This window comes from Medicago truncatula, chromosome 4 (assembly GCF_003473485.1).
Source record: "Medicago truncatula cultivar Jemalong A17 chromosome 4, MtrunA17r5.0-ANR, whole genome shotgun sequence".
Taxonomy (NCBI): domain Eukaryota; kingdom Viridiplantae; phylum Streptophyta; class Magnoliopsida; order Fabales; family Fabaceae; genus Medicago; species Medicago truncatula.
This window is the reverse complement of record NC_053045.1, coordinates 26,935,584-27,007,672: the sequence shown is the minus strand read 5'-3', so window position 1 is coordinate 27,007,672 and position 72,089 is coordinate 26,935,584. Positions and strand designations below refer to the sequence as shown.

The 72,089-nt window shown below is 35.9% G+C and overlaps 7 protein-coding genes across 10 annotated transcripts; 6 read left to right on the top strand and 1 right to left on the bottom strand.

Annotated features, from left to right (window-relative positions):
- The first annotated feature begins 24,447 nt into the window (after positions 1 to 24,447).
- Positions 24,448 to 25,959, top strand: LOC25492251 (secoisolariciresinol dehydrogenase). The gene is made up of 2 exons (XM_013600333.3): positions 24,448 to 24,608; positions 25,016 to 25,959. Exons 1-2 carry the CDS (start codon positions 24,571 to 24,573, stop codon positions 25,791 to 25,793), a joined length of 816 nt encoding a protein of 271 aa, XP_013455787.1. The 5' UTR covers positions 24,448 to 24,570; the 3' UTR covers positions 25,794 to 25,959.
- A 6,144-nt stretch (positions 25,960 to 32,103) lies between these two features.
- On the top strand, positions 32,104 to 33,367 carry LOC25492250 (secoisolariciresinol dehydrogenase). The gene is made up of 2 exons (XM_013600332.3): positions 32,104 to 32,213; positions 32,517 to 33,367. The coding sequence occupies exons 1-2, from the start codon at positions 32,176 to 32,178 to the stop codon at positions 33,292 to 33,294; spliced, it is 816 nt and encodes a 271-aa protein (XP_013455786.1). The 5' UTR covers positions 32,104 to 32,175; the 3' UTR covers positions 33,295 to 33,367.
- A 3,517-nt stretch (positions 33,368 to 36,884) lies between these two features.
- LOC25492248 (secoisolariciresinol dehydrogenase) lies at positions 36,885 to 38,210 on the top strand. The gene is made up of 2 exons (XM_013600330.3): positions 36,885 to 37,045; positions 37,207 to 38,210. Exons 1-2 carry the CDS (start codon positions 37,008 to 37,010, stop codon positions 37,985 to 37,987), a joined length of 819 nt encoding a protein of 272 aa, XP_013455784.2. The 5' UTR covers positions 36,885 to 37,007; the 3' UTR covers positions 37,988 to 38,210.
- Positions 38,211 to 41,558: 3,348 nt separating this feature from the next.
- On the top strand, positions 41,559 to 42,744 carry LOC25492247 (secoisolariciresinol dehydrogenase). Its single transcript, XM_013600329.2, has 2 exons — positions 41,559 to 41,719; positions 41,875 to 42,744. The coding sequence occupies exons 1-2, from the start codon at positions 41,682 to 41,684 to the stop codon at positions 42,650 to 42,652; spliced, it is 816 nt and encodes a 271-aa protein (XP_013455783.2). The 5' UTR covers positions 41,559 to 41,681; the 3' UTR covers positions 42,653 to 42,744.
- Positions 42,745 to 44,427: 1,683 nt separating this feature from the next.
- LOC25492246 (receptor-like protein kinase FERONIA) lies at positions 44,428 to 47,085 on the bottom strand. The gene has a single exon (XM_013600328.3). The coding sequence runs from the start codon at positions 47,083 to 47,085 to the stop codon at positions 44,428 to 44,430; it is 2,658 nt and encodes an 885-aa protein (XP_013455782.3).
- A 15,369-nt stretch (positions 47,086 to 62,454) lies between these two features.
- LOC25492244 (uncharacterized) lies at positions 62,455 to 64,555 on the top strand. Of its 4 annotated transcripts, none has more exons than XM_024781313.2 (3): positions 62,455 to 62,680; positions 62,816 to 63,010; positions 63,941 to 64,555. In XM_024781313.2, the coding sequence occupies exons 2-3, from the start codon at positions 62,849 to 62,851 to the stop codon at positions 64,058 to 64,060; spliced, it is 282 nt and encodes a 93-aa protein (XP_024637081.1). In that variant the 5' UTR covers positions 62,455 to 62,680; positions 62,816 to 62,848; the 3' UTR covers positions 64,061 to 64,555. The 4 variants fall into 4 exon arrangements, with proteins under 4 accessions (XP_024637081.1, XP_024637080.1, XP_024637082.1 ...); XM_024781312.2 differs by having other exon boundaries at positions 62,807 to 63,010; XM_024781314.2 differs by having other exon boundaries at positions 62,550 to 62,680; positions 62,795 to 63,010.
- A 2,961-nt stretch (positions 64,556 to 67,516) lies between these two features.
- LOC25492242 (protein GL2-INTERACTING REPRESSOR 2) lies at positions 67,517 to 67,828 on the top strand. Its single transcript, XM_013600324.1, has one exon. The coding sequence runs from the start codon at positions 67,517 to 67,519 to the stop codon at positions 67,826 to 67,828; it is 312 nt and encodes a 103-aa protein (XP_013455778.1).
- Positions 67,829 to 72,089: the final 4,261 nt, after the last annotated feature.

Below are 72,089 nucleotides of genomic sequence, written 5' to 3'. Positions count from 1 at the left end.
AGTTAGAAATACAAGAGGTCAAATTTCTTATATTGTCGGTGAACGAAAAACAATGGGTGTGGAATATATGATTGGGGCATGCAAACTTGAGAATGGTTTCCAAGTTAAACAAACTTAATTTAATCATTATTAAAAACAGCTTAATTTAATCATAAATTCAAATCAGATGCTCTTTGGGAGGCATGTCAAAGAGGTAGATTTATTTATTTTATGAGAAAAATTTAATGTGAGGATATGATGAGTCAATCTAAGAAATAAAAGACCTTTGAAATCAAAGAGCACTTACAAACATATTTAACATTCATCCATTTAGTCCAACTAGAACAACCTCTTTAAAAATAAAAAGTATTGATTAATCATTGTTGATGACTACACAAGACAAACATGCGTTAAATTCCTCACCCACAATTATGAGTCAAACAACATATTCACTACCTATTGAAAAGTAGAAAGTATTGATAAAAAAATGAATATGATACTGGATTTAGAAAATAAAATAAGTTGAACTCAAAAACCAACTTTAACTTGTTTTATAAATGAATTAAATAATTAATTCAAATTTTTAAATAAAATTATATAATTGTTAGCTTTTTATTCTTTAAAAAAGTTAGCTTTGTTTTTATTGAATTTTTAAATATATTTTTGAAATTGAAAATAATTTGATAGGGGCATATCCCTCGCAAAGACCATGACAAATGCAGTCAGTCAAAATAGGTGACAGGGGCTATGGCAGGGGTTAGGCCAGAGCTTTACATAGTTTCACCCCTCACAAAATTTTGATGGGTTGCTTTGCTAGGGCTTTTAACGCCTTTTTCAAGGATTTTGCCCCTAACAAATCGCCTAATTTCTTGTACTGAAACCTTAAACCTAAACGTATACCAGTTTAATGACTGGTCTAATTTTGATTACCTTATTAAATATATACTTTTAGATAGGGTCTTTATAAATGGAAACCTCATAATTTTCACACACTGATTTGACACGCACCTATATAACCTTTTTATATAGCTTATTCAACAACTTAAATTCATTTAAATTAAGAGGTGTCAAAGGAGTGGAAGGGGTGGGGGGTTATGTGTGTGTACATGGAACATTTTCCTTAGAAATAATATACTATCAAAAACTAACTTATTATAAGATCCCACATTTTCAAGGGATTGGATGAGCAATTATCAACTTATTCTATTTTAAGACGGTTCACGTAAAAGAGTGTCATTGTGTTGAAAATTACATCCAATTGAATGTTGGGTCAAGAGATCTAACACATCCATATCCTTTTCGGTAGGTCAATTTATTTTCCACCTTCTCTCTTTTCTCATGCACTGTACTAAATATCAAATATATCTCTGTTCAAATTATATAATCCAAACTCCTTTTTGAAGGTTTTCAGATTATATAGTCCGAAATTTATATATATATATATATATATATATATATATATATATAAACCTAGATAAAAAAAACTTCCCTCATTTCAACAATTTCCATTTTTGCCCTAAAACTTCTCTCTCACCACCTAAAATTTGAAACTCCTATAACGTGTGATTCTTGAAGGATTTTTACTTTAAATAATCACATTTGAATCCTTCTAAAACACCAAAGATAAGGTTGGGTAGAATTCCTTAGATTTATGGTTCTTTGTTTCATTTTTTTCTTCTTCTTCTAGTAACTTAACCTGTTCGGAATATATAATTCGAACTGTTTTTGTCTGTGTTGTTTTTGGTTATTTTGTGAGTTTTTATTAAATGTATGTATATGTGGTTTTGAATATTTCAGATACGAATCATATTGACCGTATTTGATGCGATATACCTACTATGTGTGCATCCTCTAAGCGAGAATGAGAACTACTAATGGATTCCAACCATCTCAGGTGTAGGAACCTGAACCCCCATCCTCAACATCATGTTGAAAAGGATGACAATTCAGACCATAATGAGGAGGAGGAGACGATGATCGATGATGATGTTCAGCTACGACATGAGGAGGAGCCAAATGTGACATATACCTATCTTGGTGGGAAATATTACATGTCAGTGCACACACAATATCATCATCAAGTGGCCAAGCACATGTATGATGCACAATTAAGATTTTCCAACTTATATTATGTATATTTTTCTATTCAATTAAATTGATGTTAATTTCTTTTCTGTTGCAATTTTGTACCAATTTAAAGTGTGTGAACAATGGAAAGAAGATGAAGGTTATACATAAGGGAAATGAGGAAAGGATGACAGAGCAATGATTTAGAGATGCCTTATAAGCTAATGGTCCTTATTGACTTAAGCATGTAAGTTATACCAATATTGACCACAACTTGATATCTGCATTTGTTGAGAGGTGGTACAAGGAGACGTCTAGATTTCATCTTCCAGTTGGGGAGATGACAATGATACTGGATGATGTGTCATGTCTACTGCATTTCCTCATTGAGGGTTGTCTCATGGATAAAGATATTTCTCTTTCTAGACTTGGCGCAGTTGAATTCATGATTGAGTTATTAGAGTCTGATCCGGAGGAGGCTTAGTACTAGGGGAATGACATGAAGGGTGTTCATGCATGTTTCAATTGGTTGAGAAAGGATTTTGGGATCCGCCTTGCGACATAAGGTGCAAATGAGGCGGTTAGTGATGAAGAGGAGATGTAGCGGAACTGTGATCAGACTATCCATATATATGTATGTCTTCTCCACTAGGTTGGTGTCACACTTTTTATTGACAAGAGCACCATCTATGTCAATGTGACTTACCTCAAGTACTTTTGTGACCTTGAGTTGGTCAACAATTATGCATCATGAGTGGCAGCCCTTACTCACTTGTATAAGAAGCTAAAAAATGCATGCCGTTTTTAGAAAGCGCACCTGGCTGGATAAGCGACTCTGTTTCAGGTATAATAATGAAATTGAATTGTTATTTAATTAATTGTTAAAGATGTTTTTTATGTGTTGTGTATTGATTGGTATAAGTTGGTTCAAACTTAGATATTTCAAGACTTTGACGGAATTGGGGGAAGGGATTACCGAGCTGTTATGTTGAGGTTCAACACCCACATGCCATAATATATGATATTGTCTTCTATTTGGAAGCTCAAGACCTTAATAAGCTAAGTTTCATAGATAAAGGCAATGCTCTGTAAGATTAAGGTCAATTGTGGAAGTCAATGATGATGTACAATCCGCTGTGGTAGGATTATCTGTACCAAGCATCTGACTTAAGTAATTCGTCATTGAAATATGCAACGACTAGTATCTCAAAGAAGGAAGTTTATTCTAACTTATGCGTGGAATAAAAATCCTTTAAGATCATCATTGATGGAATTGAACGACTGAACTGCCGACCTCCAAATCTTCAAGATATCTGAACATTCATTTAGGCATTCAAAGACAAGGGTTTCTTCATCAACGATCATCTACGTCATCTCTATATAAAGGATCAAGTTTGATTGAAGAAGGTTACACTACAACACTACACTCAAGCATACGTATGAAGTCTAACATGTTCGTATCTACTATTGTAATTAAATACATAATTTTTTATAGTATATATCTTGGCTTAAAAAAAAGAAAAAGAAAAAGAAACATATGTGTTATCATGGTTTTGGGGTGCCAAGCCATTAATTGGACTTGAACCTTTCGACCGTTGATATCTCTCTTTTTTCTTGGGAAGGGTAAAAGGAGAAAAACCCTTAAAAAGTTCTAGATTCGGGGGTCGTTTTCGCTACGGGAAGGTGTTAGGCACCCGGAGCGATTATGGTATTCCATAAGAACCGCTCTCCTAAGTTTATTTCTACGCTTTAGTTTTATTGCTTATTTGTAAAAAAAGGGAAGGTGTGATTAGTTAAGAATGGGGGTGAGAAGAAGTAGAATTTGATTTTTATTTCGGCTTGGATGAGTTTTGACTCATTGCCTACGTACCCTTTTAAGGGATCAAAACCGTTCGTAGTTCATTCTCAAAAAGGTTTTGTTTTTGTTGGTTGATTTTAGGTTTGAAAAGAGATTTTGAAGAATAGAGATGAGAGGCCTCAAGGGCATAAGGTTTGGAAAGTGTGAGGTGGAATTAGTCATTTCGCTAAATGAAGTCTAAGTATGGTTAAAGTTCATTAAAGGTTTTACTTAAGAAAAATAAAAGGGAAAAGTTATTGGAGTTTTGACTCCATTTTTTATGAAAATATTTGAAGTGAATTTATTTGCATATTTTTGGAAAAAATTGGATTTTCTCTAAGTGTTCGAAACTAAGCGTTCATCTAATCATGCAATCCTAGCCATACATCTATGCATACAATCCTAAGCATACATCTAGGGTGAGTGTGTGCGTGCCGGTGCGTCATAGTGTCCATAGTCCATATTACAAAAATTGCCTAAATACATTCTATGGCCCCTTTGCCAAGCTACAAACCAATGATAACAAATTACACCACCAAATGAATTAAAACTTGCAAAAGTAAATGCTAAGCTAAAGAAGGTGGAGGAGGTGGTGAAATGCTATGAAATGTATGGCACATGAGATGAAATAGTTAGTAAAACAAAGCATAGAGTAAAGGAAATGCACAAGACAAAATAATATTGAAAAGGGAGGAAATGAAAAGAAATTAATAAAGTGTCAAAAATACGCATGAAAGTGGTTATAGAATTCTAGTACATGCATGACCCCTAATTCCTTCATTATGACAAATTTTAGAGGTCTTGTTTGGTGTCGAAATGAGGGAAAATAGGACACGTTTTATGCTAGAATTTATAGCACACTTTCACAATATTTTAGCACTTCATTAACTTAGTAAAAGTGCATGTTAATTGCAAAGCAAAGAGGGAAGTAAAAACACTATACACAAGCAGCAACTTGCACCCATAACCAGTGATAAATTCATCACAAAAATTGCATCTTAAGAACTCATATCACATGCCAACGTTTTCATGAGGAATATACTACTAAAATGCACAAAATTATGCCTAAGCACTCTAATTAACCAAGAAATATCACATACTCTCTTTTATCATTTTAAAACCATTGAGAAGTATCAAAAAGGCATGAAAATTCATCAAGAAATATGTGATAATTTTTGGAGATTTTTTAGAGCAAATTTAAGCATGCAGAGGTCCAAACAGCAAAGAAACATGGTGCAAATAGCAAAAAAACAGCAAAAATTGAAAATAATAGGCCCAAACCAAAATCAGAAAGCCTGGAAGCACAGGAAGCGTTAGATTGATCTGAAGGCTGAGAATGAGAGAGTAAAACCGAAAATAAAACCGGACCGGTTTAAATCTCTATATATATCTGTGAGATCCGGTTTTTTTTCATTTGTTACTCCTCTTTCTCTTTCTTCTCTCTTTTAGAGAGAGAAGCTCCACCTTCTCTCTAACTTTCCGGTCATCTTCTCCGGTTGGCATGGCTTTTCCGGCGCGGCGGACGGCGGTGGCGCCTCCGCGCCGGAGTTCGAAACTGCTCCGATTCAAATTTTTTTTACGTTTTTAAACATCCTTTTTTACGTATTACTCGAATCCGAGCTTAGATTTTTCAAAAGAGCTTTGAATCGGAGTAGATCTAAACTTGAACCTTGATGAAAAAACTTAAGAAAACGGAAAGGAAAAGGGGGAGAACGACGGCGGTTACCTCACGATTGCGGTGACTCTTGGCTTGGCGTTGTTGCTTCGTGTTCTTCGCGTTCTTCACGTTCTTCACGTTCTTGTGGCTCCGCGTGTTTGCTTGCTTGTTGCTTGCTTGCGTGCGCGCTGCTTGCTTGCGTGCGCGATTGCTTGCTGTTTCTTTGGTTCTGTCTTCTTCTCCTTCCTCTGTGCAGATTCGGTTTGCCTTCTTCTTCTCCCACCGTGATCGGTGCTTGAGTTCTTCACTTCCGGTGAGGAATTCGCACCTTGTATTGCGGTGGAATCGATTCGATGATGAAGATTCGTACACGAATCTCTGAGAATTTCTGATGAATTTTCGGTTTTGGTTCTTGTGTTCTTGGTGGATCTGTTTTTTGATCTAACAGAATGGAGAGAGAAAGTTTGGATCTGTTTGTGATGTGGCACTGTGTGAATGGAATCCCTGAAAAAAATCTGACACTGTTTCCCTTTTATATGCTGCCATGTGTACCTGAACCAATAAAAAAGTGACATCTGGACTGGACTAAAATTTGTGCGAAAATTTGGACCAAAATGCCCTTTGGGGCGTTTCTGCAAAAAAAATGATAATAAAAGGACTGAAATGCAATTTTTAGAAACTTTTGGACTTAAATGTAATTTTTAAAAATAAAATTGGACTAAAAACAAATTTGATAAAACATAAAGCGAAACAAAAATAAAATTGACAAAACGGACTAAAACGAACCAATGGCCTAAATGAGGTACTTCAAAGTAACCTCTCTATGCCAAAATTTTGTGTGAAATGACCAAAATGCCCCTAGGGCTAAAAATGACCTAAACAGATTCAAATTGGCTTGACACTGACTCAGATGCAAACTTGAGATGAAATGTTAAAAAATGAATTTGAAAAGACTCAGGGACAGTCACAAGGATGAAAATGGGTCCCACTGCAGGAAATGACCAAAATACCCTTCTGTATGACTTTTTGCAAATTTTGAAATAAACTGAGGTAAAAACAATGTAATGATTCAGAGACACTTTTGAATGACTTACAAGACAAGTAAAGACATTTCAAAAGGTTTTATGCAAGAAAAACACAGGTAAAATTGTGATTGAAAATACTGCGAGGCAGAGACAATTTGAACTATGCAGTTGAAATTTGATAATTGACAAAGTTTGAAATGAAATTGGGCCCAGTATTTTTAGGTCCAAAAACAGGGTATAACAATATGTAAGGTTATACTTTAAGTAAACTGAGCTTAATATCTATTTACTACTCCTAAAGTTTGTGTAAACATGATCTTTTGTAAACAACTTGTTATTGTATATCTCCAGTTTGAGATTAGGAAGTCCTCTAGGTTGAGGCAAGGAAATTATGGACAAGGCTACCTTAGTGGTATTGTTGTAATCAAGATTTAATTATAGTGAAAAAAATTCATTGAAAGTGCAAAGGAACTGGAAGTAATCTCGGGTTATGGGGTGAACCAAGATAAATTCTTGTGTTGTCACTTTCCCTTATATCTTTACTTTCCACTGTTATCTATATCTTCTAAAGAGTTTCAAAAGCGTTAAACACAATTCAAAATCCCCTTTCTTGTATTTTTCTCACCTTCATGGAGTAGATCCTATGTGGGGTTCAAGGATGGACGATCTATCACCGTAGGCGGATGGATGGTAGGGGTGGTCATGCAACTTCGTAGTTTTCTGTTGTTAATGTAACATTTGAACAATTTACATTTTTTATTTGTGTTTGAATATTTTGATGTAACCTTTGAATATTGTTGTTCCTTTTTTATCTATGTTTAATTTGTGTGGTTTCATATGTATCCAATAATTTTTTTTCATATGATTTGTTTTGATGCATGTTCAATTCATTCCCGAAGCCTCAATTTAACAAAAAAAGAAGCTAACTAATCAACACAATTTCTGTTTTTATACTGAAACAATTAAAATTATATAATTCGAACCGTATATTACTAGTTTTGATTATATAATCTAAAATGTGTCAACTTACACTCTGTAATTCGTTTTTGGGATGGTCTTTTGGGTGGTCTGAAACATTTCAAATTATATAATCTAAAATATTATTAAAGTTTTCAGATTGTATTTTCTGAACTGTATATTTACAAGTTTTGGATAAACCATAGCAAAATTGTGTTTTTTTATGGATTTTTAGAGGTTCCAGATTATAATATCCAAAAACCTTAAAAAAAAGAGTTCAAATTATATAATCTGAATGGAGTATTTTTGAAATTCAGTACGACACATGAGAAGAGAGTATAGTGTAATGATTATGCATGTATGAATGCTTGTAATGCATGACTGTTGGCATTTTGTAGGCACGACTTCACGGGGAAGACAAGACATCAGAGTATTGGGCACATAGTGGCTCGTGCTATATTACACATTCTTGTAAATCCTCCTTGGAGATGACGTCGTTGGGAGACGTATCGGAACCATGGCCGAGGGCCGGTAGGTATGTAACTTGCTGGGGATAGAATCTTGAGAGACCTGACTGGGGAAAATGCCGTTGTGCTGGGCATTTCAGTGCTGGGTATGTTGTAGACATTGCATCTGTGGTCAATGCTTTTTGCATGTTATATTCTCAATTTCATTCATTCATTTTTTGCATCCCATTTTTGCCTGGATCGCCCTTTCGGGTTTTCGATCCACCGGGGAAATAAATTCTTTTCAATGCCCCATTTTTGCCTGAACTGCCCTTTCGGGTTTTCAATCCAGCGGGGTGCTCATTCTTGCCTAAGCCGCCCTTCCGGGTTTTCAACTTAGCGAGCCTTTTCATTTTCATGCATTTTCATTCTGTTTTTTCATTCTTGCCATTGACCATAGACTATCCTGGAGGAGAACCTGCTTGTAACACCTATTGAAATAGACATCAACATACTCTCACTCATGCATGTTTCATTTGAATGTACCCTGTTGCTCAAGTTTGCTTTTCAAAATAGACAAAAAGTTTTCAATTTTCAAAATGTTTGTTTCAAGCATTGTCATTATCAAAATAGAAAGAAAATGTTTTGTATATAGCTTTGAAAATAGAAGAAAAAATAGAGTTTTCAAACAAAAGCAAAGGCTCAAATTGATGTATAAGAGTGGTGGTCAGCCAAAGGCATGACTCCACGGATTCACAAAGCTTGGAAAATGGTAATTTTATTGGTTGGTGGTACATTGAACACAGTAATCATGACATTTCCTAGAAACTTTGAATTCGCAAGCATAAGAGCTTTTGATGAAGATGGTCATTAACAGCAGCAGATGCCCCAAGGGGGACGGTGGTTGGCCAGATATAGTTACTTGCCTTTTGTTTCAATCTCATTTTTGCATGAACCGCCCTTCCGGGTTTTCGGCTCATCGAGACGCTCATTCTTGCCTGAGTTGCGTACAATCTCAGCGAGCTTTTCATATTTGTTTTTTTTGTCCCTTATTTTTGCCTGGACCGCCCTTTCGGGTTTTCGATCCACCGGGAAGCGCATTTTTGCCTAGGCCGCCCTTTCGGGTTTTCGACCTACCACGCTGTTCTTTTCACATTTCTAGGCAAAGTATTTCTTGACTATATCGGCATTCACTGGATTTGGAAGTTCTACACCATCCATGTGTGTAAGGATTAAAGCACCACCGGAGAAGGCCTTCTTGACAACATAAGGACCTTCATAGTTAGGCGTCCACTTGCCCCTTGGGTCGGGTTGCTGGCTTATCCTCCTTTTCAATACAAGTTCCCCTACCTTGAATTCTCGAGGATGGACTTTCTTGTCAAAGGCAGTCTTCATTCTTGCTTGATATGACTGTCCACGAGCCATGGCATCCATACGTTTTTCCTCAATCAAATTCAACTGATCATACCGGCTTTGGCACCATTCAGCCTCGGATAACTTTGCTTCCATGATCACACGGAGAGATGGGATCTCCACTTCCAAAGGAAGAACTGCTTCCATACCATATACAAGAGAGAAAGGGGTTGCCCCTGTTGAACTGCGCACAGTAGTACGGTAGCCATGCAGAGCATAGGGTAACATCTCATGCCAGTCCTTGTAAGTGGTTACCATCTTCTGGACAATTCTCTTGATATTCTTGTTGGCGGCCTCAACTGCACCATTCATCTGAGGTCTATAGGGAGAAGAGTTATGATGCTCAATTTTGAATTCTTCACAAAGAGCTTGCACCACATTGTTGTTCAGGTTGGTACCATTGTCAGTAATAATCTTGCTGGGAACACCATATCGACAGATGATGTTATTCTTGATGAACTTAGCTACCACTTGCTTGGTCACATTGGTATAAGATGCTGCTTCAACCCACTTGGTGAAGTAGTCAATCGCCACCAAGATGAAACGATGACCATTTGAAGCCTTCGGTTCAATCTTTCCAATCATATCGATGCCCCACATTGAGAACGGCCATGGGGATGACATAACATTGAGAGCGTGCGGAGGCACATGAATCTTATCAGCATAGATTTGACATTTGTGGCACTTTCTGGCGTACTGGTAGCAATCATGCTCCATGGCCATCCAGTAGTAACCTGCTCGTAACAACTTCCTTGACATAGTATGCCCTGTAGCATGGGTCCCGAAGGTACCGTCATGTACATCATGCATTAACTGCTCTGCTTCGTGTTCATCAACACATCTTAACAATACCATGTCATAGTTCCTCTTGTACAGAATATCTCCATCTAACAGGAATCTACCGGCCAATCTTCTCAGGGTCTTCTTATCTTGTTTGGAAGCACCCGGCGGATATTCGCGGCTTAGCAAGAACTGCTTGATGTCATAGTACCAGGGTTTATAGTCAACCACATTTTCACCAGCCTGATCGATCACATCTCCAATAGCAAACACATGTGACGGTCTTTCAAGGTGTTGCACTTTGATTATTGGCACATCATTCCAATGGTTTACTCGAAACATGGAGGATAGAGTAGCAAGAGCATCAGCCATTTGGTTCTCATCACGAGGAATATGGTGCAGCTCAACCTTTGTAAAATATGTCAGCAAACGTCTCGCATAATCACGATAAGGAATCAACTTAGCATGGTGGGTCTCCCATTCACCCTTTATCTGATTGATGACGAGCGCAGAATCTCCATAGATGTCGAGGTGCTTGATTCTCATGTCAATTGCTTCCTCGATCCCGAAGATACATGCTTCATACTCAGCCATGTTGTTGGTACATTCAAACAAAATTCGGGCGGTAAAAGGAATATGATGCCCCTGCGGGGATACAATGACTGCCCCAATTCCTTTACCATAAGCATTGACAGCACCATCAAAGACTAAACCCCACCTGCTATTGGGATCTGGACCTTCATTAATCAACGGTTCTTCGCAGTCTTTGGATTTCAAATACAAGATCTCTTCATCAGGGAAATCGAATTCAATTGGTTGGTAATCATCAAGAGGTTGGTAGGCAAGATGATCGGCAAGAATGCTACCTTTGATTGCCTTTTGAGTTTTGAACACAATATCATATTCAGACAAAAGCATCTGCCAGCGTGCAATCTTTCCAGTAACGGCCGCTTTCTCAAAGATATACTTTATCGGATCCATTCTGGATATCAGTCAAGTTGTATGATTCACCAAATAATGACGCAGGCGTTTGGCAGCCCAAGCTAGAGCACAACAAGTCTTCTCAAGCATTGTATACCGAGTTTCACAGTCGGTGAACTTCTTGCTCAGATAGTAGATAGCATGCTCTTTCTTTCCAGTTTCATCTTGTTGACCAAGTACACAACCCATGGATTCATCAAATACTGCCAAATACATAATCAAAGGCCTTCCTTCCACGGGTGGGACAAGGATAGGTGGTTCCAGCAGGTAATTCTTGATGCTATCAAAAGCTTCTTGGCATTCATCATTCCATACAATAGGCTGATTCTTCCTTAGTAGCTTGAAGATCGGCCCGCAGGTTGCGGTCATGTGAAATATGAATCGGGAGATGTAATTCAAACGCCCGAGGAAACCTCTGACTTGCTTCTCTGTCCGTGGAGCTGGCATTTCTCGGATGGCCCGGACTTTATCAGGATCGACTTCAATGCCCTTTTGGCTGACAACGAAGCCTAATAACTTCCCGGATCTGACGCCGAATGTACATTTGTTGGGATTCAATCGAAGCTTGTATTTTCTCAATCTTTCGAACATTTTCGTCAAATATTCAACATGTTGCTCCTCGTCTGTTGACTTCACAATCATATCATCCACATATACCTCGACCTCTTTGTGAATCATGTCATGAAACAGAGTGGTCATTCCCCTTTGGTAGGTAGCACCAGCATTAATTAGACCGAATGGCATCACTTTGTAGCAGAAAGTACCCCATGGAGTGATAAAAGATGTCTTTTCTCTATCTTCAGGAGACATTTTGATCTGATTATAACCGGAGAAACCGTCCATGAAGGAGAACACCTTAGACTGAGCAGTATTATCAACAAGCACATCAATATGAGGTAACGGAAAGTTGTCTTTTGGACTGGCTTTGTTCAGGTCTCTGAAGTCAACACACATCCGGACTTTACCATCCTTCTTTGGCACAGGTACAATATTGGCAACCCATTCAGGGTACTCAACTGTCATGAGGAAACCCGCATCAATCTGTTTTTGAACCTCGCTCTTAATCTTGAGAGCCATATCTGGATGAGTCCTTCTCAATTTCTGCCTGACGGGAGGACATTCAGGCTTGGTGGGGATCCGATGCTCCACAATCATAGGATCTAGACCTGGCATATCTTCATACGACCATGCAAAAATATCCGGATATTCCCGGAGGAGTTGGATGATCCTCTTTTTAACCCCTTCCTCTAGAGTAGCACCAATCTTGATTTCTCGCTTGTTTTCCTCGGTACCTATGTTGATAAGCTCAATCTCTTCCTGGTGAGGCTGAATGGCTTTCTTTTCTTGCTCAAGTAACCGAGTGATCTCATATGGTATGTCATCACCTTCCTCATCTTCGGCTTCATACACAGGGAAATCAAAACTTGGAGGAACCGTAGGATTACTGTGTTCAACGGGTTTATTATGGTTCAACCTGCATATAATGATTGGATGATTTTAGAAAGAGTTTTTTTTTTTTTTCATGCAGATTTTTGAAATTAATAAGAAAATACAGACGTTTTGGTTTTTTCTGGCATTACCATTGTTTCCAAGGGAAAAAGCACTAAAAAAAGTAGTCGTGGAAGAAACGACAAAATTTTATTAATCAACGGCAATGCCGAAACAAACATGCCCTTACAGAAAATATCACTCTCGCTTTGGGCAGAGCGAGAGGATTGTTATTTTGAAAACAAAGCACTAAAGCAACAAGACACATTACTCAGAAACATGCATGATTGAAGGAATGTCAATGGCATCCCAATCTCTCGCAATGCCTCCTGGTGTAACAAATACAGGCCTGAGACCAGATCCAGTGGCTTCTTCAGAGATAGCATTAACAAACCCAGCACTGTGGAAGACTCCCGAGGAAACCCTTGATGACGGGGAGAACCCGAGACCTTCTTTACGCTTGTTCTCACAGAGCTGTATCACCTTGCCCCAACCGGCAGTCTGACCTTCCTGGATAACCTTCTGAGCATCTTTCAATGAAGCCATAGCAGCCCCAGCTTTCTTAGGCTCTGCACCTTCAATGGTCAAACCTTGGAAAGCAGTCCCTTCAGCAGACCCTGCTTCAATACAAGAGAAAGAAGTCAGCTGGCTGACTAAATATGCTTCTTCTCCATGAACGGTAACAAGCTTTCCATTCCTTATGAACTTCAACTTCTGATGTAAGGTGGAGGTTACCGCACCCGCATCGTGTATCCACGGTCTTCCCAGCAAACAACTGTAGGATACATTAATATCCATCACTTGGAAGGTAATCAAGAAATTCTCAGGGCCAATGGTTATTGGCAAGTCTATCTCCCCCAGCACATTCTTTCGAGATCCATCAAAAGCTTTGACCAAGAAAGTACTTCTCCTCAAAGGGGTCCCACGGTAGCTCAACTGATCTAGAGTTGTCTTGGGCATTACATTGAGTGAGGAACCGGTATCCACCAACACATTTGATATCAAGTCTGATTTACAATTCACCGAGATGTGTAAAGCCAGATTGTGACTCTTTCCCGCTTCCGGCAACTCTTCTTCACTGAACCAGAGGTTGTTACAAGCCGTAATATTTCCCACTATGCCACCAAAACGATCTACCGTAACTTCGTGGTCAACATACGCCTGCTCCAGCACTTTCAACAAGGTATTCCTGTGAGCCTCAGAGCTCAAGAGTAATGACAAGACGGATATCTTCGAAGGAGTCTGCAGCAATTGATCAACGATCTTGTAGTCGCTCCTCTTTATTATTCTCAGAATCTCATCTAAATTCGAATCCTCTATAGATTTGCCTGGCTGGTTCACATCCGTAGCAATGGGTGAAACCACGGTTGGAGTTGCTTCTTCAACTGGTGGAATGGTCGGCGTAGCTACCTTCTTCTGAAATAATGGCGGACGAACCTTCCCGCTTCTTAGCGCTGCAGAAGTCCCTTCGGCAATATTGCTTACTGTGGCAAAGGAGGCTAGAGGCACCTCTACTCCCTTTTCTATTATAGTAGCATTGTATTTGTATGGAACTGCCTTGTCCGAAACATAAGGAATTGGTCTTGGCAACCTTATCACCAAAGGCTCAGCATTCTTCTTCAAAGGTACACTTTTGACAGGCGGATCGTGAAAAACTGGCACAATCACGCAAACATCACTGACAGTCAGAAGATTATCATTCATCAAGCTTTGGATGTCGTCTTGAACAGTATGGCAACCCAACGGATCACGGAGGCATCCTAGACACTTGGCATGATCATGGCTGAACAGAGAAGCTTTGCACAGCTTGATGTGTAGAGGTACCAGAGGAGTTGCGACGTTGCGGACATCAAGTCTAGGAGCTTCCTCACACCCTTCGATCATATTCACAGCGGCATGATTTGGAAGAGGATTGTCGAGGACGTGTGGGACATTATTCTCAAAAGTCAGCTTTCCCTGATCAATGAGCTTCTTCACGATATACTTCAAAGCATAACACCCCTCGACATCATGACCTAAGGCACCTTGATGAAAATCACATTTAAGATCAGAGCGGAACCTTGGAGGTAAAGGGTCCGGTGGAGGCTTGCCCTGCCTAGTCGTGCAGTGTCCTCTCTGGAGTAAAGTTGGAAGCAACTCAGCATATAACATCGGTATATGAGGAAAAGTTGGTCTGGTATATTACTGCTGCTGTTGTTGTTGTTGTTGTTGTTGTTGAACCGGCAACTGTTGTTTCATCTGTTGGGCAATTGCATTGACGGGCACTTGAGGTTGACCCGGTGGCAGGGGGTACTGATGGTAAAACGGTGGGAAGAACGGATGCTGAGAGTACGGCATGTATGGGTATGACGGAGGCATTTGAGCTGCATTGATAGGAGCAACGGTAGCTATTGATTGACCGGCTCCAGCTGACACCATTCCCACTTCTGTTTCTTTCTTCTTGTGGTGTCCATTACCATATCTCTTCGACGCATTCACAGAGGATTCAGCTTTCTCAAACACAATGATTCCATCCCTGACGGCTTCCTCAAGACGGGTTCCCATAGTGACCATCTCCGAAAAGTTGTTCGGGGCAGCGATGATCATCCTCTCAACGTAATCTTTCTTCAAGGTCTTTAAGAATGTCTGGGTCATTTCTTCTTCGTCTAAAGCAGGAGTGATACGGGCAGCTGCCCCTCTCCACCTTTGCGCATATTCACGGAAACTTTCCTCCTTTTTCTGAGATAGGGACCTGAGAAACTCCCTATTCGGCTTCAATCGAGTGTTAAACCCGTAGTGGCTCTTGAAAGCAGTGGCTAGCTCATCAAAAGTATGGACATCGTCTTTGCTCAGACTAGTATACCACTCCGCGGCGTCTTCCATCAGACTGTCTTGGAAGTAATGGATCATAAGGGAATCATTGTCCTTGTAGTTGCCCATCTTCCGGACATATTTGACAATATGATTTTGAGGACAAGTCAGCCCGTTATACTTGTCGAACTCCGGGACTTTGAACTTTTTTGGAACATCTACCTTCGATACTAAGCAGAGATCCTGGGTTTTAATGGAGTCTCCATTTCCCCTGTTGGCCTTAATTTCCCGTCGGAGCTCCTTGGCAAGTTCTGCCATTCTCTCTTCCATAGTTCCGGTTGTGGCAATACTCCCGTGGTGCGCATTAGCGTGGACAAATAGAGGCACCGCATTCACAATGGGCTCGGTAACAGTTGTTGCAGCTTGAGTCAAGGCGGTACTAACAGGAGTTAAGTTTGCCCCTGGGATTGGGCCATTGTTGGTAGTACCAGAGGTCCCTGCCCCTGTATTAGCAGTATAGTACAGCGGAAGTCCGTAAGGATACCCGGATGGCATGATAGAGCGGGGATCAGTTGTTACGGTAGGAGTCACATTTGCAGCTGTAGAAACTACAGGAACTGGTTGTTCCTGAGCAGCCAACAGAGCAGTCATAGCATCATGAGCTTTGGCCAATTCCTCCCTTAAAGATGCCAATTCGGTACGGAGTTGCGCGTTCTCTTCTTCCATAGCCCTTTTCTTTCTTCTATATTCTCTGGTTCGATCAGTTCTATCAGGTTCGTAAATCCTCTGAGCACGAGCCACTTTTCACACTGAGGCAGAGAAACCAGGAGATAGTGAGCACTTGGAAGCCTTTGTGACCAATGCATGATGCATATGATGCATGATATGCAAATGCAAATGCGAAAGACTTATTTTTCATCGAAGGATTTTTTAAACAAATTAGAAATCTTGCAGATAATCAAAACTACATAGCATTTTCAAAAGGAAGACTTTGAAATTTCAACAAGATAAACAAATGAAGCCCTCAAGCATAGGAAGTAGTCGGAGGATCATCGGACTCGGAATCTGAATCACAGTATCTGGCAAAGAAGTCTCGCCGTCCTCTGGCTCTCTTGGAATCCCTCATAAGCAGCTCGTCTTTCTCTTCCAATTCCCTCCGGGCCTTAGCTAGTTCTTTCTTCAACATTAGATTCTCATGAGTCTTCTGCTCATCTCTACCATCCAAAGTCATGATCAGATTTTCGGCTTGATTGTACCGAGCTTTCCACACTTGCTTCTCACGACTTTCCATAGCTAGATGTTCCTGATACATATCTTGAGTCGCGGGGAGTAAAGGCAGAGGCATAGACGGAGTGGATGAAGACACGTATCTCATAGCTGGATAAGGCATACCAATCTCCTCAGCTCGGTCTATCACCCACTGAGTATAAGCCTCATGAGCAACACCAGATCTCACACCTAGATGCTTCACACTCTTCCTTCGGACCTTAGACCAAGCATCCATGAAAGCTTTCCTTTGTCCGGTAGGAGCATTCGTGTAGAAGAAGAACTCTGGAGATGTAGCAAGATTGATGGGCTTCGATTTCATAGGAAAACCAAACTGTCTCATGGCAAGCTCGGGGTTGTAGTTAATTCCTCCACGAGTACCAAGAAGAGGTACATTGAGAAAGTCTCCACAACCCATGATAATTTCCTTGGCTTGAGCGGCGGGAGTGATCCAGACCACCTCATTAGGAGTGAGGGCCATAATCCGCTGCGAGTAGGACCAGTTCTCCGAGTTGTCATGGAAGGAACTCGGAAGGTGCGAAATAAACCACCTATACAAAAGAGGTATGCAGCAAAGAATATACCCACGGCCCTTGAGAGTCCTGTCATGGATGGCGTGGTAGGTATCCGCTAGCAAAGTAGGGACCGGGTTCTTGGAATGGAAGACCTCGATAGCATTCATGTCCACGAAGTTGTCGAGGTTCGGAAAGAGAATGAGCCCGTAGATAAGCAAAGCAAGAATAGCCTCGAGTGTATCCTGACGAGTAGTACTGAGATTAGCCTGATCAAGAAGATACTTCGAAGTGAACCCCCGGATGTGGGACTTGGTAATAAGATGGTTAGAGACGTCGGAAGTCTTGAGGTAGAGATCCTTAGCAATAACCAGAGGAGTAAGAGAAGTCCCGGGACCAGTGAAAGGCGTCTTCTCGGCTATAGATAAACCCACTAGATCGGAGTAAGCCTCGAGGGTAGGAACCAACTGGAAGTCTGGGAAAGTGAAGCAACGGAAGCTCGGATCATAGAATTGCACTAGAGTGTGCACTAGCTTCTCGTCCACATCGGTTCGGAGCAAAGTAAGCAATCCTCCATAACGGAGTCGGAACCCTGTTTGCCTCTTGACCTTGAGTGCCAACTCTCTCAAACTAACCAAATCCACCTCCTTGAACTTGTAGCACTTAGTCTTCTTCATACCTGTGATTATTTACAAAAATTTCCATTTGTTTAAACCCTTCGATGAATGCATGAAAAATGTTTATGCATGAATGCATGTATGCATGATTGTGTTGTTAAAGAACAAAGTGGGTTGAGTTTCAAAGTGACGGGGCCACGGATGGACACGGCGTCCGGTGAACTAAGGCTTTGGATAGTAGTAACCAAGGTTCTAACACAGTTCCCAAATTGCAACCTCTCTCACATATATCATGGTAGTACAGGACGACACCCGTTCCATGATTATTTGTGAGAAGGTCTAGTTTGAGTGTAGTATCGCGTGACGACTAAAGTTTGAGACAACACTCAATTTAGCCACCGCACTACGTCCTAAAAAGGCTAGGATGGGTTTGGTAACTACGGTTCATAGCTTCGTCGAACAATTGAAAGTGAAGTGCCTAAGCATGACAACACACGCCGACAATATCACCTTCAAAATGCCTCAGCTATGTGAGATTGATCGCATAATCCAATACACGAGGCAACCCCCGGATCGAATTGTCGATTATATCTCTACCTAAACATAAGTTCACTCAGCCCGGGTATAGGACTTTTGATATTCTCACCCCACACGTCAAATGAAAATAAACAAGTATTCACATATGTAAGCAATAAAACAAAGCGTAAATATAAACTAAGGAAAACTAGGCGCGACCCGCTAAAAAGAATCCCCAGTGAAGTCGCCATTTCTGTTATCATGGTTTTGGGGTGCCAAGCCATTAATTGGACTTGAACCTTTCGACCGTTGATATCTCTCTTTTTTCTTGGGAAGGGTAAAAGGAGAAAAACCCTTAAAAAGTTCTAGATTCGGGGGTCGTTTTCGCTACGGGAAGGTGTTAGGCACCCGGAGCGATTATGGTATTCCATAAGAACCGCTCTCCTAAGTTTATTTCTACGCTTTAGTTTTATTGCTTATTTGTAAAAAAAGGGAAGGTGTGATTAGTTAAGAATGGGGGGTGAGAAGAAGTAGAATTTGATTTTTATTTCGGCTTGGATGAGTTTTGACTCATTGCCTACGTACCCTTTTAAGGGATCAAAACCGTTCGTAGTTCATTCTCAAAAAGGTTTTGTTTTTGTTGGTTGATTTTAAGTTTGAAAAGAGATTTTGAAGAATAGAGATGAGAGGCCTCAAGGGCATAAGGTTTGGAAAGTGTGAGGTGGAATTACTCATTTCGCTAAATGAAGTCTAAGTATGGTTAAAGTTCATTAAAGGTTTTACTTAAGAAAAATAAAAGGGAAAAGTTATTGGAGTTTTGACTCCATTTTTTATGAAAATATTTGAAGTGAATTTATTTGCATATTTTTGGAAAAAATTGGATTTTCTCTAAGTGTTCGAAACTAAGCGTTCATCTAATCATGCAATCCTAGCCATACATCTATGCATACAATCCTAAGCATACATCTAGGGTGAGTGTGTGCGTGCCGGTGCGTCATAGTGTCCATAGTCCATATTACAAAAATTGCCTAAATACATTCTATGGCCCCTTTGCCAAGCTACAAACCAATGATAACAAATTACACCACCAAATGAATTAAAACTTGCAAAAGTAAATGCTAAGCTAAAGAAGGTGGAGGAGGTGGTGAAATGCTATGAAATGTATGGCACATGAGATGAAATAGTTAGTAAAACAAAGCATAGAGTAAAGGAAATGCACAAGACAAAATAATATTGAAAAGGGAGGAAATGAAAAGAAATTAATAAAGTGTCAAAAATACGCATGAAAGTGGTTATAGAATTCTAGTACATGCATGACCCCTAATTCCTTCATTATGACAAATTTTAGAGGTCTTGTTTGGTGTCGAAATGAGGGAAAATAGGACACGTTTTATGCTAGAATTTATAGCACACTTTCACAATATTTTAGCACTTCATTAACTTAGTAAAAGTGCATGTTAATTGCAAAGCAAAGAGGGAAGTAAAAACACTATACACAAGCAGCAACTTGCACCCATAACCAGTGATAAATTCATCACAAAAATTGCATCTTAAGAACTCATATCACATGCCAACGTTTTCATGAGGAATATACTACTAAAATGCACAAAATTATGCCTAAGCACTCTAATTAACCAAGAAATATCACATACTCTCTTTTATCATTTTAAAACCATTGAGAAGTATCAAAAAGGCATGAAAATTCATCAAGAAATATGTGATAATTTTTGGAGATTTTTTAGAGCAAATTTAAGCATGCAGAGGTCCAAACAGCAAAGAAACATGGTGCAAATAGCAAAAAAACAGCAAAAATTGAAAATAATAGGCCCAAACCAAAATCAGAAAGCCTGGAAGCACAGGAAGCGTTAGATTGATCTGAAGGCTGAGAATGAGAGAGTAAAACCGAAAATAAAACCGGACCGGTTTAAATCTCTATATATATCTGTGAGATCCGGTTTTTTTTCATTTGTTACTCCTCTTTCTCTTTCTTCTCTCTTTTAGAGAGAGAAGCTCCACCTTCTCTCTAACTTTCCGGTCATCTTCTCCGGTTGGCATGGCTTTTCCGGCGCGGCGGACGGCGGTGGCGCCTCCGCGCCGGAGTTCGAAACTGCTCCGATTCAAATTTTTTTTACGTTTTTAAACATCCTTTTTTACGTATTACTCGAATCCGAGCTTAGATTTTTCAAAAGAGCTTTGAATCGGAGTAGATCTAAACTTGAACCTTGATGAAAAAACTTAAGAAAACGGAAAGGAAAAGGGGGAGAACGACGGCGGTTACCTCACGATTGCGGTGACTCTTGGCTTGGCGTTGTTGCTTCGTGTTCTTCGCGTTCTTCACGTTCTTCACGTTCTTGTGGCTCCGCGTGTTTGCTTGCTTGTTGCTTGCTTGCGTGCGCGCTGCTTGCTTGCGTGCGCGATTGCTTGCTGTTTCTTTGGTTCTGTCTTCTTCTCCTTCCTCTGTGCAGATTCGGTTTGCCTTCTTCTTCTCCCACCGTGATCGGTGCTTGAGTTCTTCACTTCTGGTGAGGAATTCGCACCTTGTATTGCGGTGGAATCGATTCGATGATGAAGATTCGTACACGAATCTCTGAGAATTTCTGATGAATTTTCGGTTTTGGTTCTTGTGTTCTTGGTGGATCTGTTTTTTGATCTAACAGAATGGAGAGAGAAAGTTTGGATCTGTTTGTGATGTGGCACTGTGTGAATGGAATCCCTGAAAAAAATCTGACACTGTTTCCCTTTTATATGCTGCCATGTGTACCTGAACCAATAAAAAAGTGACATCTGGACTGGACTAAAATTTGTGCGAAAATTTGGACCAAAATGCCCTTTGGGGCGTTTCTGCAAAAAAAATGATAATAAAAGGACTGAAATGCAATTTTTAGAAACTTTTGGACTTAAATGTAATTTTTAAAAATAAAATTGGACTAAAAACAAATTTGATAAAACGTAAAGCGAAACAAAAATAAAATTGACAAAACGGACTAAAACGAACCAATGGCCTAAATGAGGTACTTCAAAGTAACCTCTCTATGCCAAAATTTTGTGTGAAATGACCAAAATGCCCCTAGGGCTAAAAATGACCTAAACAGATTCAAATTGGCTTGACACTGACTCAGATGCAAACTTGAGATGAAATGTTAAAAAATGAATTTGAAAAGACTCAGGGACAGTCACAAGGATGAAAATGGGTCCCACTGCAGGAAATGACCAAAATACCCTTCTGTATGACTTTTTGCAAATTTTGAAATAAACTGAGGTAAAAACAATGTAATGATTCAGAGACACTTTTGAATGACTTACAAGACAAGTAAAGACATTTCAAAAGGTTTTATGCAAGAAAAACACAGGTAAAATTGTGATTGAAAATACTGCGAGGCAGAGACAATTTGAACTATGCAGTTGAAATTTGATAATTGACAAAGTTTGAAATGAAATTGGGCCCAGTATTTTTAGGTCCAAAAACAGGGTATAACAATATGTAAGGTTATACTTTAAGTAAACTGAGCTTAATATCTATTTACTACTCCTAAAGTTTGTGTAAACATGATCTTTTGTAAACAACTTGTTATTGTATATCTCCAGTTTGAGATTAGGAAGTCCTCTAGGTTGAGGCAAGGAAATTATGGACAAGGCTACCTTAGTGGTATTGTTGTAATCAAGATTTAATTATAGTGAAAAAAATTCATTGAAAGTGCAAAGGAACTGGAAGTAATCTCGGGTTATGGGGTGAACCAAGATAAATTCTTGTGTTGTCACTTTCCCTTATATCTTTACTTTCCACTGTTATCTATATCTTCTAAAGAGTTTCAAAAGCGTTAAACACAATTCAAAATCCCCTTTCTTGTATTTTTCTCACCTTCATGGAGTAGATCCTATGTGGGGTTCAAGGATGGACGATCTATCACCGTAGGCGGATGGATGGTAGGGGTGGTCATGCAACTTCGTAGTTTTCTGTTGTTAATGTAACATTTGAACAATTTACATTTTTTATTTGTGTTTGAATATTTTGATGTAACCTTTGAATATTGTTGTTCCTTTTTTATCTATGTTTAATTTGTGTGGTTTCATATGTATCCAATAATTTTTTTTCATATGATTTGTTTTGATGCATGTTCAATTCATTCCCGAAGCCTCAATTTAACAAAAAAAGAAGCTAACTAATCAACACAATTTCTGTTTTTATACTGAAACAATTAAAATTATATAATTCGAACCGTATATTACTAGTTTTGATTATATAATCTAAAATGTGTCAACTTACACTCTGTAATTCGTTTTTGGGATGGTCTTTTGGGTGGTCTGACACATTTCAAATTATATAATCTAAAATATTATTAAAGTTTTCAGATTGTATTTTCTGAACTGTATATTTACAAGTTTTGGATAAACCATAGCAAAATTGTGTTTTTTTATGGATTTTTAGAGGTTCCAGATTATAATATCCAAAAACCTTAAAAAAAAGAGTTCAAATTATATAATCTGAATGGAGTATTTTTGAAATTCAGTACGACACATGAGAAGAGAGTATAGTGTAAAAAGAAATTGTCTTTCGGTAGGACCATCATTTAAGAGCCCATATCATCACCTCTACTATTCATAGGGAGAATTCATGCAACCCCAAATACTCATTCATTCCTGGAGTGTATTGCTACATTTAATGTTTTTCATTCCCCATTTCTGACATAGTAATGTTTGTGTTGTTCCATATGTATCAATTTTTTTTTTTTACATATGATTTTTTTTGTTGCATGTTCAATTCAATCGCGAAGCCTCAATTTAACAAAAAAAAAAGGAGTTAATTAATCAACATAGTTTCTGTTTCTGTACTGACTTTGAATTATATAATATAAAATGTGTCAACTTACACAATGTAATTCATCTTTAGGATGGCCTATTAAGTGGTCTGACACATTTCAGATTATATAATCTGAAATATTATTAAAGTTTTCAGATTGTATTTTCTGAATTCTATATTTACAAGTTTTGGATAAATCAGAGCAGAATTTTATTTTTTGGATTTTTAATGGTATCAAATTATAATATTAAAAAACCTTCAAAAAAGACTTTGAATTATATACTCCAAATGATGAATTTTTTTAATATAGTACGACGTGTAGGAAGAGAGTAGTGTAAAAAGAAATTGTCTTTAGGCAGAACCATCATTTAAGAGCCCATATCATCACCTCCACTATTCACATGGAGTACTCATTAATTCCTTGATTGTATTGCTGCATTTAATGTTTTTCATTTCCCATTTTCGACACAGTATAGTATAGTAACCGAAGGTTAAATAGTTCAGCTGATTTAAGTTAAAGGTTAAAAAGATGGAGGTTTTAGTAGATTCAAACCTAAATGAAAGAGAAAAAACTATTCTAACAACTAATTAATAACATTAATAGTTTAGAAAAAACAATCACTTCATCCCACCATTAATGTCCACCATTATTACTCCCTTCTGAATCCCCAATATTAAATCTCAACCCTTGAATTGTACCTATAAACTAGAATTCTCGACAGATATTGCTGTGCATGTACTTGTTTGTTTGTCTATTTGCGCTCATGAGGAAGTGTGGGTGGGAAATGCGCCATGATGGATTGATTGGGTCCAAACGATATGTAATGATGTATGAATTTAGTTAATGAACTTTTGTATACTGTAAAAAATAGATTATACTTAAAAGTGCACTAAATTTCTTATGTTTAGTAAAAAAACATATTTATCATATAAATAGAACTGACAGGACTATGACTTATTTATTTTCTCTTAACACAAATTGTAAAAAGTTAGATCTGATAATAAGAATGGAAAAAGTTGGAAAAGAAAAAAGTCTAATGAGTTGAGAATTTGTTAACGAATTCGTAAATGTTTGGCACATATCATTTTCAACAATAGTTTCAAAACAACACATTTTTTAACAGACATTTTTTCAACACATTATTTATTGATTAGTATTCACATCGATCCTACTAAATTAAAATGAGATTCACATGATTTAGACGTAAGTGAATTTTAAGCAATCAAAAAGACGTGTAAAAAAATGTGTGTTAGAGAATGTTTAGTTAGCACTTCTTTTTAAAAATTAAAACGTGTGATTAATTGGTTTCAGTTTCACGTGTTATCATTAAGGAAACTTTATAAAAATTCAGCTTCAACCTTCATATATAAATACTAACCCTTGGTTCCAACTTAATTGCCACTTGAGTCTTCACTACTCAAACAAGTGAAAAGCTCACCCATGACAAGTGTTCCTTTGGTTTCTGCTGCCCTAAGAAGGTAAACAAGTTGCAACTTTTTTCCTTTTATGTATGATGAAGCATGAAATTTAATTTAACTTGTAAATGGTTGATATAGTTTTGAGTTGGTATCCTAGCTCAAAAATTAGTTAAAATTATGAATTAATTTTTCTACATGGTACGAATATTCAAAAAAAGTAATGAAGAATTATTCTACACTTTTTTGGGAAATAGTTTTAAAGTTCATGTGATTCTACTCACACAAGATTATCTACACCATCATACATAAAAATAATAATTTAGATTTTCCTTTTTTTAAAATAGATAAAAACTTTTGAACATAATAAGTACGGTCACCTTTTTTCTCAAAAAAAAAAGGTACGATCACCTTTGCAACTGAAATTAATTGTAGTTAACTTAACATATCATGCTCAATTGATTTGCAAGGCTTGAAGGGAAAGTGGCTCTGATCACCGGTGGTGCAAGCGGCATCGGCGAGGCCACGGCAAGACTCTTCTCCAACCACGGAGCTCAAGTCGTTATAGCTGATATCCAAGATGACATAGGTCACTCTATTTGCCAAGAGTTACACAAATCCTCTGCTACCTATGTCCATTGCGACGTAACAAAGGAAAAAGACATTGAAAACGCCGTAAACACAACCGTTTCCAAACACGGTAAATTAGATATCATGTTTAACAACGCAGGCATAACCGGTATAAACAAAACAAACATACTTGAAAACAAATTATCCGAATTTCAAGAAGTGATTGACATTAACTTGACCGGTGTATTTCTCGGAACAAAACACGCTGCTAGGGTAATGACCCCCGTTCGACGAGGTAGCATAATTAACACAGCTAGTGTTTGTGGATGCATAGGTGGTGTGGCTTCACATGCCTACACAAGTTCAAAGCACGCCGTTGTTGGGCTAATGAAAAATACGGCCATCGAGCTTGGACCGTACGGTATTCGAGTGAATTGTGTGTCACCTTATGTTGTCGGAACTCCGTTGGCTAAGAATTTCTTTAAGCTTGATGATGATGGAGTTCTAGATGTTTATTCTAACCTAAAGGGTGCTAATCTTTTGCCAAAAGATGTGGCTGAAGCTGCTTTGTATTTGGGAAGTGATGAGTCTAAATATGTTAGTGGTCACAATCTAGTTGTAGATGGTGGACTTACGGTCGGAAATAATGGATTTTGTATCTTTAAACAATCTGTCTGAATGCTTGGACCGTACGTCTACTTAGATACATGTGTTTATGTTTAATTATTGTTTATTTTTTTTCTTTTAAAGGACTTTCAATAATTGTTGTGTTTGAGTCTTGTAACTTTCGTCAAAGCTGGTACGTACCCCACTATGAATAAAATTTGGCAAAATTACTCTATTATTCCTTTAACTTAATATTAGATAACAATTTTGTTTTTATATATTTTTTCATGTTATTTTTGTTCTATAGGTCAATTTGCATATGCATTTTTTAAATTTAAATCTATGACTTCATTTCGATACGAGATTTTAATGTTAAAATATGTGGTTCTTCATTTATATTTCATATGAATTTTAGATTTTATATATGTTTAAAAATCCATATCCAATAAAAATAAAATTATATTTGAAATTAATTTAAAAGACAATTAGTGTAATTTTGCCATAAAATTTTCAATCAATACTTATAAAATAATATTATATTCGTACAATCTAATAAAACTCATATTAGCAAAACTAAAATTAACTTAAAATGAATGCCATTTAACTTTTTTTTTTCTCCTTAAAAAAAACTCCTTTTTTCTAAACACACTTTTAATGGTACTTGATAAAATTAACCCCCTTGAGTTGTTTGAGAGTTTAGAGTGTACGTATTTCAAGATCTCAAGTTTAATTTCCCCGATATCAATTTTGATAGACTAATCCATACATAGCTTTGCTCTGTATTTAAATTGAGCCCTCACAAAAGCACAGTGAAATTGAACCACTCGAATTAATGTGTTTTTGGGTCAGATACTAAGTTTTTTAAAATAAAAAAAAATACTCGATAAAACTAATTTGATAAAAATTATTATCATCTTTATAAAATTTATATTCTATTCTTAATCTTTATGTGTCAATTATTCTTTTCATAAAAATAGATTGTACTCGGTCATATAAACATATATTGACGTTATTGACGTTAGTGTAGTACACGTACGGTGACAGATTGTCTAAACATATAAATGTTTGTTATTTAAACAAGTGTTTGTGTGATAGTTGAACAAGAAGATTTACCATGTTCTAAACATATAAATCTTGGTGGTGGTGGTGCAATCCTCTGTGGCTTTAAACAAGAAGATTTACCATGTTTTAAAAAAGATTTTGTTTTTTGAAGTAAGGAAATCAGATAGTTAAACGTACATAAAGATTTTGTAGTAAAAAAACAAGCACAATCAGAGAGAAGAGAAAATTCACTCAGAGATAGATTATATAAAAAATTCCAACTCATCTTCTTTACCCATATTCAATTATATATTATCCCAATTCTCTTTAATGAAATTGATTCCCAAATTCTCTTCATTGTGCTTTCCTTGCCATGTGACACCTTTCCCTTGTTAGCACTCATTATAGTGAATCATTGAAATTGTCTTTTGATTAGTTAGAGCTTGATATATACGGAGATTTCGGTTTCCGGATTCGACATTATCGGAGTTTACTAGTGCAGTGGCAGTGGATGGGTAGTTGATCGTAAAAGTATCCAAGGGTCATGGTCTGTAGAATATTGAGGGTGGCGGTGGTATGCTTGTGGTTGTACGTTACCGTGATTGTCACAATGAGGATGGTGAATTTGTTTAGAGTAGTGATATTTGAACAACTCTTTTGGTACAACTTTTGGGACAACCTTATTGTGTTCTCTTCTTATTGGTCAAAAACATTAGAGAACAATAGAGAGAGAAAAAGAGAGAGAGTAAGAAGATAATGTGAGTATGAGAGAGAAGGTTGTACAAAAGTTGTACAAAATAAGCTTTCAATTGCACCATTCCAACACTCCCAGACTCTTGTTATGAAAACACCATTCCAACACTCCCAGACTTCCCTAGTAACATCACAATGAAAAAGCTTTCAAGAAAATGCCATAACTTTTGACGGAGTCGGGCACTTCTAATTATGCATAAACACCTTCAATTGCACTTCTGTGTGCAACTCCTCCACAAGCATCAACCCTTCCAACTTCTTATACATTGATTTCACCGAAAACCTACTATCATCTTTCAACTTCCACCACCACCCATACTCGGCTTGTGCCCCCTATAACCCTCCAAATCCTCCAATAACTCCCGTAAAATATTAGACTCCCAAATGAAGAAAGGACGCCTCTAAGAGAAGGCCCAATTAATCTTTGTTGTATTATTTATCCACAATTCACCCACTTTTACCTCTTTTTGATTAGATAAAGAAAAGAGCACGGGTATTTATTCCGGAAAGAAAGTTCCCCCCTCCAAGCCACCTCCCAAAAGCTAGTATTTCCTCCATTCCATGCTCTTCTAGAAATTTTCGTATTGAACCAATTTGAGTCGGCCCCATCGTCTCTATATTATATGCTTCCTCCACCGAGATGCATAAGTGGGCCTATCATGATCACCACCCTCCACCAAACCACCAATTGACCTTCCATATTTCTCCACCAAAACCTCATTCCATAAAACATTTCCATCTTGAATGAAGCACCATCTCAAATTGACCATTCTCACATTCCTTACCCCCATGCCACCTTTACATTTCAGTTGGCATACCAAAGAAACTTGTTTTGAATTCTATCAATCTTCCTCCACACCTTAAGGGCGTCTTCAAATAAGACAAGTAAAAAATACGGATTGAATTCAATACCAAATTAAAAAGTACAATCATGATGCGATGGAAACAGGCGATGATAACTAAAAAAATTATAAATAGGATGAGGATTAGAAGTAGAATGGTTATTTCGGGTTTCACCTTAATGAATGTTTTGTCAAATCTCAGGGCTTTTCTAAGATCCTATTGAGAGGCATTCTTGGACGTGATAGTCTTTACAAATTTTATTACAAGTCTCTCTCCATCACTATTGCCCCTGCCTCTCAAGCTTCTAGTGTCAATAATGCATGTTATTCCTTAAATTCGACTTTGAACTTTAATGCCTCTCTTTGTAACAATGTTGAATGTTCAAGAAATAGTTGTTATTGTTAAATCTTTTCCTTCATTGTATAACAATAATTTGCATTGCAAACTTGGCAATCCTTATCATGAAGAGCTTAGGAATGTATTGCAACTTTGTAATGTTCAAGAAAACCATGTACTTTATCCCACCTTTTTTTTTATCCATATAGTTGGTTCCTTACAATATGCAACCCTAACTTGGCCTGAAGTGTCCATATTTGAGTTGTTACACAGTTTTATTTTATTTTGACAAAACAACTCAAATTTAGTTGCACGGTTTTAAATCCAAACCAGTCTAAATAAAACTGCAAATGGATCCAAGCAAAATGAAAACTGCACAAAACTGAGTATTATTAGATATGTTTGTATGTCTTTTTGTGAAAACTACAAATATTATATATTGAATTGATTTTTCAAAACTGAATCAAATCAAAACTGCCAAAACTGAGTATTATTAGATATGTTTGTATGTCTTTATTTATTATTTTCAGCAGATGAATGAAATGACAATAACCATTTAAAACTCACACACACAAGTGCATGAGGTGGAGTTTAAACCCCGATCACAGCGTCTGACCTATCCATTTCAACATTTTTAAAAGTAGAGTTAGGACTTGTGGACGCTTTATTTATTTTTTATTAGTATGATATATGCATTTATTTGTTGATTTCTAATATTTTTAAAACTACTTATTAGTTTAATTTTCTTTTTACTGTTTTATTTGTTTAAACATAATTTATCATTTTCATTTTGTAATATATATCATCTTTAGAATTTTGTTTTAAAATTGATCCAAACTGTAACACCCCAAATTTCTATTTTATTAAATTAATAATGTTAAATAGACGAACTTTTTCTATGCCACTTGATGATGTCTCGTGAGACTATTCTTTTTCTTCCCTTGTTGCACGACAACTTTGACATTGTGTGAGGTGTTTTTCTTTAGGGATCGTGCCAACCAAGGATGATACCAATGGAGGATATTTTTTAAGAACTTTAAATTGTAATTTTTTATATAAAAAAATAAAAAAAATGCATGTTTTTAAATATAAATTTGAAATTGAAGTACTTAACCTTTTAAGAAATAATTATTAATTTAGAATTTTAAGTAGTGTTTGGAGCACTTGTTAGCAAAACTCTTTTCTTTATCACATGTTTCTTTTGGTCTGTTTTTTTTTTCCTTGCTAAGTTCATTACTGCAAATGTGCTGTGCAAGTGGTTGTGATTGCATTATTGAGTGTCGAAATTATGTCATTGTCCTTTTGAATGTGATTTTCAACATCCACAACAAGAATATCTATAACGTGTTTCATGTTTCCTCGTGTTCCTTGATGGATTTCATGTCATATCCTTGTTAGTATCTTCTTGCGCTAAAAGGACGTTATGGACTGATTTAATCACGAAAAATGTTGCTAATTATATCCAATAACATTTGAACAATTGTTAAGTAAAGCTCTTGTTACCAAAGTGTTTCGGTAACTGTTTTTTAGCAATATGAGTAACAATTATAAAATGATGCTTGTTTGCATTTTTTGTAACATTAGTATCATTAGTAGTAACTAAAAAAAACTGTCGCCTTCTTAGACTTCAATCAAATTTGATGAAAGATTAATTTGAACTAGCCAAAAATTGAAGATCAAACTTTATCTAAATTCAAAACTTCAAATATGTTATCATACAAACTTTTAAAATTGGATTTCATAATGGACTGAACCGTGCAACACAATTTTAATTACACACTAAAACAGTTGCAAATTTTCATCCGATGAAGCATGTGTTCTATAAAACCCCCCTGTGCATAGCTCTTATTCTTGCAGCCAAATTGTGATTGCATCAAACTCCATATCTGAATCCATTCAAGAGGAAGAAGAATCCAAAGACCAAAGCATACATTGGCTTGAAACTAATGCATAAGTTTGTCGCAAATCAAAATAGGAAAATGCTAACAAGTGTTCTTAAAACACTTGTTAATTAAGAAGTCTAAAGAAGAAATTTTGTCTTGTTCTCAAAGCATTTCTTAAAGCACTTGTCGCAAATCAAAATATGAAAATGCTAACAAGTGTTCAAAAAATAACTTTATTTTACATAAAATTCATCAATTATTTCGATTTTTAAATCCTTAACAAGTTCCTAAGGGTAATGATTATTGGAAACATTATTAGGGGCACATTACTGCATGAAGTGATATCTCAACAAACCTATAGAACCATGATCTCGGAAAATTGTTCAAAACAATGCATTTTAAATGCATATATGTTCTTTTCGATATGAGTAGTGGACTAGTGGTTATTAAGGAGCTGTAAATATAAGGATATGCAGATTATATTATCTAGGTCACAGACACGATACAACTGATCTAGTATATGTGGTAAACCGCGTGGCCAAATATAAGAAGACAAAAGTTTAAATTAATCAAAAAAATATTAAATTTAACTCATGAGAAAAAATTTACAATAATTTTACGTATATAAAACAAGAGAAAATATATAAATCTCTTAAAGCAAATGATTATCTTTTGAGTATTTTATTTCTCATAACTTTGCACAAATAAACTTATTTTTGGTGTAGCTAAACATATTTTATAGGGGTAGCTAAACATAAAATACTCATACCAATACAAAAAAAAAAAAAAATAAGAAAAATGCTTTTCTCCCAATAAAAAAGCTCAATTCCAACCAAACTTTTGAAAATATCTCTGCGTGAGTTAACTTAAGTGGGTGTTTTTTCATGTTGAACATCTACATGAGTTAACTCAAGCAGGTTATATTTTCATGTATAACACTTGCATGAGTTAACTTAAGTGAAGTGGGTGATGTCCCCAGCAAAAGGTAACTCACGCAGCGGAAGTTAACTAATGTATGAGTATTTTTGGAAATTTGAAAGTGAACATTTTTTGTTGGGAGAAGAACATTTTTCAAAAAATAATTTTTGGGTAGCCATTTGAGTGCAGATCCGGTCCATTTGAGTATTATATATTTTCTTTGACACACATGGAAAACGTAAGAGAAAAATGTCTGCTGAGTTGTGAATTCGTTAATTTTTAGCATAATTTTTAAAAATTAATACTATTAGCTCCGTGTTATATACGGCGGTCAACAAAGCCAAATAGGAGTTACTTAAATAAAGAGTCTTGTAAACGAATGCCCGAACATTCGTTAACAATACTAAATTAAGTAATTATTCTTTAAAAAAATTAAAATTTTCAATTTTTAATGTATTTGTTGCACAAACTTTTATAAAAAGTTATCTTTTAAGGTCCTTAACTAGTGCCGCATTTCCCATAAATAATTCAGTATCAACATTAGAAGTATATTAAAATATTAAAATTTGGGACTTATATTTAATGCATGATGTGATAACGTAGTTGAAGGACTCATATAGTGAAGATTCAATACAACTTGACTTATCCTCGACTATCCAGAAACGTCAAAAAGCTCAGCAATGGCAACCGTTCCTTCTGTAGCTGCAGTCTTAAGAAGGTACTACATTCTCCCCACTCAATTATAAACAAAATTATGTACCTATTTTCAATCTTATTAAAGATGTCAAAATTATAAACAAGTTAAATGTATTTAATTTTCTTGTTTTTCAATAAAGAAAAGGAAAATGTTAATGAGTGTATTGAGACATTTTTTAAAGACTTTAAATGGTATGGTTTTATGAGAATTGAAGTATATGATTTTTGTGAGATAATTTCTTAATTTGAAATCCTTAAACAGTATGGATCTGAAATTAAGTTATAGCTAACTTAACATATGCAATATGATCAATTCATTTAAAAGGCTTGAGGGGAAGGTGGCTTTGATTACCGGCGGTGCAAGCGGCATCGGAGAGGCCACTGCAAGACTCTTCACCGAGCATGGAGCTCAAGTCATTATAGCTGACATCCAAGACGACAAAGGTTACTCAGTTTGCAAAGACTTACACAAATCATCTGCTTCCTATGTTCATTGTGACGTGACAAAGGAAAAAGACATTGAAAATGCCGTGAACACAACGATTTCCATGTACGGCAAACTAGACATCATGTTTAACAATGCCGGCATAGTGGGAGCAAACAAAACAAATATACTTGAATACAAGTTATCAGAATTTGAGGAAGTGATTAATGTTAACTTGGTTGGTGTCTTTCTTGGAACAAAGCACGCATCAAGGGTAATGATCCCCGCTCGACGAGGTAGCATAATTAACACAGCTAGTGTTTGTGGAAGCATAGGTGGTATGGCTTCACATGCCTACACAAGTTCAAAGCATGCTGTTTTGGGGCTGATGAGAAACACGGCAATCGAACTTGGACCGTTCAGTATTCGGGTGAATTGTGTTTCACCTTATATTGTCGCCACACCGATGGCTAAGAACTTCTTAAAGCTTGATGATGAAGGGCTTCTAGGGCTTTATTCTAACCTAAAGGGTACTAATCTTGTGCCTAAAGATGTGGCTGAAGCTTCTCTTTACTTGGGCAGTGACGAATCTAAGTATGTTAGTGGTCACAATCTTGTCGTAGATGGAGCAGTCAGTGTCTCTAACAATGGATTTTCTGTGTTTGGACAATCTGTCTAAATATGTGCACAGTATGTGTTGATAGTTTTCTTTATGCATAATGCAATTATTGTTGTTTTGGGTGTCTTGTAAGTTGCATCAAGACTGTTACCATTGGAATATGACAACGTATTATGAATAAAGAGAATGATATTTGAACAACCATTTTATGACAACTTTTATGACAATATTTTCTCTAATACTCTCGTCATGTTCTCAATATTCTCCTATAGTAATAATTTGTTTTTTGAAGTTCTATCACTATGTTACTTGCGCAACAAGTAATCTCACAAACTCTATTTTAACATTACTTATATCACAAGTAATCACATTATTTTGACTAAGCTAAATTGAATTAATTCTCAAAGCATGACCTTAATTCAAGTTAGCCAAAGTTTCCATTCCTATTTGATCTCTTAGTTTCTGAAACACTTGCACAGTCAACAACTCTGCTATTTGTTCTTCATTTTCGCAATGCAGTAGCGATAGGTTTCCCATGCAGACCTACTTTGTAAGGTAGGTTTCTCCTACTATGCGCAATAGGATTCTTTTCCAATTGTATAGCTGACACATTGTCTATCTTCATTGTCACAACATCACAATTTTCACTACTTATCTCCTTTATCATATTCTTAAGCCATATTTCTTGACATGTACTTAGTGCAGCTGAGATGCACTCTTCCTCATAAGATGATAGAGAAACTATCAGTTGCAATCTGGGTTCAGCAGGTGATAGTGATACCGCACTATATATTGTAGTGTTCCATCTAAATATTCTTTAGTATATCTCTTGCATACCTGCTTTGATGCATTAAAATCCATTTGCTTGTTCTTAGAAACTCTTCCCAGAAAATATGTCAATAGCCGGAAATCTATTATAGCATCTTCTAATTTCACTAATTCAGATTTAGCTAGAAATGTTATGTTCCCAATCTCTCCCAAAATTCATATAGCTGTGGATACTCTTTCACCCCCAAAATTCTTTTGGCAAATGCTTCCTTTCAAGTAAAAATCATACACTCGCATTCAACCATTTCGTCAACAATGATTTTTTGTTGTTAGTGGATCCACCCGCTAAAATAAAAACATATATTACATGAGAATCAATTATTTCGTAATACAAACGATGTAATATATTTCGTAATCACCCAAGACCAATTTTTACTCGGTCTATGCTGACGTGCCACCCTAAGTGAGGTACCACGTGTTATTTTTTTTATTTTTTTTTTTGCTTTGGGGGCCAAAACTGCTACAGTTGCAAAACTTAGGGGACGATTTTATAATTTTTTTTTAGGAGGCCAAAATTGCAACTTCGTGAAAGTTAGAGGAAGAAACCTGCTATATTTTATAGTGTAACTTGAGTAGTCTAGGAAATATCCAGAAGCTCATCATCATATATATTATATCAAAATCAAGAATTGTTGATCTTAATAAATTTTTGTGAATGGATGTGCGATGAAAATGCTTTTTCTTGGTAATATCGATACTACTTTCACCGATGAGTTCAAAATTTGTAGTTGTATCCGATGCATTTAACAAACAAATTGATATTTATCAAAACCAAACTATTTTTTATTTTATACACGACATATAAAATAATCTAAAATAATAAGTTATTGTTAGAAAAACAAAAGATATATTGATTATAGAGAAATTCTTGTCTAGGAACGAACCTAATATATCATTCTTACAAACAATAAATTAAAACATGACACGTCATTGTTTTATTTTAAAATAATTTGGAAATAATTTAAGAAATGAAAAATAACTGCTCCTCCTCTCTCTCGACCATTATTTGCAGTTAGTATTCACCACCACCAATCATGATTAAAAGAAGAAAAAAATGACGTATCATGTTTTAATTTGTTGTTTGTAAGAATGATAGTTATGTTCGTTCATACACAAGAATTTCTCTTAATTATATCCATCGTTTTGTAGTGGCTGCTTTACATGATGTTGTAAGAACTAAGATGAGTTTTGCTTTTATTTCTCTTACAATGCAACAACGAATCTTCAACATTGACATATTCATGATGATTATATTTGTATGTTAAGTTACTTAAATCTATGAGGAGAGTTCAACCCAAAAAATTAGTCCATTAGGTAGGAAAGTCTCATGGTTTAAGTACCAAATCAAACACGTTTATTTAATCGATGTAGGACTCCTAACATTGCCACGCCCTTTAAGAGTCGGCGTCCACGACGACTTTCACTCTATCAAACTGACCCAATGGTAGCTCTTTCCTTTTTGGCGGCTTCACTCACCTATCAGTATTCAATGGAGCACCTTAATCCATAATATATGTAGCCCTTTCCGTGATCCAACTCTCAACGAGAGCATCAATTCTTAGGACTTAAGCCCATGAGGAGAGCCCAACCCAAAAGACTATTCTATTAAGTGGGAGAGTCTCGTGACGTAAGTATCACATCAAACACTTTTATTTAACCGATGTGGACTCTAACAGTTTCCTTTTTTTGTGACAAAAATAAAAGATATTCATTCATTCAAATTGATAGAATACATCAGAGACAATAGCATGATCAATATCGCTAAAAACATATAGGGTGAATCTGCAAACAAACTCACAACACCCAAGTTAATAACGTACAATAGCAAAATGCCTACAAATAATATGATGAAATCTAAATCACCAGAATACCTATGCTTTTGGATCTGCAACGTTGATGCCCAAATCATTAATTGAATTTTTGATTGTCTGAAGTTAATCTTTCAATACGAACCAAACGAACACCGCACAACAAAGGATGTGAAATCAAACAACGCTGCACAAGACGACGAACAGCACAACGTCAAATTAAGACGACGAAATCACGAACGAAAAACTTGATGTATGTGAAAATCACTAATTTAGATTAAAAGAAAGGGGAAAAAAGATGCAGAGGGTGATTCTAGGTCAAAAATTGACCTTAAATCACCCCTCCTCGATGAGCGAAAGAGGAAGAAAACTTAGAGAGAAGACAGAGTTTCTCTCACTAAAAACTTAGGGCCGGCTATTGTTTAGCACATTTACATATAACAATTTCCTTAACAGGCCACTAACCAACGTTCTACCAAATCATTTTCTCCAGTTTGTGAACTTGTCAGGTGGTGGCAAAGCAACTCGCGCCTTCCTTCAGCTTATTTGGCTTTTGTGCATTTGGGTTTTATGGAATGAGCGTAATAACAGACTCTTTAATAATGTTGTAACTTCTATTCCCAGGTTGTTAGATAAAGTTAAATATAAGTCTTTAGCCTGGTTGAAAGCCAAAAATGTTGTTTTTAGGTTTGGTACAGATAGTTGGTGTTCAAGTCCCTTTCAATGTTTGGGCATCACTTAATGGTTTGTTTTTGGATACTTGTCTGACTGTTTGTTTTTAAAGTAATTCATTTGGCACACCTTGTGCTAGTGGAGTTTGCTTTTGGCGGTTAATATATATTTCATTTTTAATTGTTCAAAAAAAACGTTTCTCATTCATTCATTATTGGTAAATGGTTGGTACACATCACTTTCTGCATAATTTTTAAAAATTAAAACATGTGGTCCATAAGTTCCTTGTGTTACTACGGTCCACGAAGGCAACTACATAATAATTCAACGCCAGCATTAGTACTATTGAAAAAATGATTAAAGCTTGGGGCTTTATTTAATGGACGATGCAATAAGATAGTTGAAGGAAGTGAAGATCCAAACCTATATTTCTCCTCGACTATCCAGAAACTTGAAAAGCTAACAATGTCAACCGTTCCATTGGTCTCTAATGCCTTAAGAAGGTATAAACAAGTTGCAACTTCACCTTATTTCATTTATTTCTTAAAAATGATATTTTATTTTATTTTATATATATATAATAAACACAATTGGTTATCACCTTATAGAACTGTAATTAAGTTATAGTTAACTTACAATTTGTCATGCTCAATTCATTTACAAGGCTTGAGGGGAAGGTAGCTTTGATCACCGGTGGTGCGAGCGGCATTGGTGAGGCCACTGCAAGACTCTTCTCCGAGCATGGAGCTCAAGTCGTTATAGCTGACATCCAAGACGACAAAGGACACTCTATTTGCAAGGAATTACAAAAATCGTCTTCTTCCTATGTTCGTTGTGACGTGACAAAGGAAGAAGACATTGAAAATGCCGTGAACACAACCGTTTTCAAGTACGGTAAACTAGATATCATGTTTAACAACGCTGGCATAAGCGGTGTAAACAAAACAAAGATACTTGAAAACAAATTATCTGAATTTGAGGATGTGATTAAAGTAAACTTGACTGGTGTCTTTCTTGGAACAAAGCATGCATCAAGGGTAATGATCCCCGCTCGACGGGGTAGCATAATTAACACAGCTAGTGTTTGTGGAAGCATAGGTGGTGTCGCTCCACATGCCTACACAAGTGCAAAGCACGCCGTTGTTGGGCTGATGAGAAACACGGCCATCGAGCTTGGACGGTTTGGTATTCGGGTGAATTGTGTGTCACCTTATATTGTTGCAACTCCGTTGGTTAAGAAATATTTTAAGCTCGATGATGATGATGATGTTTTAGATGTTTATTCTAACCTAAAGGGTGCTAATCTTGTGCCAAAAGATGTGGCTGAAGCTGCTCTATACTTGGGAAGTGATGAGTCTAAGTATGTTAGTGGTCACAATCTTGTCATCGATGGAGGATTCACGGTTGTAAATAATGGGTTTTGTGTGTTTGGAGAATCTGTCTAAATATGTGTTACGTACGTATAAGTATTTATCTATTCATTCATAACTAGCAAAATACTTGTGCATTCGCATTGATAAGTTAGTTCATAGTTGATATAAGATAAGATCGACCGTATATAAATGATGATAAGGTAATGGTTCCATATTCAAACTATTTTCAATTTATTAGTTGTATCAACATTGAACGGGAACTTCTCTCAATTAGAATTTGAACGTTAGTTCATCATGTTGTGAGTCTGGCTCTTGGTAACTTGGTATACTCCTATATTCGAAGTGTTTGATTAGTGAGAAACTTGTCAATCCCCTTGTTCCATGCTCTTCGTGCTTGCTTGATCCCATAGCGCTTTTCTGAGCTCATACACTTTTGTTTCCTGATTCTTCACTAAAAATCCAAGAGGTGGATCTATGTTTACTTTTTCCTGCATAGACCATTTTGAAAATCTGGTTTTACATCCAATTGATGTATAAACCAATTGTTGATGTTTGATATAACAGTTACTACTGATAGTTTCGATTCTTGAAAAAAGTGCAAATACTTCATCAAAGTCCGTTCCTTCTATTTGCAGGAAACATTTTTCTACTAATCTTCACTTTTGCCTTATCACTTCACTTCATTCATTGAGTTTATTTTCACTTTGAAAACCTAGTTGACTCCAATTGTTTTTTATTCTTAGGAAGTTGAACTAGTTCCCAAGTTTGGTTTCTTGCTACGGAAATAATTATATAGCATGAGAATTAATTACTTCGTAATGTTGGTTTGCAAGTGTGAGTTATATGTCCCATATCAGAGCCCCGGTTCGACGAAGTGTGCGACCGAGGCAGCCGGTGGTTGTGCAGAAAGTCGCAACGGCGGTACAAGCAGCAAGTGGCTCCTTGTGCAGGAACGGCGATACAGGTAAAATAAGAGTTTCCGCTTGAAGGGGGAGCATGATGAATAGATAGACTCACACTTGAGGGGGGTGTTGGTTTGCAAGTCTGAGTTATATGTCCCACATCGGTCCTACATCGGATAAAATAGTAAAGGTTGAATACCTTATAAATAAGAGGACCCATAAACCCATTGCCTTAAGGTTTTAGGTAAGAGTGTGGTGTCTCTCTTACTTGAGTGGTTGTTATAGCCTCGATGTGTACGGTCCCCCGAGCTTCTCCGGTGACCCAACAGATACAAACTATGTAATATATTTTATGGAAAATGTTTTATGGTACGACAGGTTTTTTAAAGTATATTTCTAGCCATATCTCTCTTTCTTAACTTATCACTTCAACGTTTTTGTTTTGTATGATATGGCATACCATGTATACCCTGATGGTTTGGCTTTGTTGAATTACACTACAATATTTCAAAAGGATGTTTTGTGGCAGAAGCACCGCTCCAAACTATTGGTGGAGAATATTGTGGTAATCCATTACCAAGTCAATGCAATTCATATTGTGAAATAATTAAGTTTATATATTATTTTACTTGTGGTAGAAAACAATATTTTATCTTACTTGTGTCAAAAAATTATATACATGGTCGTGCAAATGGTGCGATAAAGATGTCGTATCATATAGCACAACTCATATTTTATACGAAAATCCAAACAAAAACAAAGAACTAATGTAGCTCATGTAAATGTAATATATTTTATAGTGTACCTTAAGTAGTCTAGGAAATATCCAGAAGTTCATCATCAGATATATTATCAAAATCAAGAACTGTTGATTTTAATAAATTTTTGTGAATAGATGTGCGATGAAAATGCTTTTTCTTAGTGATGACTTCAAAATTTGTAGTTGTATCTGATGCATTTAACAAACAAATTGATATTTATCAAAATCGAACTAATTTCTATACACAATATATAAACTAACATATTCGAAATTATAAAAAATAATAAGTTATTGTTACAAAAACAAAAGATATTGATTATATCCATTATTTTGTAGTGGCTGTTTGCATGATGTTTGTAGGATGAGTTTTGCTTTTATTTCTCTTGCAATGCAACAACCAATCTTCAACATTGACATATTCACGATGATTAGATTTGCATGTTAAGTTACTTTTAGAACATTAGAGTGTGTTTGTTTCAAGTTATAATTGTTGATTTCTGGGAATAAAATGATAGGAATGTATATGTCTATGTTTGGTATAAGTTTACTAAATTTTATTCCCGTGTATAAAATGTTCCTGGGAATAGAAAAAAATTTCCAAGAAAAATGGTGGGAATAAAGTTCCCATGGAGATGGGAATAAATTTATAAATAATTTTCCTATTATAATCCCTATTTTTATAGTTCATAGGAATATTATAAAGCTAACCAAACATATTTTTCTTAAATTCCTTGGAATAAAATTTCTATCTTTATATTCCAAGGAATGTTATTCCTAAGAATAAATTTGATAAACTTAAAACAAACACACATGTGTCTTAAAACATGATTTTGTACCTTTCTCTTTTGCATCCTTTAATAGATGGGATTTCAAGACAAGAGGACGTGGTGAAAAACATGAACTTGGATCCTCTCCAGTGAAAATTTCACTAGATACTCTAGTGAAAATCTGAACTTTTAATTATCCTTTTAATAATTATAAATGCTTGCAATTAAAAAAATTGAATGGAGAGGATCTCACTGAACTCTCCAGTCACAGGAGAGAATCCCCTCCCATTAGAGTCTGTTGATGAATATCTGACATATATTTTAGTTTGTCGTCTAATCTTGATCATGTAATGATAGGATGATAGACGGATATTTTAGGATATGTCGTTAGCATTGCTCTCTTTAACATGTACCTCTATATATGATCGAGTCTATTTATTTAACGAGCTGGGTCGGGCTCTAATCCAGAACATGAGTATTATTGACTTATTTTTTTGACATAAATTTAAAAAGTAAGTAAAAAGTCTTACTAAGTTTCTATCATTGAAAACAACAATTTTTTCTTTCAAAAATTTGAACATACTATTTGTTTACTATTTTTCAATGTAAAATTTTGAGATTAGTTTCTGTTAGGACTTAAACTCATGACCCAACTCAAAAAATTGGTTCATTAGGTGGAAGAGTCTCATGGTTTAAGTACCACATCAAGTACTTTTATTTAGTCGATGTAGGACTCCTAAAATAGTCACACCTTTTAAGAGCCGACGTCCACGACGACTTTTACTCTATCGGCACTGACCTAATGGTAGCCCTTTCCTTTTTGGCGGCTTCACTCACCTATCAGTATTCGGTGGAGCACCTGAATCTAGAATATATATAAACCTTTCCGTGGTCCAACTCTCAACGAGAGCACCAATATTGTTAGGACTTAAGTCTATAAAGAGAACCCAATCCAAAAGACTAGCTAGTCTATTAATGGGAGAGTTTGGTGGCGTAAGTATCACATCAAACACTTTTATTTAACCGATGTGGACTCTAACAGTTTCCTTAACAGGCCACTAATTAACGTTTCTCATTCATTCATTATTGGTAAATGGTTGGTACACATCACTTTCTGCATAATTTTTAAAAATTAAAACATGTGGTCCATAAGTTCCGTGTGTTACTACGGTCCACGAAGGCAACTACATAATAATTCAACGCCAACATTAGTACTATTGAAAAAATGATTAAAGCTTGGGGCTTTATTTAATGGACGATGCAATAAGATAGTTGAAGGAAGTGAAGATCCAAACCTATATTTCTCCTCGACTATCCAGAAACTTGAAAAGCTAACAATGTCAACCGTTCCATTGGTCTCTAATGCCTTAAGAAGGTATAAACAAGTTGCAACTTCACCTTATTTCATTTATTTCTTAAAAATGATATTTTATTTTATTTTATATAATAAACCCAATTGGTTATCACCTTATAGAACTGTAATTAAGTTATAGTTAACTTACAATTTGTCATGCTCAATTCATTTACAAGGCTTGAGGGGAAGGTAGCTTTGATCACCGGTGGTGCGAGCGGCATTGGTGAGGCCACTGCAAGACTCTTCTCCGAGCATGGAGCTCAAGTCGTTATAGCTGACATCCAAGACGACAAAGGACACTCTATTTGCAAGGAATTACAAAAATCGTCTTCTTCCTATGTTCGTTGTGACGTGACAAAGGAAGAAGACATTGAAAATGCCGTGAACACAACCGTTTTCAAGTACGGTAAACTAGATATCATGTTTAACAACGCTGGCATAAGCGGTGTAAACAAAACAAAGATACTTGAAAACAAATTATCTGAATTTGAGGATGTGATTAAAGTAAACTTGACTGGCGTCTTTCTTGGAACAAAACATGCAGCAAGGGTAATGATCCCTGCTCGACGGGGTAGCATAATTAACACAGCTAGTGTTGGTGGAAGCATTGGTGGTTGTGCTCCACATGCCTACACAAGTTCAAAGCACGCCGTTGTTGGGCTGATGAGAAACACGGCTATCGAGCTTGGGCCATTCGGTATTCGGGTGAATTGTGTGTCGCCTTATTTTCTTGCGACTCCGATGGTTACAAATTTCTTTAAGCTTGATGATGGTGGAGCTCTAGATATTTTTTCTAACCTAAAGGGTACTAATCTTGTGCCAAAAGATGTGGCTGAAGCTGCTTTGTATTTGGGAAGTGATGAGTCTAAGTATGTTAGTGGTCTTAATCTTGTCATAGATGGAGGAGTCAGTGTCGCAAACAATGGATTTTGTGTGTTTGAACAATCTGTCTGAATATATGCTCATTATATGATTGATGATAAAGTAATTGTTGGATACTCAAACTATTCTTAGTTAATTAAACCTTGATTTGTCACATTATAAGAGTTTAACTCATTCTACTAGAACCAATCTCAATTTAGTCTACATATGTCTTTCTTAACATGACTTTTATAATACATGCGCATATGCATATCAATAAAACTATGCAATGTCCTATATAAGGACAACAATTCTGTTTTGAAAAAGGGAGACCTTCAACGCAATTCCAGCATCCCCTTCGAACAATGGTCGTCGCCAAGAGTCTAAAACCACCTTTCTACATCAAATACCATCCATCATTTCATCTTGAAGTTGTTTATAGTCTAAGCTTGGAGATTTGAAACCTTAATAGGTACTAAGTTAGTGAGTGCAAAGAAGCTCACAGTTGCTATACTTGGCTTGCATTCTTCTCCTTGTAACTTTATTTCCTCTACTGATTTTTGATGAAAGTGAATTTGTTCATAATATATTCCATTTCTATTTACTTAGAGTTCAGGGAAGAACAAGGAAGGGAAAAACCCACTGAGAGGAACAAAAGCTCACTTATATACGAAATGTGATCCAAAGGTGCCAACTCCTCATCACGCGCAAACACTCTCTCAAAAGCCATGCTTCTTTTAATGCTCCCTAGCAAGTAACACTACGTTCTAGACATGATGGCACCCAAGAGATGTCGTTAATTGGACAATCATTGTGCGCTAAGTCCAAGCATATTCTCTCAAAATGATGAGATGCGTATTTGGTGATACCAAGATCTCTCTACCGGGAAAACATTCCACTTGGATGGATAAAACGACAGACGAGGGTCCTTTTTTTCCTGAACGAGATTGTCACCCAATAATTGGATTCAGCAAAGGAGGCCACTCAAGGATGACACCCGCTTTGGACGACTGCAAACTTTAAGCTAGACCAAGGGTCCTTGTTGTTAGCATTAAAGTACTTTGAATTATCGATCCAAGAAGACTTTGGACGAATGTTCTCTTTTTATACCAATGCTTCTAATTATATAATTTGTATCATAAAAAAAACGGCACCAATATGATGCCATCCCTAAAATCAACCAGATTACGGTGCGGGTCGAGGGTAACATGAGGTCCGGGGGTTGACCACGCCCACACAAGCCGAAGGCAGCTCCCCGGGACCGAGGATTACCCACGTCCGTACCAACAGGTACGATTGTTAGGATTAGGTTTGTCAGCCAAGCCCTATGTAACCCCTATTTATACCCAGGAATCAGCCTTGGGTCAGGTGTGACACTTCTTACCCTAAACTTGTGACCTCTCATCTTGAACCCTTCACTTGCTTGGGGGTCGAAGCGTGTGCAGGTACACAACCACCCTCCATCTCACCGAGGGTTGACGATCAGCCTCACCGAAGCTAACACCACATTACAACTCAATCGACCAGGAAGATGGCAGATCAACCCCAATAGATGGTAGTTCAAGCAGAATTTTGAAGAAAAAAATATCAATTTCCTTAAAACTTTAATCAAATCATAATCATAACTTCAGTTGATCAAAAATAGTAAAGCCTAACTTACTTAAAAATGAAGATATGATCAAACAACATTTTCTTCGGTGCTAAAATTATTAGGTTTTAAATTATATGGCCTAACTCAATAGAAAATCAAGATATATATGATCATACCGTATCTTTTCTGTACTGCTAAAATTATTAGTTTTGATATTATATGTTCATACTTTTTATAAGTATTTGTTTACACTATAAGTGGTGTTCCATATTAATTGCTAAATATAAACTCTAAGGTTTTGACATGAATACGATCGTGGTCTTTGATTACCAATTTCAGAGAAAGGGTGTTCATGAGTACTTGCCCTCGCCGAGACATTGCTCTCCTTCAAGGTGTGGGATCTCGCAAAATGCAGTTCACTCCCTTTATCACTCATAAATTTCGAGAAGCATAGACCTTTCATACATGTTCTCTCTTTTTTGGTCATACCAAACTGGCTATCTTCGTCACTCACCACCAACTGCAACACAGACTCCAAACTCACAACCACTTGATTCATTGAGGGTCGTTGAGTCCCATCATCATGCAAACAACTCAACGCCAACTTGCAGTAATATTTCAAACATTCATTTGTGATAGAATCCCTCAGGAATGGATCTACGATCTGTTTAATTGGAACACCTTCATCGTAACATCTTTGAAACCAACAAACTAGACTAGCCGTCTTCTTATCTAAATCGCGAACCAAAGGTGGCCTTGCACACAATACCTCAAGAAGCACCACACCGAATGAGTACACGTCAGATTTTAGGGTAAGCCTTTGGAGCATATAGTACTCAGGATCTAAATACCCAAGACTCCCCTTCACCATTGTGCTGACATGGGTAGTTGATATCCCCGTTGGTCCCACCTTGGATAACCCGAAGTCGGAAACCTTAGCCACCCATTTCTCATCCAATAATATGTTGGTGCTTTTCACATCACGATGTATTATCTTGTGTTTCACCTCAGCATGAAGATAATTCAGCCCTCTTGCGGCACCCAATACAATCTCAAGCCTTTGCTTCCAAAGTAGGGGTTGGTTATTGGAACCATATAGATACTCACAAAGAGTACCACGTTGCATGAACTCATAAATCAGAATCATCTCTTTGTTGCCGTTGCAGTACCCGACGAGGGATACCAGATGAATGTGGCGAAGTTGAGAGAGCAACTCGATCTCATTCATGAACTCGTTGGCCCCTTGTTGAGAGCCTGGTTTGAGACGTTTTATTGCAACGGGTGTGGATTTATCGATGAAACCTTTATACACGTTGCCAAACCCTCCAACTCCGATGATTAAATCATCATCAAAGTTATTTGTGGCTGCTTTTATCTCTGCAATTGTAAAGTAGCGGCACAAATGGGGCGGTAAAGATGGCAACCCTTCACTCTTTGTTTCTGACGAGTTATCTTCCATAGAATCCTCATCACGATATCGCCATTGCCAATAAATGGTGAAACCCACCATAAGCACACTAACAGAAGCTAAGGTGATCTCTAAGGAAACTAAGACAATCTTATATTTTTTTGACGTTTTGGTTGACAATACTTGATGCGGGTGAGATAGATCATTGGATTTTGATATTGATCCTGCGAGATTGTTATTTTTGTCACTTATTTTCAAAATCTCGATCCCATTCAATGTGACATTACGGTATTTTGAGTAGATATTTTCTGGTGCTCGTTGTAGCTTTATTGAAAGATTAACTCTTTTAATTTGCGAGCTTCCTTCTCGAGAGTACATAGTCACAACATAATCCTTATGAACAGGAACCATACGAGCACCACTCCAATGAATCACATCAGCATTTCGTTCAGCCAAATTATCATCTATAAAAATCTGAAAAACTCTATCACCTTGATTCTTTATATGCCAATCAAACTCGCAAAAATGCAATCTTACCAAATAAGTAAAGGCAGAATCAACTTCAAAATTCCAAGTTACATTATAATCCTTTGTCGCATCCATTCCATAACTTCTTGCAGTTAAGTATACAACTTCTGGTGCCGTGTAGTTTGGAATGGTATTGTTTATATAGTTGAGATTATGTGTAAAATCATTTGATACACTTAGTGGATATTGTTTCTCCAAGTAACGAGGAAAATCGTTGTCCCAATAACGAAACATACCTGTGTCATTACTTCGTGGAACTTGATTATCACCAACGCTGACTCTATAAACCGTCTCTAACACTTTGTCACTGCTGATTTTGTATTTCATGTTTTCAAGGCCAAGTAACTTTAAATGATGATTTGAGTCATTGAGGTTTGTGTAATAGAGAAAAGAAGGCATGGACACGATCTCAATTCCGTTGATGAAAGCATAAGCCTTTGGTTGATTTATGGTGTTTGGAATGAAAGTTATATTTAACTTCTCAGTTGGTTTCATTTTGAGGCAGTACTCTTTCGTGATTGTCTTGTTATCGTTTTGAAGCCAAAGTGCGGGGTTAAAGTCATTGAGAAGGGTGACATTGGTTCCAACTTTGACGGTGAAGAGGGCGTCGAAGGTTTCAAAGTTTTGATACGATGTTGGGTAAAAATGAAGGCGAAGAAAAATAGGGCTATTAGCGACGGAAGGAAATGAGAATGTGAAGTTGGAAAATGAAATACGTGCTGAGGCAAACGGAATTTGGTTAACAGAATCAGAGTTAGGGTTGGGTTTGGATTTGATAGATGAAAATTCAGTCTGTGGTTCAATGATAGAGAATAGTTTGGTGTCATCCATGTCACCAACCCAGGTTCGATTTTCAAATGTTGTATCTATGGAGTGGCCACAATTCAGGGCTAAATTATCATAAGAGTTAACCACTAGAGGGAACAATAGTTGCTGAAACAAAACCGTATACAACAAGGTGATTTTAGTAAGAACTATGTTCTTTAGGTAGTTGGCCATTCTAAAGAATTTTTGTTGCTGAATTTTGCCATGCCACGGAAGTTGTATTTATTGAGTTGGAACGTATATTGGACGGGGAAAATAATGTTTTCAAAGTCAAAATGTTTTGGGTTCAAACTTTTTTTTTAAGGTATTGTTTTGTGTTCAAACTTATAGGTGGAAAAAAATGTATATTTGATTATGAGTTATGATCCATAAATACCCTTAGGTGGCAATACACCCCTTGATATCCACACAAAAATCTGACATGTGGCAATATGAACTCCGCACAAGTACACTTTCTCTTTCTTCTTCTCTTCTCTCTTCCTAATACATGAGGTGTAAAAGGGTGTATGCAATTAAAAGGTGTCTATGTAACATTTTCCTTTGATTATATAATTATCATTAGGAGAAGAAACCTGGAAACTGATAACCAAAAAAAACCTAAACTATGGTACCCTGAATTGGGGAGCGGTTATGGTGCATAATCCTTATGCACCGTGCATAAATTCCAGCCCATTAACCGGTAGTCCAACATAATTGTTTCCTACACCCCCAAGCGAAACTAAACGAAACAAAACGAAACAACACTGCAACCGCGGAAATTATCATTTTAATTCAATGATGATTTCAGAGTGTTGATTTGGTTCAATCACAGTCACAAATGTCCTTATTATAGTATGTTTTGTATAAAATTATGCCAAAACCATTTTGCTGTGGAAATTGTTTCTGTGAGTTGTACTTCAAAACCATTAGATGTACTTAATGGTTTCCAGCAGGTGAAAAAAACTAAGGACCTAGAGTTATTGCCATCATTCAATTTTGGACTGACACAATTGGAGGAGGAGGAAAGAAATGGTTTATGTGAGTTGTACTCCAAAATCATTAGATGTACTTAATGATTTCTAGCAGTTTCCCAGCCATAAATCCCTCTAACATCACAAAGATTTCGAATCCAGTAACAACTTCAGATCTGAAACCGTGAACACAAACAGTGACGAAACAATAACATATAGCAATCAACACAGCGCCACTGGATCGATGAAGAAGAAGAAGAAAACACGAGGGAAGAAGAGGAGCGAACCGACTTAACATCAAGTGAAGTAAAGAAAATTTCGTTTGTGTTTTAATATTTAGATCTACTCCTTCTCGTTGTGTTTTTGCGCGATCCGACTTCGGATTTGGATTTAAAACGAAAATGGATGTTGAAAAATGGCTTTAGTTTTTTTAAAGGGTGAGTTTGGTTCTCCGGCACGGCGCCGCGCCGCCTCTTTCTGGCGACCACTGCGCCGGAATCATCATGTGTGGTCGGAAGAGATGAAGACTCATCTGAGTTCTTCGTTTTCTTTTTCAGAATGTTGAAAATTGTAGAGAGAGGGATAGTTTTATGTTTTAGTGACAGAAATATTTGAAGCAAATGAAGTTTGATTTGGTGTAGTTTGAGAAGCATAGAATTGTATGAAATATATATTAAACTGTGTGAGAGAAATATCATAAATGTTAACTGGTCCAGTGGTTTATTTTGCTTGATTGCAGAGTAGGGGATGCCGGTTCGATTCCACATAGGAGTTTTTCTTTAAACAAAAAAAAATAGTAAAAATATAAAAGAAAGAGGATGGGAGGGTCGAACCAGCAACCTACACAAGAAAAACTAACATCATTTCCATTACGCCAACTACATAGTTGTGATACAAGTATGCCTAATCTAATATATATATATATATATATATAGAAAAGTTGGGGGGTACCATGGCACCTGCAGGTCCCTATGAAGTTCCGCCACTGACGCTAGTTCTAATGATTGTGAAGTATTTATGCACTATAACTTTTGCCCTTGAATTGTGGTTTGATATTGATATCTCTTGGATAAATCTTATTTAAAATGTGATTTAATTTTGAAATAAATAATTACAAGAATATGACATATCAAATTGAATAACTAGATCATGGATAAATACCCGACCTTCATAAGTAATATTATGTTCGCCACAAAAAATGTATTATGTAATAATTTGATGTTAAACAAGTTTTATTCCAAAAAATTTAACAGTAAGTGAAGTCTAGATGATTTTAATTTTTTTTTTTTTGTTATATGAGGCATTTCGTTTATAAAATTCAATGAATTATATTATTTTTATTTGTAAACTTAAAGAGTATATTTGAATGAGAGAATATTTTGAGGCAAAGCAAATTTTGAGGAAATTCAACTTATTTATTTAGGTAAATTTCATTGTTTGAATTATTTTTGAGAGAATTTTCAATATGATTTAAATTTACGAAATATTTTGTCCAAGTTAAATTTAGAGAATTTCAAATGATATCTAAAAGCTATGAATTTTAAATTCCTTCCTTCATATTTTTTTTTTAAATTTTGCAAGTTGGTCCCCATGTTTTTCTGATTTTTTAAATTTACCCTTAAAATTTCCAAGAATTATTAAATGACTCCGAATTTTTTTGAAAATTTGCAATTTGGCTCCTATTTTCAATTTTTTACTTTGATCCATTTTAATTTTTTTACAAAAGTAGTCAAAAAAATAACAATGAAATTATTTATTACTCTACCCATACAAAAACATGTTAAAATTATTTTCAATATAAAACTACAATTTTTTTTTTTGATGAGGCTAAAATGAAATATATTAACACAACATTGGCCTTCCTAGCACTAGGTGTGCTAAGGAAGAAACACCAAAGTCAACACAGTATTACATCAATAATTACAAGGTCAAAACCAGCACCAAAAAACAGCAGAAAACAGCAAAGGAGTTTAACCTATGCCTAATAAAGTGAAAGGACTAGTCAACCAACCATGATAATTAAAGGGAAGAGATGCATACTTCACCTTCAACCACTTATAAGTTAGCAGCTTAATCCTGTCCACCACCTGAACAATTGAACTATGTTTATCATTAAAAATCATGTTGTTCCTTTCCTTCCAAATTTCCCAAACAGTTGCACACCAAATAACCTGTAAAATAGACTGATGTGACTTAGCAATACCACCTAAGGACCTGAATTGAGTGAAATGCCCTACTACATCCTGATTTAGAGACGTAGCAACACCCATCCATTGAAGAATGAAATTCCAAACCGATGCAAAAAGATTACAATGTAAAAATAAATGGGTCGGTGTTTCAGGAAGACCACATCCACCAACACAAAATTGATCATCAAAGTTTACAACATTTCGCCTAAAAAGATTAGTCTTTGTAGGTAATCGATCACGAAACAAGCGCCACACAAAAAGCACCACCTTCAATGGAACGTCTTTATGCCAAATTGAAGGCACTTCCAACACATTATCCGCTTGAACCTGTTCAACAAGAGAGTTGTATACACCACGAACCGTATAGCACGAAGAGGAATCGGCCTTCCAATTCCAAATATCTTTTTTATGAACCTGTAAAGAAACATTATGAAGTAAAAGCATAAGTTCCCCTAACGACTCCTCCTCCCACGCAAACAACCTCCTCCTCCACCTCCACGCATCACCCACAACGCCCCATCCTAAGGCATGCATCGCTGCCACCGTCTCCCCTTTCAACAAAGACAAGTCATACAACCTATGAAATCTATCTCGAAGCGACGACGCATCCTCCCACACATCCGTCCAAAACCGCGTGTCAACACCATCACCTAAAGAACGACTAACATTGCTATTAAACCAACCCTCTGAGCGTAATTCCGAAATTTTCCGCCATCAAACAGATCCATCCCGACCCCCAACACGTAAGTGACAATCCTGTAAACCATTCCTCGCCACCAACACCCTAAACCACAAACTATCCCTATCTACCAACACCCTCCAGCACCACTTCCCTAGTAATGCTAAATTAAATTATTTTATTCTCCTTACCCCCAAACCTCCAACCTCCTGACTCCGACAAATAGATTGCAAATAAACCCAAATAATTTTCCTGTGGTCTGCACTCCTCCCCCCCCAAAAAAAAGTATTTAAAATAGATTCAATAGAGGAAACAATACCTGACGGAGCCTTGAAAAAAGAAAGAGCATAAATAGGCAGGGATGATAGAACAAACTTCAGTAAAACCAAGCGACCACCCAAAGACAAGTGTTTCGATTTCCAACCCGACGGTCTAGATTGAATACGGTTAAATACAAGGTCCCAAAAAGCCAACTGACCTGCGTTCCCACTAATAGGCAAACCAAGATAAATAAACGGGATAGTACCAACCTTACAATTCAAAATCAAAGCCGCTTCTGACAACCAAGAACCACTAACATTAATCCCAACCAACTGACTTTTAGAGAAATTCACTTTAAGACCAGATAGTTCCTCGAAAAGCAACAAAATAGCACGCACAGATCTAATATTCGCCCAAGACTTTTCACATAAAATTAAGGTATCGTCCGCAAACTGAAGATGCGTAACTTGCACCGGATCATGAGTACCCACCTTGTAACCAAAAAACAAATTTTGTGCTACGAAGGCTTCCATCAACACATTAAACCCTTCCGCCGCCAAGAGAAACAAAAAAAGGTGAAAGAGGATCCCCTTGTCTCAATCCCCTCCCCATATGGAACTCATTAGTCGGAGACCCATTGACTAAAACTGAGGTTGTCGCTGTACCGACACATTCCATAATCCACTTCCGCCAAAGAGTTAGGAAACCCATTTTCCCCATCACTTCCTCCAAGTAATTCCAATCAATGGTATCGTAGGCTTTCTCAAAATCTACCTTAAAAAGTAACAGTTACTTTTTTCGTTTACGGGCATCATCAACCACCTCATTCGCCACCAAAATCACATCAAGAATCTGACGACCTTTGATAAAAGCTGACTAAGCATCAGAAACAACAAAATCAATAACTGATCTAAGCTGATTGGCAAGAACCTTGGCCAAAAATTTTTACATGCTACCAACAAGCGAAATAGGCTGAAATTCATTAAGGCATTGAGGGCTATCCACTTTAGGAATAAGAGCAATAAACGTACTATTAATTCCATTTGCCAACTTCCCATTCCGATGAAATTCCACCAAGAAACGCATCACATCATTCTGCACCAAATCCCAAAACTGTTTTAAAAAACCAAACGAAATACCATCAGGACCAGGACTCTTATAACTATCACAGTCCCAAACTGCAGATTTGACTTCCTCCATAGAAAAAGGTTTTATTAAATCAAGACCTTCACGGACATTTAAAGAGCGAAAGCACAACCCCTCAATACTAGGTCGGATGGCTCGGTTAGCTTCAAAATGATTAGAAAAATGGCTAAACACCGCTGCTCGAACATTGTCCACCCCTTTTATCAACACACCATTCACCAGAATAAACGGTAAAGCATTCCGACGATTTCGACTAGACATCATGCTATGGAAGAATTTCGAGTTTGCATCCCCTTCACATAACCATTGCACTCGCGATAATTGCCAACAAACACTAGAATGTCATCTGAAAAACCATGCAAGCTTTCGACTTCCTCAGCCAACAAAACAGCAGACTCGACCTTAACTTCTAAAGCATCAGTTTGATCCTTCAACGAACAAATTCTTGCAGGTAAATTTTGTGAATGATTACGATGCCACTCCTTTAAAGCCAATTTAATCAACTTAAATTTTTCCTTTAAGGGAAACCCACCCCATCCTTCCAAGTGAAAAGAACTCCATTTTTCACGAACAAAAGAGTCATAACCCGTAAAGTTCTCCCAACATTTCAGCATACGCACCGGTTTAGGACCCCAATTAGCTACATCAATGCACAGCTGGAGAGGACAATAATTAGACAAACCTCGTGAAGAAGCCATCTGAAGACAATTAGGCCACGTCAAACACCAATTTTCTGACAACAAGAACCAATCAATCCGACTCATCGACCTCCCATCCCCCCGGTCCCAAGTGAACCGACGCCCACGGAGAGGTAAATAAACAAAAAAAGTTATTAGAAATCATATCATTGAAACTAGCACTGCCTTGTTGAATTGCAACACTACTCACACTTCTTCTTTCCTCCGGACATCGAACCACATTAAAGTCACCACACACACAAACATTTTTCTCCAACAATGACCTCATTCGAAAGGAAATATTATGCCAAAGAAGTTGTTGATGATGAGCATCACACGGAGCATACACATTTAGAAGGGTAAACTGCGTACCAGACTTTATAAATTGACCTTGGATTCCTAACACATGCTCCATAGTAAAAGAGAACCACACCTCGACCTCATTACAATTCCAAAGAGTAATCAAACCCCCCGATGCTCCAATAGAAGGTTTAAACGAAAAATCAACACTAGAATCATTCCACAGAGCTTTACACACCAAATCATTCACAACGGACAACTTCGACTCTTGTAAACACAAAATAAATGGATTTTTCTCCCTCACCAATTGATTCACTTCTCTCCTTTTTTCAAAACCACCCAAACCCCTGACATTCCAAGAGATAATCTTCATCACCACCACTCACACCACCTCACCAACCCCTCCTCACTCCCTCGGCCTTACTTCCCTTTCCCTACTCCCTCTTTATTTTTTCTACCGACACCTGCCAATACATCAAATCGATTGTTCATATCCCCCTTAAAATTCAGCCCCACTGCTTTACCCAAACCGCGGACATCATCAGACAAAGTCTTTTTATCTCCATGAAGTGTCAACCAGTTTGTCTAGTCATTATTAACAGAAATTTGAGAGCCATTAACAGAAGAGCTATCATTAGAAATTACCTTATCATTGGAAAAATCCGAAACCACCTTACGTCGCCTAGACGTCTTACGCAAAGCACGTAAAACTTTCTTTCGATCTTCTTCCGAAAGCCTTGCAATACGCTTCAACTTGACAGCACAATGGCGAATCTGACCAGCACCCTTCCTACGTTTACTACGATGGTGACCGGAGGTAGTGAAATTTTTACCACTTCCTTATGACGTTTAGCCCACTCCAAACTCCACGGACCAGCCGAAACCGAGTGCACTCTTCCCGGAGGACAGGAGGAAGTGCGCTGCACCTTCTTATTCACGCCACCCAAGGAATGGCTTTTAAAATTCGGAGCCTTGCTGATATCACATAAACTGATGTTGCGAGCTGCCTGATGTTCACTAACGTCTTCACTTGGTTTTGGTTCCGTAAAAGAAACCGCAGCTGCACACGGCCCCTTCGTCACATCAGCCTCGAGTGGAACTGTCTCAAACAAAGAATTTTCCTTGTTCGGCGAAGCATGAGAAGCCTTAGCGACTTGCTGCTCCTTCAACCACTCCTCCGATAAATTATGCACCAAATTATCCACGTCGTCGTTAACAAAACAATCCTCTTGATTTCTGTCCTCCACCATACCATCCTCTTCTGTAGACACATCCTCATCCGACAAACACGCGTCCTCCCCCAACGAGAACCCCCCTTCCTCCACTATTTTAAAATCGAAAGGAGTACCATCCACCAAAACCTTGGCATCTGCATTAATTAAATCCAAAGAATGGGTAGAAACAAGAACCCGTGCATAGTCAAAATGAATTTTATCCAGCGTTGCTTCATCCACTTTCAACAAACGACCACAATCATAGACACACAATTTGAAAAAATCCAAATTCCAAGCTTGTAATGGAACCCCATAAATCCTTACCCAAGCACCTCGTTCACGGACCACAACATCTTTCTTCCATTTAACAGGTTTAGAGAAAAAATGTTCAAAAAAAGCCGGTGCTTCAGACAAAATTAAATTAACATCACTATCATCTTCTGTTCGTAAAAGAACCTTGTCAGCACCCAAGGGAATAATATCTAGTTTTTCGAAACCCGCATCAAAAATACGTCGTTGTAACACTGGAATCGCTTCCCCGTTCAAAACTGTTGCAACCAAACACCTACTAGCCCATAAAACGTCTTGTTCTGCAGAAGTGTATTTAGGAATGTGTACCTGCAAATTCTCCACCGTACTCATCTTCGTAACATCTGTTTCCTTAACAACCTTCTTCTTTTCCAATGGTCCTCCCTCGTCCACTTCCTTTCCCCCATATTTTCGGACCACTCCCTCATCCTCCTTCCCTCTTCCCTCCTTTCTTTTTTCTCCCTCAAGTTCAACATGCTCTCTGCCTTTATCAACACCCTTGGAATTACGAGACCTATCAAAAGTCGCAACCTTAGCCACCACTTTCCAATCACCAAACCACACATTGTTTACCGCCTTTAACAGCTTCTCCACATCTTTCACCTTAGCATAACGCACAAAACCAAACGCACCACCATTAACATTTCTTTTGCGTGCTAAATAAACATCCTCCAAGATACCGCATACCTCAAAACCTTGTCTCAAAACAGCATAAGAAATATCGTGCGGAATATTCGTAAAATAGAAGGAAACAACAAGCTGATGCACCTTTGAATTCTGAACCGGTTCCCGGAGAACAGACTTGCGACGCTGCTGATGAAAAACGCGCCTTTCCACATTGTTTGCAGCGTGCTCATGAAAACTGGCAGGCGATCGCCTGCATTCCAGCACAAAACCATCTTCATACCGCAAATTATCTCGTGCCCTAGGCCTTTCTGGACGTAAGTAATGAATTGTAACCCTACCATCATCTGTCAATTCTTGATTGCCATGATCGATGTCTGCACCAGAATCAAACCTATCTGCATAATCAACCCTATCCCTAACCCTAGACCGCCCAAGCCGTCGAAACCTTGTCGCTTGCAGCCGCTGATCATCCCTCTGTATGTCCCGTCGTCCCTGTACCTGTTCCAGCGCTTTTGTCTTTCGCGGTCTCACGTCGGACCATTCACCCCTAATCCCCCCCTGTAGTGGCACCCCGCTTGGCCCCCTTCCCCCCTATGGTACCTTGCTTCCGGTGAAGGTGAATACCAACGTGGTTGTCTCCGGTGAAGAGACGAACCACCACGCTCCCTCACAGGACCACGCTCGCTCTCTCATTATTTCTTAATTTTTTTAAATATTTTAAAAGAGGATAGATGATGGTAATAATAATTTGCTAAAAAAAAAAAAACTACACTTGTTAGCATAGCACGTAATTAAATACTTTATTTGGTCATTTTTATAAAGACTTATGAATTAACAAAAGTTGATGTATCTTATTCATTTAATGACCAAATACATCAACTTTTATTGATTTATTTGTCTTTTATATAAAGGATCAGGAGGAGTAGTACCTTTTAAAAAAAAGGTTTTTATTAAAGATTATAAAATGGAAACAATTGATAATTTTTATGTAAAAAAAATTGTTTTTTGATGTTTTTTATGTTGAATACATAAATCCTAAAATAAAATTTCTAATTTAAAGTTCTTATCAAGTGTCTTAAACATATTTGTTAGAATTTCTAAAATAAACTTGACAAAAAAAATAAAAGACCGGAAGAAGTATTAAAGACGGAATAAGACCGGACACCGAAAATCAAATAAAAACGTATTGGATGGTCACTAACTTGGTCGCAACTCGCAACTTTGAATTGTCAAACTTTCCTTTTGGGAGACTTCCAAATGGAATGAACGAGTGGTAGGACTTTTTTGAAAATGAAAAGATGGAGTAACATTTGGAGATGTTATTGGTTGGACTGATAACGTTTTTTCACGTTATATCTTGTTTTTTCTTTGATTCTTTTTTGTGTCTTGGTTGTCTATATATATCCTTTATTTGTAGTTTGTATTTTTCTTTTTTAAGAGTATGTGTAAGAGTTTAGTAGAAAGCGAAAGAAAAGTCTACAAATGTCCCCGTGAGTTTAGCTCAGTTGGTAAGGACAATGCATAATATATGCATGGTCCGGGGTTCGAATCCCGACCACCAAAAAAAAAAAGTTATAGTTTAAATGACAAAAAATCATCTTTGGATGCTTATTGTTATAAATATGGTGTTTCGTCAAAAACTATTTTACATATATTGCGAGAATGTCCTAAGGTCATGCGGGTTTGGTATAAACTCAGTTGACTTTAAGAATGATCCTCTTGAAGGTGGTCTTCATTTATGGTTCACGATTCATGCAATCGGTCAAAGAGACTCTACTTTGCTTCCCCTTTTGACAAGCATCACATAATTTGTCTTCTTTAAAAACTTTATTTTAGGTAAAGTGGATACTAGATCCATGGACATAACTGTATTTTGTAAGTCAAAGTGAATGTGACCGAGACATATATGTCATAACCAAGAACCTTCACTCTTGGCAACAAGGCACTTGTCACCACTTAATGACGAATCATCTAAATCAAGCATATAGACATTATCAACTCTTTAATATAACTTTGTTATCATTATAGTTCTCAATAATGCAACCTTCGATGTTAAAAGTTACTAGTGTACCATTGTCGCAAAATTGATGCACTTAAATAAATTTACTCGGTTGCATAAGTTGGAACAAATTTTCCTTTCTCACCAAAGAGTCGTTGCATTCATCAGTGATCTTAAGTCAGACGCTTGGTAAAGAGGATCTCAGTTCAGAGGCTTGAACTATAAAGTGTTGACTTCCATAAAGCATTTTTTTTATATATGACACAAAACTTCATTTCAAGGTCCAGAGTGTGGACTTGGTCCATAGGCAGAACTTCATCTACTTATATTTTCATGAGTATCCTTATTATTCTCATATGCTTTCTTATCATCAAAACTTAAGTGTTTATGTTGTTTTAACACTTTCACGATACCAAAAGCTGATATCTTAACCAAGGGCCTTCCATGACAGCTTTTTGATGACTTTTGACATAGTCTCAACATTCGGAAACTATAATTTTTGACTGTTAGGGCCTTCTGCATCCTCATAATTCTCTAAGGCAATTGTAATTTATAAGGAGTTATCATTCTACTCTGACCCAAGACACGATCCCTCTTAAAGTGACTGGTCTTGTGACCCTTTAAGCACCTATACTTCGACATGTCACTACCCTTTGAGTTTCCCCGTTTTCCTTTGCCACCACCTCTTGAGACACTTAAGCCTTCACCACTATCATCAAATCTTAAATCATTGGACTTGGTTAACTCCTTAGTTCTCAACACTGCTTAGACTTCCTCTAAGTTGACAATGCCTTCCTTGCCATATATCATGGTATCCTTGAAGAACTCAAAAGATCTAGGTAAAGCACAAAACAAGAGTAGAGCATTGCTTCATCCTCAATGTTTTCCAAATCATCAATGATTTTATTAAACTCCTTCAGTTGCTTTCTGATTGATTTGGACTCTACCATCCCAAAGAATAAAGTTGTTGTTTAAAAAATTGTCAATGGGCCAACGATTTGGTCATATACAACGACTTTAACCTTGACCACATCGATGTCGTACTAACTTCTTTCGCAACATCCCTCAAAACTATATCCCCAAGGCACAAAATCATGGCCCTCTTGACTTTGTCCACCATCTCGGTCTTCTTTGCTTATGACATTGTGACCAACAACGAACGTTTTTACCTTTTTCCAGGGGCAAAATCCCTGAGAAAAGGACAGAATCCCTGGAAAAAGGGACGTTTGTGAGAGAATTTGCCAGGGGCAAAAGTACTGGAAAAAGCGCTCGTCGCAAATGGTCCTATTTTTGTTCGATCTGTGAAAACGGCGATAGTAATGACATCGAAAAAGTGGTGGTCGGCGGTGGTTTTGTGAAGGGAGAAGGAATGATGGTTGAGTCTTGGTAGTTGGATATATTCTTTGGAGAGATAACAAGTGGTAAAAGATAAGGTTGTGATATGTGTATTTGTAAGGTCCACCAACTCAATAGAGGAAAACGTGTGGTGTGTGTTTTTTTTTTTGTTTAAAAAAAAATTGTAAAAATCAAGCAAACTAGTAAGAGAGTTAAAAAAGTATCTGCACACTCTGCCATTCCCATGTGGGTTGTCCCTCTATTTGAATTTCAATTTTCCCGCTTGCAATTTACCAGGGGTTGTTTCCTTTTGTGAGGGACAAACCCCTGTGTTATGGTATGTCCCCACATTTTTTTATGTCTGTTTGTGAGGGGCTTCCTTGGTATTTTTCCTGGCAAATTTGCCAGAGGTTTTTTGTCCCTGTCAAAATCCCTGGCAAATAGTCATTTTTCTTGTAGTGTACCCTTAAAAGCTTGTGCACACTTTTGTTGTAATAAAACCGCCTGCATCTTTACCTCTCAGAACCTAAAATCACTATCTCCTGTAAATTTATCAATGTCACACTTTGAACTCATGCTCATTAACCAATTCACCCCTTTATCCCACGGTGGGAGCGAATTATTGTGAGTTCAGACTCAAATCTCACACTAATAAACTTAGATATGTGGAGCAAATGAGAAGTAGTAATCAATATCAAAGTAGTCTCAAGTAACAACAACCTACCTATATCCAATCTAGTAATCAATTGTACAACACAAGCCATAAGCAAAATATAAAGAGAGAAGAGAAAAACAACACACCAAGGATTTGTTAACCAGTTCCGCTAAACAATGACATACGTATGGAGGATATAGCTCTCCAATCCACTATGATAAGAGTGATACAAAAAGGATACAAGAAATTAGTTTACAAACTCACAAAGAACAAACCCTAAATTATATCCATTTTTCAAGTCACTCAAACCCACAATGAATCCTAAGAGAAAATAATAAAGAAGCTTTTTAATCCATTATGTGAAGTGTTTCCCAACCCAAAAACCTCTGACCAAAGACCCTTAACTCTAAGGGTATGTTTGGAAGAGAAGAAAGTAAAGGGAAAGATATAAGGACAGAAAGTTTCTTGAAATTCGGGCTTTCATAGTTTGGATGTATTTTACCGTAGCAAAGAAATATTGTTTTGGATGGGGTCCATGCTCATAATTGTTTCCACTCTATATTAGATGGAAAGGCACGGAAGGGGCTCAAAGTCTAGTATAGTCTTGCTGTTTTCTATTTTTTAATGAATACAATTAAGCAAATATTTTTTTAAATTGCAAATCAAAAGCATATATATAGTTCAACGATTCAAGAAATAGTTATATTGCATAATATTTTGGCAATTAATATGCTTCCCTCAGCGGTTGATAGATATTTTAGCAAGTGTACTAAATACTATCGAAGTAGTAAAAATATCGTTTCCACGAGGACTGTGTTAATCTCAATTTAGCAATAAAAAAAATATTTAGGATGAATAAATTTTCTTTTGAATTGCCACTAGGCAGTTGATTGGTTTGATTACAATAAAGGTAAATAACAGAAAATAAAGATAGTTTTGGAAAATATATATGAGAGATGAGACTAGGTCTTTTGAATCATCTATGTTCCCCTAATTGGTATACTGCACCTATTCTTATGAATGATTCTCTAGTTCCACGATAGTTAACAAAATAGTCCTAATCAATCCCTTGAGTTAGGACCCTCTTCTCAAACTACAGCCCCTAATTCCTTAGGTGGTCTAATAATCTTTGAAGGTTTAAGCACGTTAACCTAGTATCACTAACAAACGATTATCCATTCCTAGACTAACCATGTTTATTAGAACAATTCAATTAGGTCTAAGTCGAAAGCTAGGGTCACTAAGAACAATTGAATTGAATAAAAACTAAATTGTCATTCACAATAAATAGAGTTTCACAGCAACATGGTTCAATTAGGATTACACAGAATCATCTCAAACCTAACCTCTAGAGGATTAGCTAAACATGATAAAAAAATTAAGAAATATAAATAAAAGAGAAATTACAGTTGGCTTGATAATTTCTCTTAAACTTGATATGTCTTGCTTCTTTTGTTCATGCGTTGAATTTGAAGCCTTGCTTCTTCTCCTGTCTCGTAATGCGTGCGGCTCCCTTGTTTCCAAAACGTGATCGCTTGTTCCAGCCGTGAATCCATAAAACATGTTGTGCAGCCTCCTTATATAGTCTTATGTAACCTAATTTTCCAAAATCCAAACATATGTTACGGTTCTTTTTTCTTTTTTGCTGAAGCCACACATTTCCTCCTTTTTTTAGTACAATGACATATGATAACATCAAGCCCATTTGTTTCTTCTTTTTGCACCTTCCATGTTGTGACATTATTTTCTTTCCTTTCATTTCTTTCCTTGTGCCACATGTCCCTAAAATCGTGTCACGAAATAGCCATCGTGACACGTTTTAACCAATGTCGAATGAACCTCATCATGTGCTCTAAATCGTGACACGTTTTCAACAATCGTGACACGATTTTGCTTTCTTCAAAATCTTCTATTTTTCTTGCTTTCTTTGTTGTTTAAGTTTGCTTGTGAACTCAAAATATCATGAAAATGACACTAAAAATAGTGAATGACTGACTGTCATCAGCGGTCACTTCGGTCTATCATTTTTTATTCTAATTTATAACATAATATAATGTTACTTATTTAAATTTATAAATTATATAAAAATACTTAAAATATTATATCTATTATGTAGGGATATTTATGTCAATTTACTAACAATATAACTATATTTCCTTTCACTTTCTTCATACTATCACTTAAACCAAACAACTAAATAATCATCTCATTTTTCACTTACTTTCTACTCACTTTCATTCCTTCAACAATCTTTCCTTTTACTTTCTTTGATCATCCAAACAGAACCTAAAGTTCTCTCCTTTAGTTTATCGAGATTCTCTCTCTTGAAACTTGTCCAAAAAATTGAAGAAGGAAGTCTTGAGTAGTACTCAGACCCATGCAAAATCGTGTCACAATTTTCCTCAACACGTCACAATGTAGCTCGTACACAATGCAATACAACAACCTGATAAAAATATCACTCCCGTAAATCATTGTAACTAATCATTGTAATCGCATTTTGAAACATGTTTTGTCTAATATACACAAACAAGTTAGTCTTGTATCATACACAAACTTATTTTTTACCATTTAATCATTAAATCTCATTGTATTTCATTTAATTCAATAATAAAGTATGTACAAAAAAAATCAATAATAAAGTTTATTGATCCAAGAATAAAAAGAACCTTGTATATTGTGCGAAAAAATATGTTCTTTATACACCACAAACTTGACCTTTGAAAGAATCTAAAATTGATCAAAAAGTGCAAAAAAGAAAAAAGGGTTAATAGTGCTTTTCATCCCTGTAATATATGTCATTTCTGGTTTTCGTCCCTTTAAAATTTTCAGTTTGATTTGCACCTCGTAAAATTTTTATTTTCTGAAAAACACCGCTAATAGGCCATTTTTCAGAATTTTTTTTCAAAAATCTTTGGTTTTTGAATGGCCTATTAAGGATGTTTTTCGAAAAATAAAAATTTTACGATGGTGCAAATCAAACCGAAAATTTTACAGGGACGAAAACCGAAAATGACATATATTATAGAGATGAAAAACACTATTAACCCAAGAAAAAATTGTCACTCTTCCAAGTATAACTTTCTATACTAAATAAAACAAAATTCTTGTTGGAAAGTCATCTCAAATATATTTTAATAATAACATTTGTGCCTTGGCCACTAGCATTTTAATACTAATATTTATAGTTGAGACTTGAGAGTGTATTGTACCTTGTCCCCTAGCCGCTATGTTTATACTAGTTTGTTTTTGACTTTATATCAAAGTTTTTGTTTTTTTTTAAAAAAAATATTATTTTAAAAAATGAATTCACATTTTGAGCTTAAAAAATTTCAAATTTACTGCGAAAGCCGCAACTGCAAAATATATCAAAGCGCATGATTTGAAGACCTATGATGACTTTATGCTTTTATCGTTCTCACCGATCTGTAAGCTTTTCTCTTTTAGGTCAAAATACCACATTAATTTAATTTCTACCCTTTTTCTTTTCCTCTTCAATTTGTGTTTATTTATTTATTTTCCTTACTAACTAAATAATTCAGTGTTATTTGAAGATCATGCAGGTGTTGTGCAGTTTGTGTTTGTAGTAATTGGAAATGATGCTTCGACCCTTGTTGCTTGTATTTTTACTGCTTATGTTTGTAATCACTTCCCAGTTTGAGTGGAAACAACAACTTATGGTTGATGTTGATTCAACTTCCACTATATCTCAAAAGCAGCAAAGGTTTTCAAAGGGGGTGGAAATAGTAAAAGAAAAGGTTTTAATTCTTTCCCATCTTTTCAACCTGAGTTTATGCTCTTATTCTTGGTAGTGTTACTTGTTTGCATCAATGCAATTGTGCTTGTATTTTTGTCACTTAGGACCTGTTTGGATTTGCTTATTTGAGTATATCTACTTTCATAAACATTTGTGAGACTGTTTGGAAGCAGCTTATGCATAAGCACTTATATGATAGAGTTGTCAGTAATGCTTAGTGAGTTAGTTATATCAATCTATTCCTTTCTAGTGTCTCCGGTATGGTGCGTGCGGGTTCTGTAGTTATTCTCTCTGTAAAGATCTGCTTGTCTAGCCAATGAGCACCAATAACAATTTTTTGAATAATTTAACAAGACACTCCTATTTTTACAACCTCTGATTGTCACTATTTCAGAAGTATTTGGTCATTCTTCGATGGAATTGGAAACTCTGTCAGTTGTATATGCTACTCCCTCTGTTCTTATATACATATTTTTCTACAAGATTGTTTTGCAGAAATTATTGAATAGCTTGAAACACTGAGATATATGTTTTCTTGAACTCCACATGTATTGGAGTATTAAATTCTGCTTTTTAATTTTTTGTACACAACATATCCCTTTTTTGATACATTAAAATGTGAAGAAGAAACATTTTAATCACTTATGAAGTTTGCAAAAAGACAGTCATATCTCACTGACAATGAGAGCGTAAGTCTATGGTATCTTATCTTATCTACGTTGTATGGAAATCACTAGTTCCTTAAATTATGTTCTATCGAAAAGTTATACATTTGCATACATGTTACAAATTTCTATTCGTCATGGTCTGTACTCTGTATGCTTTCAAGTCCAAAACTAATAGAAATTTTCTCGTTTGAACTTCGATCAATGACTATGCTATTTTGCAGCAAATTTTCTGATTTTTTTTCAATCGATGTTGCTTGCTGCAGATTATTTTAGTGCAAGAGAAAAATATTCGAAGATTGAATGAGGTTGTGAGGCATCTCCAGCAACAATTGCAGCAATGTAGAAGTAGTAATGATACAAGAAATGGCACTGTAAGTCTGTAAGCATATACCAGAGACTTCGTGACATCAAGTTTTAGAGGATTATTAAGCGTAGACAGCAAATATGTTAAAAATTGATAATCTTTACGCTCTAGTTGTAAAGTCATTCGCTTAAGTTCATCGGAAGACAAATGTTGAAAAAATTGTCTTCCCCTGTATATTAGAAAATATTACTATTATTATCTCCATTTCAATACAAAAATCCCACATCAATGAAATGGAAATTGCAAGGTGTTTTAAGTGTTCAGTTATAACTTCCAATATTTTTTGTTGTTGTGAGGGTCATTGTGTCACATTAATATCTAAAGCAACCTTTGGCATGCATTGTTTAATGTGAAGATCTGAAGTTGATAATCTATCAATTTTTTCTTTCTTTCTAAGTATGAAGATTTTATTTATAGAATAGAGCAGTTAAAGAGTATGAACAAGTTTGTACGAAGAAAAGTAAACAAAAAAGTTAATAGTTGTTTTTCATTAGAGTATATGGTTGGTGATTAACATGTTATGCATTTATATGGATTGATTGAAGCATTTCGTTATCAACTACATTTTTTGTTTAATTTCAGTTACCAGTGTATCTATCCATGTCTTGTTTTGAAGACTAGGTTTACTAAAAGGGAGTTGCATTAACTTTTTGTAAGTACTACTAGGTAGGACGAACACATTATGACATTGAGATAGTGGCAGATTCAAAATTTATGTAGGAAGGAAATATGTTAAACTTTTACAAAACACATAACCTTGTGACCATAAATATTCAAATAGGAGTATAATATATTTGTTGAATAAAATCTACAATATGGGGTAATTTCCCATAAGCATTATACTTGCAATCATTCATACAAATACAATGGGATATTATTTGTTAAAGTGATAACTGGTGGTATTGAGGAATGGACAGGTTGTAGTTATAACTTTATAAGGAGGTCATGAGTTGATCAACTTCCTCCACTAACAAAAATAATCACCAACAAAAAGAGATCTTTAGAGCTGACAGTTAATGAGTAGACGAACAATCTGAGTCTTTTATCGAATTTAGAGATACATGGTGGATCGATAGCTCAGCAAACTTCAAAGAAGGTGTCCAACACAGTGACTTAGATGGTCAGACATACGGAGACCTACATTGTCTTTTGTTTAGGATTAAGGCTGAGATGCTCTTAAGGGTGGCAAAAACACCTATGCCTACGGATATTTGACTACCCCTTATTATATGGATACAAACACGGATTTGATTTTGTACTCAGGAATTGGGAAGTCAAATGAAGTTATTGAAATTTGGAATGCATATGAAATTTTGATGTTTATTTGTTTGTTTTTATGCTTTTATTTTACTTCAAGAATTTGTATGGATTATGCAAGAATCATGAATTTTCTATGGATTATGTATGATTGATGAAATTTTGAAGGGATTATGCATGGATGTTTAAAAGTTGAAGTTTTTTGGTAATTAAAAAAAGTTATTCTTTGTAAAAAAATAAAAAAAATAAAAAAAGTTCATGGGTACCCATGAATACTTCAATATACGCGGCTACCCGCACAATAGATACCCACGAAGGTACGAGGCCGACCATGATATTATATTTATCCAACGGAGCGGAAACAAGTATCATACTATCTGTACCCATGGGTACCCATTAACATCCACGCTCCCAAGAAGGAGAAGGCTTTTGAGGTGGTCCATAGCACCGTGACTGAGAGCATTCTTTTTATTTGCATGCATTTGGTTTAATGTCATTGCTACCTTAACAATTTTTTAATGAATGAATTTGTTTCCGGTAATTTGTTTTTGATTTTATAATTGAATAAATGATTGAATGAATGAATGGTTGAATATGTGAAATAACGGCAAAACAAAAACACATAAAAACTAATTTTCTGTCACACCGTGCAATTTTGCCTTTGTAACTGATAGTTAACTGTTGTTCTTGGAGCAACAGTTAACTGTCGTAGCCAGAAGCAGTGGATAACTACCATTGTAGGAATTTTTTGTTTGGTTCTGGCTACCCCGACAATTTGTATGGTCCACGATTCACGTAAACTTCAATAAATTGAAGTGTTTGGTTCATTTTGTGTTAAAACACAACTATGAACCATGAACATTTATCCAGTAGATCAGAACACCAAGTTAGCCGCAGTTTACTACAACGAGAGAAAACCCAATTTGTTTAGGGTCTAGGTTGATGTCACATAGTCTGGGTTGAAGGATAAGCTAGACCAAATAACCGTCAACTCAACCACAAAGACACAAGGATGGTGGACATTGTTGAGTATCATCGTCCATCAATCGACTCAGATGGAAGCATCCAGTTCATCCAAATGATGTTCAGTAACGACGACAATATGAGAATCATGTTTTCAATATTTAGTCAGCACACTACTAAATGGTCGATTAAGTTGGACGCTTCCTTGTTAAGATTTTTCGATGGAACTCAGGAAAGTTTGATTTGGTCTATGCCTATGAAAAAATCAGAGATTGCATGGAGGAACCAGATGTAGAAGGTAGTGTGGCAGATCCGTGATCTATTATATTGTGTTTTACGTTGTTGAATTATAATGAAATTATGTTTAATGTATGTTTTTGTTGTTGTCTTGGATGAATATTGAGTGGTCTTGTCTAATTATTATCATAAGCATTGTCTCATCTTTGAATACCCTTTTTCATGTGTTGTGTACAAATGCATTAAGTTGTCTTTGAATACCTATTTGTCTGTTCTTGCTTGAAATTCATTTGCTCTTTGGAACCGATACTTAACTACATAAATTTCAACTGCAGTTAACTACCGTTTCAGCAACGATATTGGGGATATTTTCGTAGGATTAAGGTGCTTGAGATCAAATAGAGGAGCTAAAGAGCAATTTTCAAAAACGTCACACCTCTACCTACTAGGCCTAACTTGGCGCAAACAAGGACCATATATGGTCTATAGACTATATATACTAAACCTTTTTAGAGGTGAGACCTTGTCGAATAAACATGCAGGCATATTGCTTTATCTCTGTCTTATTTATTTTTTATTGTTCCACTTCTTTACTCCCCCACTTTTATACACAATTAAATTTGACATATAAATTTAATCAATAACCTCCCTCTACATTGATTTTCTCTACTCACTTTCACCCCTTCAATTCAAGTTCTTTATATGTAACCACCAAATTTGTTCAAATTCAACACCTCAAATACCTAATATTGCTATTATTACTGCTACACTTAGATATCCTTTCAGCTAACCTAGTAATCTCCTAACCTAACTAATTAAACATATCTCAAGCATATCTCACTGCTTATTATAACTTATGAATAATTTTAATAACGTGTTAGTTAGTTCTAACTGTAAGTGAACAACCCATTTAATTCAATTTAATTAAATTAAATATCTTACCGTCAATTATTTATCCTATATATGTACATGTAGTGTTATTTTGAACATATATCTTAGAAATTAAAAATTTACCAACATGAGTAAAAGATCAAGGAGTCCAACGTTGGAAGTGGCAGTGGGGCTGAAATTGTCACCACCAAGGGCGGCAACCTCGTCGCTATCATCGGAATCTTTATCGACAGAATGTGTTCATTCGTCGGAGGGATCATGTGTGTCGGGTGATGCTGCTGAAGAGACAAAAACCATGCTTCTTGTTGGTTGCACTCGATGCCTCATGTATGTTATGGTACCAGAAGTTGATCCCAAATGTCCCAAGTGCAAGAGTACTGTGTTGCTTGATTTTCTTAACAGTGAGGAAATTACAAGTAAGAAGAAGACAAGCAGCTAGTGAGTTGTGACTGTGTGATTATATGCATTGAGGTTGTTAACATTATTTTTAGTTTGTACGAAATAGTATAATTAATTTATTAATTATCTTAAACGTTTACATCTTATTTTTCCTTTGAAATTTCATATTTATTTTCTAATCAACTCCATATCAATGTAAAATTAGTATGAAATATCTTCAGTTGTTTAAAATACTTTGAACATTTGTTCTCGTGAGTTTAGCTCAGTTGATAAAAATAATGCATAATATATGTAAGGTCTGGGGTTCAAACCCTGACCACCACAAAAAAAAAATACTTTGAACATTTACGATATACATACAAAGAGGAATATAAATGGTGTGAGCAGAGTAAAAAATAAAATAAGAGTGAACAATATCTAATCTATGCAATCGCTTAAACGTGAACACTATTATTCTTTTTTTTTCTTTTTTTCTTTTCATGTTCGGTAGCTAGAAATTTATTTCTTAAAGTGATAAGTGGAGAATTCAAGATTTGAAACCCAACCTATATTGCAACGTCCTTATCAATTGAATTATGATCGGCTGATGAACCAATTTTCTTAGTAAATTAATATGAAATTTTATTTATTTTCAATTTTTTACTAAAAAAAATAAGGGTCCACCATTGGGATAATTTTGATAGATTCATATTAGACGCGAGGGATGTCAATGGATATCCATAGAGACGGATAGTATGATAGCCGTCCCCACCCCGTTAGATAAATACGATACACGTGCCCGCCCCGTACCCGCGTGGGTACCCACTATACGGGTAACCCGTGGGTATTGAGGTATCCATGGGTATTCGTGGGTACCCATAAACTTTTTAATTTATTTATTTTTTGTTAGAAAGAATAACTTTTTTTTAATTATAAAAAAACTCTAACTTTTAAACATCCATACATAATCCATTCAAATTTCATAAATCATACATAATCCATACAAAATTCATGCTTCTTACATCGTGTGTTTTAATTTACGAAGGAACGAAATACATGACATAAAAGAAAAGTAACCAAGACTCATAAAGAAATTACCGAACAGACAAGTAATGAACTTTTTCAAGAAAAATTCTCAGTTTCAAACAAAAAGATTAAATCAACTCCTACATAGAAATTAGAAACAAATTGAAATATTCATGTATTCAAAGAAGAAGAAAAAATAAAAGATTGAGAAGAAGAAAATCTAAGTGCACCAAAAGGGAAGAGCAAGATAAAGTTGTGACATAAGAGAAAAGTTGTCGTACAATAAACTAAACTAGAATTTTTTGGAGACCTCAAACTTTTACACACACATAAGGATTTTAGTCATTTACTTAATTTATTATCGAGTATGGGTACTCGTGGGCACGGGTATCATTAAATTCGTGTCTGTATCTATAAACTAATGGGTAGTCAAATACCCGTTTATTATACGCGTGGATATCCATTTAGCCACCCGTCTCGTGCCCATGATGGATTTTACCCACAGGTATCCGTGGGCATGAGTATTTTTGCCACCCCTACTATTAAACTTAATGAATTTAGTTCCTGCATGTTAAGGGTGGCAAAAAATGCCGTAGAAAAGCGAGGCAGAATAGGTTTGGCTCGCAGGCTCTTTAAAAAAATCGTTTATGTATTTTTTTATTAATTAAATATAAATTACCCAATATTTAACTTTATTTTTCACTAAAAATAATTGTCAATGTCTGATAACATGGAAAAAAAGTTTTTTTTTTTTTTATTTCACTTTCAAAAAGTGTTGGTTAATTTAAATTTACATAGAAAACTGACTATAATTAACATGCACAAGTAATGGTGGATGTTCATCCTTAATCTTTCACCTTCCTATAACCTCCATTAGTGAATGGATGCTTAATGGTCCTTAATTGTTTTGATCTTTCACTTGCTCATTTGTGTCCTATAAATCTGACTCATATGTTAAGATACACTTCAGAAGTAATAATATATTCTTTTGTTCTTCATTTATTATTTTCTCTATACTATTCTATGTTTTACAATACCTTGCAATACTTTTAATTAATTTATTATGTTTCATGGACATCCTCCTAAATGAATATCACAATAAAATAATAAATGAAGGATATGTTGAATATCTCAATATTACGAGACAAAATTTTGATAAATAAGTGTAGTGAAAATGTTACATGTATTTTCATCTAGATTGACTGCAAATATATTAGTTTAATTTAAGCACATATTATTGTAAACTTGAAGTTTACAAATCATATTAAGTTTGTCGTTGGCAAGACTGATGAGTTATCCTTAATCTATTATGATGCAAAAAAAGAAAGAAAAGTTTTTTTTTTTTTTTTTTTTTTTTTGTGTGTGGATATGTATTAAAGAACCCGAAGTTTCTTCAATATAATAAATTTTGTACATTATTGAAGAGGCAGAAGTTTCTTAAAATCTAAAAACCTTCGTTTATTACTAGTTTCCAATCGAATTGATAATCGAGGATATGAGTCTCTCACATTTATAGAATGTATATAAGATGATATTTGTGAATCAATACACAGATAATGGTCATGTGGATCAATTAGATGTTTTATGACTTTAACTAGTGAATCTACTAAATAAACATATGCATGTTTAATATCAACTCACAACCAGAAGTTTGCAAGATTATTTGATAAATTAATTTCACTAAAATCTCATTTTCCTCATTTAATAAGTATTGAACATACATTATAATTGATATTTAACATTCAAGTAGCATATACTCGCACAAAAATGGACTTGAAAATCCATTCATTAGATGTTTAATGTTAATTGTATGATAACTATTTATGTGATCACATCTTCGAAATTTCTACTTGGGAATATGAAATCATTCATTTTGAGACATCGATTCAAATCAAGCCAACAAGTTGCCACATGTAAGTCGTCCCCTAGTTCACACTTTGGTTTTTGGTTTACAAACCTAATATTTTCCATATAATTATTTTTGGATGTGTTGTCAATATTTCAATATGAATCTCCATCTATTATAAAATATCTTCAATAAATAATTAGAGATCAATTTAATGCTCAGTAGGTTGATTATCAATTAATAAATTAATTTTTTCAATATCAGGAGGAGAAAATAAGTAGCTGAATATATGAACCAGAAATTCAAATGAATAATTTGAAATAAATTATTATTAATTCATCTTGATCCTCATATAATTCAATGTGAACCAAAAGTTCAAAATACAATTTCATTTGTAAAGTTAAATAATCAGAATATCAGTTGTTAATGCTCCGATCAAAATAGATGTCTCATTTTGACAATCTAATGTTGTAAATGAATCTCAATTGTGCCTGAAGCGTGATAGACTATCCGGTTCCACAAACAAATCATATGAAAAATCCAAATGAGAAATTTCACATAATTTATCGTTTAGTTCCAGTATAACTAATCATGTACCTGAAATTTATGTAAATAAAGAGATCTCGATAAACTATGTGATGAATGAAATTTAATGGAACCAAAATAAAGTCAATGTTGACAATGTTTTTACATAAAATATAGCACTATATGTAAAAAATGACAACGAGGATCATGAATCTATGTCTATTAAGGATTATATATACAATACAATGATTGATTAAATGAAAAGATGCATTTGATGCGAAATTAATCTAACTTTTAAAAGGGAATAATTTTTGGACCAGTAGTCCATGCATATGAAGATGCAAAAATAAAATGAGAATGATAAAATATTTATATACAGTTTGGCTTAATATTCAAGAGTATTGGTAAAAATTTACTATTAATTTCAGAGAGACATTCACCAGAAGTGAATTAGAGTATATTATCATACTTGATTAAGGCTATCACAACATTAAAGGTCTAATATTTGAAATCTTTCTTGACTAACTTGTTACTTTTATATAAAATTCTCTGAAGGTTTTAACTTTAATCAAAGCATATAATTCATATTCTTGATGATATTACTTAATCAAATAAAATTTTATTGACATGATGTATAATATTCTTAATAAATAATTTATAAAATGAGATATATACAAATGATAGCATTTCTCCATTAGAAAATAAATATGAGAACTCGTGAAGAGATTTTTTAAAGTTGATATCTTAAAGAAAAAAATTAAAATCAAATATGAAGGGAGGGTAAATATTTATTTGAGATTACAAGTTGAATATTTTTGTGAATTATGAAGTTTATATATGGACAAATCACATTTGTTGTAGACTCAAATGGGTGTAAAGCCACTAAATGTAGACAAAGATAATTTGATAATTTGAGTAAATAATG

Excerpts from the sequence above, each read along its gene's own strand:
- LOC25492246 (XM_013600328.3), bottom strand. The coding sequence starts at position 47,085 with ATGGCCAACTACCTAAAGAACATAGTTCTTACTAAAATCACCTTGTTG.
- LOC25492248 (XM_013600330.3), top strand. The coding sequence starts at position 37,008 with ATGTCAACCGTTCCATTGGTCTCTAATGCCTTAAGAAG. Across the intron at positions 37,046-37,206 it reads GTCTCTAATGCCTTAAGAAG|GCTTGAGGGGAAGGTAGCTT; the intron begins GTATAAACAAGT and ends TTCATTTACAAG.
- LOC25492242 (XM_013600324.1), top strand. The coding sequence starts at position 67,517 with ATGAGTAAAAGATCAAGGAGTCCAACGTTGGAAGTGGCAGTGGGGCTG.
- LOC25492250 (XM_013600332.3), top strand. The coding sequence starts at position 32,176 with ATGGCAACCGTTCCTTCTGTAGCTGCAGTCTTAAGAAG. Across the intron at positions 32,214-32,516 it reads GTAGCTGCAGTCTTAAGAAG|GCTTGAGGGGAAGGTGGCTT; the intron begins GTACTACATTCT and ends TTCATTTAAAAG.
- LOC25492247 (XM_013600329.2), top strand. The coding sequence starts at position 41,682 with ATGTCAACCGTTCCATTGGTCTCTAATGCCTTAAGAAG. Across the intron at positions 41,720-41,874 it reads GTCTCTAATGCCTTAAGAAG|GCTTGAGGGGAAGGTAGCTT; the intron begins GTATAAACAAGT and ends TTCATTTACAAG.
- LOC25492244 (XM_024781313.2), top strand. The coding sequence starts at position 62,849 with ATGATGCTTCGACCCTTGTTGCTTGTATTTTTACTGCTTATGTTTGTA. Across the intron at positions 63,011-63,940 it reads TGGAAATAGTAAAAGAAAAG|ATTATTTTAGTGCAAGAGAA; the intron begins GTTTTAATTCTT and ends TGCTTGCTGCAG.
- LOC25492251 (XM_013600333.3), top strand. The coding sequence starts at position 24,571 with ATGACAAGTGTTCCTTTGGTTTCTGCTGCCCTAAGAAG. Across the intron at positions 24,609-25,015 it reads GTTTCTGCTGCCCTAAGAAG|GCTTGAAGGGAAAGTGGCTC; the intron begins GTAAACAAGTTG and ends TTGATTTGCAAG.